Source organism: Neolamprologus brichardi, chromosome 2 (genome assembly GCF_056152115.1).
Source record: "Neolamprologus brichardi isolate AB-2024 chromosome 2, ASM5615211v1, whole genome shotgun sequence".
Classification (NCBI taxonomy): Eukaryota; Metazoa; Chordata; class Actinopteri; order Cichliformes; family Cichlidae; genus Neolamprologus; species Neolamprologus brichardi.
The window spans coordinates 4880231-4943936 of NC_142105.1; the positions used below are offsets into that span (position 1 = coordinate 4880231).

The 63706-nt window shown below is 38.5% G+C and overlaps 1 protein-coding gene across 1 annotated transcript; it reads right to left on the reverse strand.

Annotated features, from left to right (window-relative positions):
* Positions 1-5282: 5282 nt before the first annotated feature.
* On the reverse strand, positions 5283-58159 carry pdgfc (platelet derived growth factor c). Its single transcript, XM_087852372.1, has 6 exons — positions 57433-58159; positions 24719-24911; positions 18993-19173; positions 8156-8363; positions 7798-8018; positions 5283-6546 (listed from the first exon to the last, which is right to left on the reverse strand). The coding sequence occupies exons 1-6, from the start codon at positions 57608-57610 to the stop codon at positions 6433-6435; spliced, it is 1095 nt and encodes a 364-aa protein (XP_087708498.1). The 5' UTR covers positions 57611-58159; the 3' UTR covers positions 5283-6432.
* Positions 58160-63706: the final 5547 nt, after the last annotated feature.

Genomic DNA, 63706 nt, shown 5'->3' on the forward strand with positions numbered 1-63706 from the left:
TCAAGCTAAGATCAATTCACAGACTGAATGTTGAAATCTAGAGTCAGCTGCCAGTTACAGGAGATGGATGTTTATTAATGTTAATGCTCTGAAACGCTGTAGTGAATTATTTTGGAAATAAAATAGGAGAACTTGATAAAAAAACTCATATTTTGTGTGCAGCAGCACTGCAACGATATTTAAAATACATTTGGAATGTACAGCAGATACTGTTTTCACAAGACATCTGTCAAGAAAATTGTATACATACCATTTTAATTGCTCCTAAAAGTACTTGCTGAGCTCGTGTTTGGTCTCGGAGAAGATGTAACCAAAGGTTCATTGGAGGACATGATAACAAGACCTGCAAATCCCTACGGAAATCAAGAAGAGTAGATAAATAAATTTATATTCCAAAAAATGCTGTAACAGCCCTTTGTTGTTTGTTGGGTTGAAGTCAAACGTTTGGACAGTATAATTTAGTCAGGAGTGATGGAAAATGACAGCGCCAGACCACTGCTGTGGTTGCCATTGGCTAAAGTGCTGGTGGTTGATATCTGAGACAATGCCAGAGGGTTTTCAAGCTTTTGGGTACAGGCAGGGGGTGACAGTTTAAAAAAAAATCAAAGTATTCAAAATGAGCAGAAAGAAATTAAATGAGAAAACACGGAAACCTAAACCTAAAGGCATTTTGCTGTGCTTGCATCCATCAGAAATCAGTTCAGTAACTTGTCATTAATGCAGTAAAGCCCAGAATGCCTTTAATTCAATTCAGTTCAATTCAGTTTAATTCATTTTTATTTATATAAATATTTATTTATATATAATATATCAGAATCATCTCTACACACGCACCAAATCACAACAACAGTTGCCTCAAGGCGCTTCGCTTTATATTGTAAGGTAGACCCTACAATAATACATACAGAGAAAAACCCAACAATCAAATAACCCCCTATGAGCAAGCACTTTGGTGACAGTGGGAAGGAAAAACTGCCTTTTAACAGGAAGAAACCTCCGGCAGAACCAGGCTCAGGGAGGGGCGGGGCCATCTGCTGCGACTGGTTGGGGTGAGAGAAGGAAAACAGGATAAAGACATGCTGTGGAAGAGAGACAGAGATTAATAACAGATATGATTCAATGCAGAGAGGTCTATTAACGCATAATGAGTGAAAAAAAAGTGACTGAAAAGGAAAAACTCAATGCATCATGGGAATCCCCCAGCAGGCTATGCCTATTGCAGCATAACTAAGGGAGGATTCAGGGTCACCTGGTCCAGCCCTAACTATATGCTTTAGCAAAAAGGAAAGTTTTAAGCCTAATCTTAAAAGTAGAGATAGTGTCTGTTTTCCAAACTGGAAGCTTGTTCCACAGAAGAGGGGCCTGAAAACTGAAGGCTCTCCCTCCCATTCTACTTTTAAATACTCTAGGAACAACAAGTAGGCCTGCAGAGCGGGAGCAAAGTGCTCTAATAGGGTGATATGGTACTACAAGGTCATTAAGATAAGATGGGGCCTGATTATTTAAGACCTTGTATGTGAGGAGCAGGATTTTGAATTCTGGATTTAACAGGAAGCCAATGAAGGGAGCCAGTCCAGCCTAGAAGTAATAAATGCATGAACTAGTTTTTCAACGTCAATTAGTTTAATTAGTAAACTATAAAAATACAATACTAGTTGTATTTGCAGCATTTGCATTCTTAGTGCAAAGCCACCCAGCTTCTGTGTCTACCTATTTGTGTGGCTGCCTTCTTTGCAGATTGGACTGGAGCTGGGACGTGCAGCAGGCACACTTGCAACGCCTGAGAAGTTTGGTTTAGGTCATAGAACTAAGTTCATTCAGAGCTCAGTTACTGAACACTTAGTTTTGCTTGGTTGCTGCACTGCACACATTGCTGCAGTTGTTTTCCAAGTAATGCACTTTTTTCTACATGAATAACTTTAAAGATTACACCAGCAGCTGTTTGTTTGAGTTCTTTTATTCTACCACCATATTTAACATAGCGTCCCTGAGGACCCCAAAAACAGTTTATTGTAAAAGGAAAATAGTAAAACCTTTTTTTTTTCTTGCAGCATCATTAGTTATATAATATCTGTCATGTAAGGACAAAAAATAGATTATTATTATTAATTCGGCAAGTTACAAAAATGCTTACTTTTCTTTAATGCAACTTGTAGTTTTTATCCAAAAAACAATCCACTTTTACTTAATAGCTAATCGACCATCTTTTAACTCTTAATCCTTTAGTTTTCAGTAATTTCAAGTAAACATGATTCATATTGTGTTTATATGACAAAACTAATTAGTGTAATTTTGACCCCAATATAAAATAACTGAAATAAATAACTAGCCAGCCCAGAAACACAATCTTCTTTCTATCCTTGGTCTGTCCTGAAATCTCGTGAAACACCTCACCTACTGTAGGTGTCCAAGAAGGATCCTGGCCAGATTTCCCTACCACCATAGCCCCCCCATGTCTGCATGGGGTCTTTTCCAGGACTCCAGACTCCTCCCACAATCAAAGACACGCATCTTTGGTTAGTTGCTGATTCTAAATTTGCTTTAATTGTGAATGTAAGTGTGAATGTTTGTCTGTCTCTCTGCGTTAGTCCTATGATAGAATGACATCTTGCACAGGGTGTATTCTGCCTCTCGCCCTGTGGCAGCTGGGATAGGCTCCAGCCGTACTGGGGCCCAGAATTCGATACGTGGAAGAAAATGATTGGATGGATGAATATATATGTTTTATGTCTCCAACCAAAACATGATTGATGATGTGCGCAGTAGAACCTGATGGGTTATAGAAACTCTTCACACAATTATTAGCGACATCTGTGAAGCAATTAATGGAGGGATCGTTTATTATGTTCCTGTGCTTATTTGGAGGAATGTGTACAAGGTTTAATCTTTTCATCTATTGAGGCATGCATAGGCAAGGTCAAAACTGCAGTTTATTAGAGGTTAGCAGGATTTTTCAAATGCGTCTTTGAAATATTTGAGCTGAATGTCTTGTGTTGCAAAAAGCTTTCATTTACAGGCAGAAAGAGAATGTCCTTGTGCTTCAACCTTTAGTCCGAGTAATTCCAAAAGCTTCTGCAGAATCATATACTATTATCACCTTTATTGCCATGAATCACTGATGTTGAATTTTCTGTGGACTGCAGTGTGTCTGCAGTTACAGCACAATACTTTCCAAGGTTTTTACTTTTTAAGCTACAGAATATTTAAAAAGTCCTAAATTGGAACACAGAATAAGCGTTTGTTTTACAATTGGTTAATTGCCCCAAAAAATATTATGCTATGATGATGAGGTCTAGCCTGACACAGGCTGCTTTGATTTCATAAAAACATGGCAAAAGGCAGAAAGGCACGTGGGTAAAGGGTGGAAGTGCTAGATTTAAACTGTACACATCCACTCACTCATATAAACGCAACAAACCTACTCCTCGTACTATATCAGATCTCGTGCCAGTGCAATGAGGTTTCCTTTGCATCAACAAAGAAAGACAATCTGTTTAATATTATAAAAGCCACACTGGGAGCTGGCGGGTTTGTGCAGTAGCATCTGGCGTCACCGCAGATGCCTGCCAGGGTTCACATTAGATCAGAGTAATTGGCCAGGACAGCAGTGTGAGATGGACAAATGAGAACCTCCTCCTGGGTGACCTGATGGCCAAGGGGAGAATGAACAATACTGCTCATAGTGTGATAAAGAGCTTGTGGAGTGAAAAACACACTTCTTCAGGAAAACATACGTTCATCCTGCCAACTTTGTGTTATTGGATTAAAAAGTATACTCATACGCAATCATGATTAGTGGGAAATTTGGCAAATTATGTTCTCTAAATCATTCTCTACTATAGTGTAATTCCAACCTACTATTTACTCATTTGTGTACAATATTTGCACGACTATTGCCATGAGCCAATAGTCACAAGATATTATAGTAAACCACGGTAAAGTGTTTGATGTAGCAATCTAAATTCAGGGTTTAAATGCATCAGTTTATATTCCATTATAAGAATTCAACAGCAACTGGTTTTATAAATAGGCTTTGGGATATTCTTTACACTTATCCATCGATGGGTAAAGGCCAGATTTACTAAATAGGACAAAATAGCATGTGCACACGATCCCCACATAGGTGTGGTTACTTTTACATGTAATGTTTTTTTAAACACAGGCAATTCAATTCAGTATCTGGCACAAAAAATGAGACATGCTTTTTTTTCCTGGCACAGTTAGCAGTAAATTGCGTGTTACAAGCATTAGTAAATCACACTTAGTTTTAATATTTTCCTCTCTCTATCTTTTTTGACTTGAGAAAAGAACTCCCAGAAACACATACGCACCTGGGTCAATCGCAAACATGTCTGAGTTCCCACCTGTTACGTGCACTACTGTCACTGTGCTCTCAATACCAAGAGTACTTCAAACCCAGTTTGAACTGGCACAACATGTATATCTGACCCTAAATTTAGTGGAATGTTAACTGAAATTTGCACGTGAATAAATATAATGCTTCATTTTGGGTTACCAAAACATTTAGTGGATTGCCTGGCATTATTATTCACCTTGATGTGCATCAGAAGTAAACCAAACCAAATTCACTGAATAATATAATACACCACACTTTTCTATTTCATAAATGGGACTCGCTGTTTACATTATATACGTGTTCATTCATCCATTCATTTCCGCTTATCCTTTTGAGGGTTGCAGGGGGCGCTGGAGGCTATCCCAGATGTCTTAGGGCCAGAGTCAGGGTACACACTGGACAGGTCGTCAGTCTGTTGCAGGGCTAACACATATATACATCGATCGTGGCTCAAGAGTTGGGAGTTCGCCTTGTAATCGGAAGGTTGCCGGTTCGAGCCCCGGCTTGGACAGTCTCAGTCGTTGTGTCCTTGGGCAAGACACTTCACCCGTTGCCTACTGGTGGTGGTCAGAGGGCCCGGTGGCGCCAGTGTCCGGCAGCCTCGCCTCTGTCAGTGCGCCCCAGGGTGGCTGTGGCTACAATGTAGCTGCCATCACCAGTGTGTGAATGGGTGGATGACTGGATATGTAAAGCGCTTTGGGGTCCTTAGGGACTAGAAAAGCGCTATATAAATACAGGCCATTTACCATTTACCATACAGACAACCATTCGCACTCACATTCGCACCTATGGGCAATTTAGAGTTTCCAATTAACCCATCCCCACTTTAGGGGTTAATCATTTTTTTTATTTTTTGTGAAAACATTTTAGAAACTAAACATTTACTTTCATGGTTACAATAATATCGGTTGATGATGATTTTCATAAGTATGTGTGCCTTTGTTTTTCGGAGTTTGGTACTATATTCATATCAGTGGTTGGATCAAAGTTTCCAATCCCAACTACTACATATTCTGTTAGAAATGGAAGAATTTATTTTTGCTTTCCAATACTATAAAATACACAAACAGTTGTAGCAAAAGTAGAGATAAATAATATTGGCATACAGAAAAATGAAAACAAAAAAAAAAACATCCACAAGAAAATCAAAATGTAAAAATTACAAACAGAGAGGAGGCTAGTAAACAGTGAAATATGTAGCACACAAGTCATCTTGGACCTAAATTCCCTTTCCTTAAACAAATAAATACTTATTGTGAACAATCTCAAATGTTGAAAAAAAAAAATGGTTTGACGCCAGGCATTTCTTGAGCAAGCAGATTTAATATTGCTGAGATGGATCAAATGAAGACTTAAAAAAGGAGTTTAACTGATTCTGAATGTGCAACTTTGATCTTATCTTTGAAAAACTTTGGCAGAAAATGCACACTAATAAAGAAAAGAAATGTAAACATAATATTTACACGTAATGCAGTCTCATTAGTGTTACATTTCAACTATACTGTGGTTGTACACAGACAAACTCTGTGGTAAAACAAGAGGGGAGCAAAAGGAAACAGCTAAAAACCACCTTTCTTTGCCTTGATGGTAATAATAGAGGAGCCAAGGGAGCGAGCCAAGGCAGCTGGAGCCAGCTCACTTATAGATACAAAAAAGTACTTGAACAAAGAAGCTCCCATTTTTCATGACAGTATCAGCCCACACTGACTGAACTTTAAAAAAGACCTCAGGAAGAAATGGCGCAAATGCCTCAGTGTTCTTATCTCAGAAGAATGGAAGAAAATAGTCTTCAGAGCTCATAGGTAATGGTCCAGATCTGCTCCAGTGATTTTTTTTTTTTTGGCCTTTCTAAAATGGACTCAGAGCGCTCTATTGGTATTCCACAGCAGTCAAATCCATTTGGAAGATTTATTAGATTCCAGTCTGTTCTGCTTCATCCAATTAGTAAAAGGACATCAGGATAAAAGGAGAATCTTGTTAGCTTCCAGTGGTAGTGGATGAGATAGGAACAGCGGCAGAGGTTCATTTCTAACATCCCGCATGCTTCCGTTGGCAGCTGTTACACATGTCTGAGGTCAGTCAGAATCATCTTTACACACGCAGGCACACTCTTCATGGTGTTCCAAGGGCACATCCGTCATGGACTTCTGGAGACCTCGTACACCACTTCGATGTTTCAACAGTAGAACCTGTTTACAAAAGAGGCCAGAAACAGTGTTTTTAAAGCATGTTGAGTGGATTTAGAACTTTAACTGCTGCTTTGCAAGGTGGAACCACAGATGATGGGTGGAAATGTTTGTGTGATTTTGATACAACAACAAAAAATCTTTGTGTAGTACATTGTAAACATCAAACCAGTCCAACCAATAATATTTTGCTTTGACATGTGTAAGATATGTTGCATGTAATGCAAAACAGATGTGTTAAAATTCTATGTTCGTTGTTGTGTTGTTTTGTTTTGAAAAAATGCATGTTAAAATGTACATAAATCACGTTTGGGTTTCAAAAAATCCTCCATTTTTGATTGAAATGCAAACACTTTGAGCCGTGTAAATAACATTGTATGCAAGTAGCAAACTTTGGAAGGTAAAAAAAACAATTAGAATGTTAAAATTCACAAAATAAGAAATGGCAATCTGATTTTAACCGTCTTTGCACTGTTTCACTACAAGCTCCATAAACAATGTGAACAATGTGGTGGTTTTTCGAAGCCACATATAATCGTTTGGGAGTAATTGTCAATCTTTTAAATCTGTTGTTTGAATACAAGGACACGTTTTAAAATGTCATAGATCAGGGGAAAACAAATTACTTTTGTAAAGCTTTGTGAAGAATTTAAAACCTTCAAAGCTTTCAAAGTCCGTGTAACCAATTTCTGCTTGTGGCCATTTGCTGGCCTTAGAGACCACTAAGCCTTCTGTTTGTACAAACAACCTATATTACTTCCACACGCTATTAGGAGAGAAAGTAGAATCCATATTTGTATCAAAATGATAAGTAAAAGGCAAATAAGAAAGGATGGTACCAAGATGAGGCCCAAAATACATTAAAAGAAAAGAGCTAGGCAGGAGGTTTAAACTGGGTAAAGGCCAGTTTTATACATTATTGACCTGGTTTAGAAAGAAATGAAAATGCGAGCTAAAGCCAAGCAACCATCAAATAACATAGATGAGAACTTTTCCTTTCAGTCGTAGAAAGAACACCTTCAGAGTGTCTGGCTACTGATGAGTCTCCAAAATAACTTTAGAAAATGGAACAGCACAAAACCAGGTTTAAAACAATCAATTTAAATCTGAATAAAACTGTAGTAATATTCAAATATTCCATAATTAAAACTATTTTTTCTACCTCATATCGCAGGTGTTTTTCATATTATTATGTGTTCAGATAAAAACAAAATAAACATCAAATGGATCTCATCATGCCATGATTAAATTTACCTCATGATATTTCTTTGTGACTCTGGCAGGAATACACTGACAGTCATAGCAGCGGTGAGAGCAGCAGGAACAGTTTCCACCACAGCGCTTCACCAGGAGGCAGCTGGGCCAGAAAATGACATCTGTCCTTTTCAGCTCTTCACGCAGGGATACCGAGAAATTACGTGGCGTGCAGCTGTAGAGTTGAACTTCTTCCCTCAGAAGATTGAGATCAGCTCCACCTCAAATGCATCAGATGTTATTATTTCAACACAACATTTCACCAAAACATATTCTTTTAATATTAATCATTTCAGCACTGGCTCTTGGACTAAATTTACATTTAATTCATAAAACAAACATGTTAACACTGTCCTACCTCGGGCCTTCCTACTGTGGATGAATGATTTCCCCAGCACATGCCATGTAGGTTTGTACAACTCTTCCATATCCATCTGCCATCGTTCTGGTTCCAGGTACTTCATGACCTCCTCTACAGTGCTCAGCTCTGTCACAGCCTCTGACAGCTCCTCAATATCCTGCAGGGATGGAGGGAGAACTGCAGGGGCGTTGGGCTCTGGTACACTCTGTGGGAAAACCAACAAATCAAATGAAGAGAGATGGAACAGACGGGTCATTTGCATACTAACTGAAAAAAAGTGCTTTTTTAATGTAAAGAGTCCAACTTGCATAGCTTTGGGTTTTGATGGAAGAAGTCTTTAAACAAGCTTTCATAATAAATACACAACTCTCTCAATAAGATGAAATGTGCCATACATAATAAGGTCAAATAATTACATAAACTGCCTCAAGGATACTTAAACCTCGGCCACTTTGTCCGACATTTAAAAGTTGGAAGTGTACTTTAGGTTATAAATATTAAAACAGGATAATTATAGTGAAGGAGGAATTTTGTCATTGGTGACAGGATGTTAAAAATGACCTTACTCTGCTATTGTACATTTTACATCATGATGAAATATAAAGTTTAATTTGAGTTACAGGTCATTAAATGATATGGTGAACTGGACTTGAGTTAAGCTGAAAATCATAACATCGTACTATAGCTATATATCAAATTAATATTTCGATTAACAGTGACTACAGCATCACAGACACATGCAGGGATTTCCACATTGGGCCAAATTGGAAGGCATTCGCTTACATTTGACAGAAACATACTGAAGACTGAAATTTCAGTCAGACATGACAAACATGATAAAAAATTCAACATTTAAAAAACTGACCATGCAATGAGAAATACAATAGTATAATTATAATTAAATTATTTAAAAATAATACACATTTTTTTTATATTAGTCCCCCTCGCAGATGCAAAAAAACCAAATCGGAATTAATGAGAGACATTTTTTAAGCCGCTAAATGCCACCTCCTTTGATCACTTTCCATCCCAACATTTATCTCTGTAGATTTGGTTGGCAACAGTATTATTTGTTTCAAGCTCTCAACTCTCTAGTGAGATACAGCGAGCAGTCACAGAGAAGATTGATACCTGGTGTTTTACTCTTCCCACGAGAGAAGGGGCTAATCTGTTAGACCTTTCAGTCTTGTGATGGTGCATTTGTCCAACATGTCAGCTCACTGGTCTCTCTAATCTTACGTGACTGACAGGTAGAAGGAAACATTGTGACACAACAACAGCAACATAAAAAAAGCTTGAAAACACTGAAAATGTTGCCTTTTGGCAGCTGTGTTTTAAAGGAATAAATGAGGAGTGGCAGTTTTTCTCAAAGGTACTAACATTGTAAAGATAAACATTGTAAAATAAATGTTTCACCTAGCTGATAATATGAATAGAGTAACTATAATGCGCGTCAGCTCACTGCTGAAGCATACGAAGACAGCAGGATTAAGATGCATACTTCTGTAAATTGGACTAGACACAAAGATAATTAAAAGTTTTAAAAAAATATATAAAGATCTTGAGTGAATGAAAAGGTAGAACGCCAACAACACTAATAAGATTTATTGGCATCGTAAGTGTGCTCAAAATCCAAGCCCCCTGGCAATGACTTTAAAATGAGATGCCAGTGGTTTGACATGGCTGCACCACAGGCTGGAAAAATACAGCTGATGCACAGCTGTGTTCACGCCACAGATATGACTCATGCTAATGAGGTTTCCTTTATAACCACTGAGCATATCTTTGGTTTATTTGGCACCAACTGACATACACAATCACAAATGTGAAAGAATTATTTATAGGAAAAGAAATGGTCATATAGCACCATACGTATGAGTGATGCAGCTGTATTTCCAGACAACAGAGAGAATCCGTGATTCTTATTAGTTGAGCCTTGGCAGTGGCTAACTGCATGGACTGGAAGCCATTAACAGCTTGTGAATGTCGATGGTGCAACACTCCCCCAATTAGCAACACTCTGCAAGCTCAGCGTCAGATAGAGAAGCCAAGCAATCCTTCAGAGACACATCAAGATGGTGTGAATAAAGCTATAAGTAGCAGATGAGGGAGCCAATTTAAGGGAATTCAGGAACAAAGTCCTTACATGGACCACCAAAACTGAATTCAGAGCAGTGTCTGTGTGTCAGGTGTAAGACATAGATGTATGAACAGTTATGATATATTCTGTAACGCTTCTTCAGGGTCAAATAAACTAATTAACTATAGAAACAATGCACACATGTTCCAAATTAGATGAAGCTCCTCAAGGGCTTTTTAGTAGTTGTAGCTAATAGCTAAGATTTATCATGTAAGAGTTTTAACTTTCTGTGCAAAAAAATAACCGGTTGCTTCACAAGGTCTTCATTAGTTGTACTTTTGTGATAAATGAACATCTAAAACACAAATGGCTAAAACAAAGTGAGTAAAGCAGAATTCAGCAAAGGCTTTGAGCTCGTTTTTTTCCCTCTTTCCAAAACCTTCCTTTTCATAAAGTTTATAGTTAGGGCTCAGTGTGAATCATCTGTTGGTTATGTAGACAGGCTGCTGGGGGACTTCCCACGATGTACTGTGCATTCTTCTCCACTTAACTCTTTTCATACTCCAAGCATTTTTATGCCACTACTGAATGTCTTTAATAGATTGTGTCTTGTCCTTGTCTAGACTCTTGTCTTTGCCCTCACTCCATCAACTGGTCACAGCAGATGGCTGCCCCTCTATGAGCCTTCCTGTTAAGAGGAAGTTCCTCCTTCTCAGTGTCACCAAGCGCTTATTCACAGGGGACAGTCTGACAGTTAGGATTTGCTCTTTTTAAACTTTTGTCCCTGTGTTTACTTTACAATATCAAGGCCCTCGATGGCCTATTATTATGAATTAGGGCTATATAGACAAAACTGAATTGACTGACTTAGTAATAGAAAGCACACGACATAAATATTAAACTGTAAGACACTTTGCTTTTTTTGCTTGCTTTTACTTTTGCACAATTTGTAACTTTTATTAAGTGTTTTTTAATAGACCAGACTGGTATCTATTATTTTGTTTTGTCTACCTTAGCAACTCTTATTATCTTCTATTTATATCTTTTATGAAATAAATAAATAATAAATGCTGAGCCAGCAGCCTAAGGCACACTAGACAGTTCTGCATATTAAGCACAGACATTGTGGAGTCTTCTGTCCTCAAACCAAACTGAAGTACATGCAATTTCGAATCTTATATAAGTTGAAGCACACAGAGACAGCATCCTAAAATGGTATTGCCCAACTTGCAGTAAAGGCCACTTGGGCAGTGAGCTGAGTGCATGTTTCAAAAAACATCACTTGCTTTTGAAAGGCCGAAACTGTTTATTCAGAAGATTTTAAAGTGCTTCTTATCACTACCAAAGCCTCTGAACCCCCTTACCCCGAAGAAGAACTTTATTCTCAAGCAGCGATTTCCTTGTTTCTGAGTCTCTTTGTTCTCATAAAGCACAACCGCACGTTCTTATTTCTGGTATCTAAAATGACAGGTTCAACTAACTATGTTGAGATGACAATTCTGAAATAGCTCTGAAAAACAATATCTTCTCATTCACATGGATTTGAAAACCACTTCCTTGCACAAGAGGACTTTGAGTAAGCAACTTGGTTTGTTGTGCGTGAAAAAAGTGTTTTTTGCTCTCACTATATGCCACACACTGCAATTGAGGTTGCCGTAAAAACAGACCTTAGTTTCATCATGCCAACGGTAAAGCTCCTGTATGACTTTGCCAGTCGTTTTCATTCTCTTTAGGAAAGACTTGCATTCTTTACCTGCTCCATTAGCTTCTATGCAAGTCTTCATGTTTACAGATAGACAGTTTTATATGATTAGTGTAGTTTGCTGCTATTCAGACAAGCATAAGGCACATAGATCCCGAGTGTGTAAAACTCTTTTCAATCCATTTAAATACCCAAAGCTGGTAGGATGATGTTTCCTTTCAAAGTAACAGTGCAGTAATTGGGGACTGAGACCTCACAGACACAATGATGTATGTTTTGTTTGTCCCTGTAACCCACAGTGCACACCACTCAACACCGCTTATGCCCTATTCAACAGCCTCCTTCTCCTTCTGTGTTTTAACAACCTCTTTGCCTCAGCCTTTTTGCTTTTTCTAAAATTTCTTCCTGTGAATTACAGGCTGGGTCTTATTTTTTCCCCCTTTCATTCCATGGAAGTGGTGGGGAGGAATTATTGCTTGTTTAAATATATACTAAAGTACTGGCCCCTGCATGGCATGAGGTTCCAGTAGCTGCTGGTTGACCACAGAGGAAACAGAGTGCTGCTGTTCTTGTGTGCTCCTCCTCTGTCAGAGGAAGGTTCAAAGGGAAGGCAGACCGAACGTGCGGAGGCCAAACTTCCTTTTCCCCATCATGGTTTCCGCACCTTCTAGAGTTGGAACATGAAGGAAAAACTTGGTCTCTGTTTCATCAAACAGTTTATGGAAAGGAACTGAACACCGGAGAATAATGTCAATCTGCTATTAAGGGATTAAGTTTAAGTTCAAACTTCTCAAATACCTGCTGTTTCGTGAGGTACTCTTTCTTTTCCAATTAAAATGTTTTATGAAATGTCACATATATTTAGGCATTGTGTTGCTCTTAACTGTTATTTATGCTTTATTTAGGATGGAACTATGAACTGCTTATTCTTCACTTTTAACTTCTGTGTATAGATGCATAAATGCATGTTAATAATATTAGAGAAATCAAGTAGGTAAATCAATTTAATGCTAAAATAGGTATGGCTTCAACATGACTGATGAAGGAGATCCAGTTTAGGTGGCACAATGTAAAAAGTTGTCTGACAATAGCAACTTTAACACTGTCGTTGCAAAACTGTGACATTCTGACCCATAAATCAGAGAGTGCTTTGCTTGAATCGGTGAAAACCTTAACACTTGAAAGTGTAATGAAAGATGTTGAGCAAGTTTTATGTAAAAACAGAGAGGAAATGATGGATGATAAAGAAAGGCAAAAGTCAACATTTGAACATGATACAATTTTTTACGAGAATTATAGATGAATTCAGATGAATCAAAGCACCAAGCCTTTAAATTCCACTGATGTATGTCGACCATTACTTTTGGCCTTACATTTGTTGAAAGGTAAAATAGTTTGGAGAGATAAATCTAAATCTCTCTGAGTGGTTACACTGCGAAACAGCAGGTCTTTGGGAATTTCTGTTGTATCCTTGTTAATGTGGAGTACGAGAGGAATGAGAACAAGAGGAAAGGGTCAGGGGTAATCAAGGAAGACCATTGAAACCAGCAGGAAACAGTGAATGTGCTTCATAGTAAGTTAAGCTTCTGTGATAATGATAATGACTGCTCTTTTTTGGCTCAGATGTTCAGCCTGCATGGCAAGGATTCTGCTCATGATTATGTTTTTGTTGTAGTAACTAGAGTACACTACAGCAGCGGTCCCCAACCTTTTTTGCTCCATGGACCGGTTTATGCCCGACAATATTTTCAGGGACCGGCCTTTAAGGTGTCGCGGATAAATACAACAAAATAAAACTAGTACCGGTACTGAAAAAAAAAAGATTTATTCATAACACACGTGAAAAGACCCAGGAAAACCGAGTTAACGATAAAAACGATAACAAAATAACGCTGAAAACCGATAAAAACCCTGAAAACTATACATTTCACACATGAGCCTCAACTCTCGCGACCCGGTACCAAACGACGGCCCGGGGGTTGGGGACCGCTGCACTACAGTACAAAAAAACCCTCTTTTTGATAGATGCCAAATGCAATGTGCTCTAAAGGGTGTATTACAGATGGCAAGGATAACTTCTTAAAGATTCAAATAAAGCATTATTTTAATGATAATTCCCATTAACATTGATACACCTCAATGATTTATTTTCGTCTAAAAGCCAAAGTTATAATATATCGACAGAATTCATGGAGAAATAAAAAAAAAAAACAGAGGGATTAGATGCTTCATATAACAGCTACACCTCAGCTGCATTGTTTTGAAGATTTTTAGACAAGACAATCAGTCATGTAGAGAACCAGTCCACCTGCAACACCAGCTGTAATATCACAATTTACTGTTTATTAGTTTTATTTTTAAAAAAAAGTTTTATAAAGTTAAATTTTGTTATTTTCTGAAACTTGCCCTACCTCTTTCTAGGTGCATACACTTTGCAAATATGTGTAATTTGTTTATTTAACAGTACAATGTTTGATTATAATACTCTGATTGACTCCATAGTGTAGTATTTAACACATTTGCCTAACACGTGGAGGATCCCCAGCATAAGACTAGGAGGAGACACAAATCCCTGGGAGGGTTGTGTCAAGAAGGGCATCCAGCATAAAAAGCTATGCCAAATCAAATATGTGTCTCCGTTGTGGTAACCCCTTTCAAATAAGGATGCAGACAAAGGAAGCTTTATTTGCCAGTTTCTCCTGCAAGTTAAATACCTTCCCTGTTTCACTTCTTGATGGTTTCTACTTTATTGTTAGACACTATTTGAAATATTGTGTGTGCCTGCATAGACTGTGTGTTATACTACAATTTGTAATTATGAGCTCAAAAAGACATTAGAGACTCTATTCTTGGACTACATCGCTCAGCATCTAATGACTCAGTTTCCAATATTTTGTGGCTTTTAGCATTTGGCTATCAGGCTAATGTAATCCACACATACAGTACTGTTTAACTGCATGCAGCCAAAGCCTACTTGCATGTGATTCATCAGTACTCGAACTTGAACTACAGCATGGGAACTTGGAAGCAAAAACTGAAAAGCTTCTAGTAACAAAAATCTCATTCTTTGCATATAGATTCACAGATTATTCATAAAGAGATATAGTTCAATAACCCCCCCCCCCCCCCCCCCCCCAAAAAAAAACCAAAAAACAAAAAAAACCTCACAGTATTCATTCTCTTGTTCAAATAAGAAAGTAATATAAAACACATTTACTTCATACTTCCTTCTGCTGCAAACATTTTTTCCTTATAATAACATCTTATTGGGTTCATCCATTACTATTGGTTAAAGCCTAACCTTGCTGACCTAGCTCCTGGCCCTGCTTCAGTCTACTGATACAAAAACAGTAATTCGATTTACTGACTCTAACACTGGAAGATAATATAAGTAATGAATATCTTTCATCTTCTAACTTATCTGTTTAACTGTTTTTGTGATAGAGCTTTGAGGTTTGCATGACACTCTGCACGTGTTCAGAGTGACGGTAAATTATTTGGTGGTCCATGCTGCTATCAGCAATGCTATTCTGGGCTTTAATGGTGATGAAAGAATGCAATAATATTGTGAATTAAGACCAAAAGACCAAAAACTCTGAAGCACAAAGAGATTAAGACAGTGAATATAAAGCCATTTCAGTAACCTCCGTCGCATAGTTGTGCTACAGGCCATCAGGGATTAATGAAGAGTAAAACTGTTGACTTAAACTAGCTTGAACAGAACTAAGACATGACAGGTTTAAACACGGCAGTCATCTCTTTAGTTTATCTTGAGGCTTTTGTCAGTGTGGGATCTGGGACAAATGGATTTTCTGTGTTTGTGTGTGGTCTACATATCAAGACCAAAAAAAAAGAAGGAGCAAGAGAATGACTAATGGGAAGAGGACAGACGAAGACATAGAAGAGTAGCTATACAGAGACAAAAAAGTATGTACTAATAATTTTTCAGATATTATTGATATCAGAAATGCTCTAGTGGCCCGTGACCTTCTGGCAAGAATATAACTGGCTAATCTTGCTGGTTTTAAACTTCTGCATTACATTGCTCATCATTTTAAAGAATTAAAATGGTCACTTAATTACTTAAATTTAAATTTAATCACACCACATGATAGCTACACAAGGTCAGAAGTTTATTATAGCCCTTTCTGTTTCATTCCTTTATCAGCCTTTAGTAGGTGAGCAGTTATGATGGGAACACCAACCTGAGACTAGGGATGGGTACCGGTATCCGGTGCCATGATGGCACCGGTTCTGACATAAACGGTAGTAACCAGACCGAAAAGCAGCGCACATTTCGGTGCTTTATTTTTTCCTGAGCTGTGATACACTTTAGATTCTAGCCAATCATTTTACGTTTCCGAGGATAGTAGGCGGGTCCAGGTATGTATGTTCTTTTAGAGCAGAGCTACAGATTAAAAACGCCCAAGGCGAAGCGGTCAAAAGTCTGGCTGTACTTCACAGCAAAATATGCAAACTCAGCAGCCTGCAACAAGTGCTTTAAGCTGATACTGTGCAAAGGAGGTAACACCTCAAATCCGATGAAACACCTGGCAACGCATAGCGTTTTTTTTAAAAGCCGAGAAATGCACCGTATTTGATAGCTTGCTGCAAGACCTCACACCGAGCACATCTACTGCGGGTGTAGCCGTAGCCCTGCCAGTGTAGCAGAAACGATGACGGATGATGATGGCAGCAGCAGCCGTTCTTCTCTGGGTCAGTAGCTTAATGTTGTTCATGTGTAATTTACGTTGAGTAGGCTAACCACGTTATTACATTAATGCATGTAAGGTGAACTAGCAAACACCGTCGTAGTTACATGCGGCTGTCTTCTTGTTTGATGGCAGATACTCCCTTCACCCTGGCCAAAAAGGCTAAAATGACCAAAGAAAAAGTGGAAAACAGTTAAACATGAGAGGTTTTTGGACAAAGTTTGTGTTTTTTCCATTGTTTAAGCACTGCTTCCAGCCAAGAGTGATACCATATATGCCCTATAGCTGCAGAAAAGGCTAACATTGTTATCTTTTTACAAAAAACAGCTGAACATGAGAGGTTTTTGGACCAATTTTGTGTTCTCCATTCTTTAAGCACCGGTTTGAGCACCGTTTAAGCACCGGCACCGTTTCAAAAGTACCGGTTTGGCACCGGTATTGGATAAAACCTAAACGATACCCATCCCTACCTGAGACTATAGAGCTAACATAGAGAGAAGGTTGGGGTGGACCAAAACCCCCCAAAAAACTTGGCTTAGTTACTTCTTTCAACCAGTTTCTCGTAGTTTTCTTTTGGTTAAATGGAATTTAAACAATCGCAACACTGAATTTATGACCATTCCACCCACGCTGTAGAAATTTCCCTTGAATCATCGCCATAGAGCCAAGACAGAAAGACTCATGGACAGCAAACGAGAATTATCCTACCATTCGACTGATTGATATTTAGCTTGTACTGTATCTTTTCCACAGTGTGTTTTTATACATGATCACATGCAAACCTCATGGGTACCGTTGCTGGAGCCCTTATTCATTATGAGTTCTGGCTTATGCACACACTGTAAATTACAGTGGATAAATGTCTGCCAGAAGTTTAAAAGGTGAATGGAAACAAAGATTAGGTAAGACTGGAACTAGTGATTATAGTATCTGTTACATTCAAGAGGAACAATAGAAAACAGCAGAATAAAATAGTGTTTGGGTATCTTTGAATCAAATACATATTTCTGGGATACATACAGTACTGTGCAAAAGTTTTAGGCAGGTGTGGGAAAAAATGCTAAAGAATGCTTTCAGAAATATAAATGATTGTTTATTGGCCCCAAATGTATTCTGCAGCAGGACAATGACCCCAATCATGCAGCCAAAGTCATTAATTTCAGTGTAAAGAAGAGCAAGAAGTACAGGAAGTGATGGTGTGGCCCCCACAGAGCCCTGATCTCAACATCATTGAGTGTGTCTGGGATTACATGAAGAGACAGAAGGATGTGAGGAAGCCTACATCCACAGAAGATCTGTGCTTAGTTCTCCAAGATGTTTGAAACAACCAACCAGCCGAGTTCCTTCAGAAACTGTGTGCAAGTGTACCTTGAAGAATTGATACTGTTTTAAAGCCAAAGGGTGGTCACACCAAACACTGATTTGATTTAGATTTCTCTTTTGTTTATTTGCTGCATTTTGTTGATTAGTGGGAAAAAAAAGATGAACATTTTTTAAAGCATTCTTTGCTTACGTCATTTTTTCCTCACCTGCCTAAAACTGTGCAAAGTCACAGTACTGTATTTGTACAAACCAATAAAGAAACACTTAATTTGAATAATACATGATGTAACAATATAAACAGAAACGCAGTTGGAAAATTCAGAAATACTCAGAATACCCAGTTCCCCCCAAAAAGGGTCAGTGGACAAATTTTGCATGCAATCTTTAGTGACACTGCAACACCTCCTATGTCAGACTGAAGTGACTGCATGCATATATCACGGGTTTAGAACACATTTGGCTTCGTATGGAAGAGTAAAAAACATAAAATAAAATTGAAGTTCAATTATTTCTATTTTGGCATTGCATACTTCAGTATTTCAGGATCCATGATATAAGATTTATCCTTTTTTTGTTAATGAAAATTAAGATACTTTAGTGGTTTTGGTATTCATGAATTAGGTTGCAACTTCACTGGACTTACGCCTTTGCAGCTATTGTGTATACATTGTTTTTGCTTTTGTAAAAGTGTATGTGCTATTCTGTCTTCACTGTATCTTCATAACTAAAATAAATGACAGTACAGGTGCCAGATGTTCCAGAGCGCCTAAGCATAATTTCTCCCCAGTGATGCTTAAAACCTTGGGTACACATAAGCAGGAATGGATGATTGCAAATTAAGACCCCGTGTTATGTAACAAGCAAATTATTTTAATTGTGCTTACATGGAGAGGCACTGCTCAGTGCCATGTAAATTCCCAAGATGAAGATGGCGGGAAAGAAACGCTGACAGCTAAGTGTTTACCTACTCACAATGCACATTTTATTTTAGCCCCTGACAGTTAATCATGCACGTACCACAGGCAGCAGGGAGTAGCGGATGCAGAATCCCGGCTCAGAGGGAAAATACTCATCGGAGATGAAGCGAATAGTGATCTGGCTTCCCTTGGAAATGTGACCACCTGGGAGCGATTGTGACCCACACCAGCGACCCAGGATTGTCTTCTCAGTCGGATCTTCTATTTCCACAAAGTCGTACCTGGCACAGTGAAGAGAGAAAGGGGAGGACATGTTTTTGGTGTCTTAGACATGATTTGTTAATAGAACCAATCCAGCTATTGCTGGTGCTGTAGCTGGAAATCTGAACTTAGAGTTGAGCCTGTTATCTTTAATTGTGTTCTTGCCTCATTATTAGTCTGTCAGCTCCTTTAAGACTCCCATTGGCACGGTCGTTCTGAAGGTGAGATTGTTAATAAAGCTGCAAGGGCAATAAAGATTTAACCTCATTTAAAAAAAGAATACAAAAATAAATATCTGTAACAGCAGGGTAGCTGCATGAGATGAGATCTCTATTATTTACAGCCCGAGTTAAATGGATAAAAATAAACTGGAAATCACAAGTGCATTGCGGTCAAATCTCAAGTTGAAGGATCTAAGGATAGTGCAGCATAAGCAGCTGTTACTTTTGGCGATTAATAACCAATGCTGCAGTCTTTTGACAGGCCTATTACACCACATGTCATTGAAATATAGTTTTTAATTAAACATTGTTGACTGCACAAGAGACCCAGGCCTCTTTAATTGTACTACAAAACAAATTTCCAGTAGCAAAGTAAAAACTTTACTTTCACATTGTTTTGTTGTATTGGAGATAGCATCTTGTGGAGAAAACCACAACTCTGAAAACCTTGCCAAGCAGAGGAAAAAAAATACAACCAGGGGTTAAATTCTGATATAAGGCCCTTAGCTTTATTAAATATTAGATTTCCACTTTGTCAAAGGATTGTTTTACACTCCACACCTGTTAAGTCGCTAGAAAGAGAATGCTGCTTCTAGCTAGCTATAGTTAGCAAAGGCACCACAGACATATGCTTCTCACAGCTTTCTGAAATATCCACCTATCCTAGTATGTCCGCTGTCGCACGATCTGATATCCTCGTGTTGGTGTTGTTCCCAGATCATCATACTAAAGGTTGTTCCAGGAGCAACATTGCAAGTGACCAATCAGAATGTTGTGATGTCATACTTTTGCGACTTCGGGAAAAACCGGCGTAAAACAAAAAACTGTACTTAAGCTGCGAGAAACCGCCTTTGTCCGCCGATCAACGGACCCTAACCCTTTAATAAACGCTAAGCAGAATTGATATTGTCCTTGCAACATTGGAATTTCATAAATGCACGAATGGGTTGGTGCGCAAAAGAATAACGTCACAATAATGTGATTGGTCACTTGCAATGTTGAACCTGGAACAACATTTTCATGATGATCTGGGAACAACACCAACACGAGGATATCAGATCATCCGTCCGCTGTCAATCAGTAGCCTCTTTCTGTTATCTATTACTTCCCTGCTTGCCATTATATTTCTTTCAAATCTAACATTAAACCATTTTATCACCTGTAACTGTAAAATTTTGCTTTATTGACATGCATATCCTACCTGATGTTATCTGTTTTTTCTCTTTGAATGTATGTGTGACTAAAGAATGTATCACTGGATCAAAAGCACTGTTTTCTTGTCGTCATTTGAGTTTTCTTTGTGTAGAGATCTCACAGAAGTCTTGCGGCATATTGCTTATAGATTTACTTAGTACAACCTAAGAATGACTTTTAGATTTTTGACTTGTCAGTTACAAAATAATTGGTAAGCACACAAGTACTGTTTCAGTATCCCAATCACTCCTCAAATGGCACTTCAGGTCTTTAAGCTGAGTGACTCCTGTAGTTGCAAAAAAAACCCTGCAAAATGTCCTTCTGCTCCCATGTTGTGTGACTTTACTAAGTTTCTGATCATCATATTAATATGATTAGTTCTTTAGATATTTTAAAAGCACCTTTAATGTGTCATGATGTTCATAGAGTTATAAAGGCAGATAAACAGGGATTAGGAACATCTTAAACATTATGACTTGACAACTGATTAGCAAATGTGTGAACAGTGTCCCTCGGTTTCTTGGTCAGCTTTGACACATTCAGCCAATCTCTGATTACAAATATCTTAGAGTGCAACACTGCAAATATCCAACTTGTTCCCTCGTGATAGGCTGATCTTTGGGTGATGTCATGATGACTACATCCATCTTTTATATGCAGTTTTATACTCTAGTTCTGGGATTGTTGTCTTTAGTGGTGCATTCCATCAGACTGAAGATTTTAAGTATTTTTTTAATGAAAAGTACAAATATATATTGGTTTGTTAAAAATCTATATTTTTTTATTTTTGACTTCCATTATGGTCAGTAATGAACATTTTCAGTAATATATTAATATATTATAATATAACATATATTACACTATAATATATTATAATATATATATTACTGGATTTTAAAATGAAAAAAACTACAGTCAACATAAACTATAAATTTTAGTGTGAGAGAAAAAACAAGACTAAAAGCATGATGTTTGTGGACTTGTCAGGCTTGTGAGTCTGTCTGTAATTACACGACTGTCTGTCTCCTCTGACCGCCCTGCCAATCCATAATACCAGTAAACATTATGAAGTGCAGAGACATATGGCCATGCTCCAAACTCCTTTGGTGTGCCAGTGAAAATATTGACCAATGTCAGCACTTAAGACATGTAGTTCAGGAGTTCAGCCTTTATTATTTATACCTGTGTTTAACTAGTGGCTGCACTGCATTGAATAAAGCCTTGTTTCACTGACTCTTCGCAGTCTGGGATTAATCACTTTGCCATTTGCGTCAACAAGCACGCTAACCTCTCATTCAGTGCTGCCAGTTCGGATATTTGGATTTCAAGGACATTGTTTACATTTGCACAGGCTTGACAGATTCAGTTCAAGCTGGTTTCAATAAAACAACATGGAGGGACATGAGCAATGCTAAAAATGGATTTTCTGTGATGTTAAATAAACTAAAGGGGTGGGAGTGTCAATACATTTACCAACTCTGTTACCTTTGATGTGGAAATGTATACAGGAAGTTTGTTATCTGCAAAAATGAACTTATTGAGAAGGGCAAAACTGTATATTTCCAGTTTAAATGCATTAATGTTTGATAATCATTTTGGAAAAGGACAGAACATCACTTTAGCTCATCTCTGTTGTCCTCGCTGGAGGTCAGTGAATCGAGAAGCTTTCTTCTCTAAAAGTCATCTTTTAGACTGCTGCAGGGCTTTGACAGATGGCTCATCAATAATGCAGAATACCCTGATCATTACACGTCGACATGTGTTCAGAATCACCATGTTCAACAGTGGTTTCTCAGATTTACAAATAAGGCGACATACTCACAGTGAGCAGGATGAAAATAAAAAAGCGACCTTTTACATGTTGCAGTGGAGAAAGGAGAACCTTTCAGTGCCCAGCAAAGAAACTGTGTTTAATATTCACAAAGCTTTCTTGCTACATAGTTTTCCTTCTTGTACATTATTAATAGATACAATATCTGCCACAGAGATGACGCAGATTAGCAACACAAACACTTTCTTTTTAGTCCGCTCTTTTCAGACTGGAGACAGAGAGCATAAATGCCTTTCTCAGAACACTCCTGTCTGGGAGTCGTCAAGCACGAATCTGCTGCCATGCCAACCAGCAGCAAGACCAATCCCTCTCCAATATGCCTCTCCTCCAGTGGATTTGGTAAGAATGCTTTTCATCGTGCCACGGAAAAAACAGAATAACAGATGAGCATCCCGGCTATTCCCTCTCATCATAGCAAAGAGTTCTCACTCCAGGGTTGTTACCAGAGCCAAACACATCTCCCACTGTTGTTTGTTTTAGCCACATTGATGTGAATTAGTGGACAGGAGATTAGACTCTTGTTAATCTGCGTCACGTTACACGGTGACATAACAGAGTATCGGCAGCGTTGCATGTGATTTTCTTTGTTATAACAGCCAGAGAAATGGAGGTCTAAGAGGAAGTTTTGGGGAATTAATTTTTAAACACACATAAAAGATAAAGTAGCAGACTAGGCCAGAGGCTTGTGTGTGTGAGTGTGTATGTGTGTGGGGGGAACAAAGTGTTTGTGTTTGATAGAGGGGGAAAAAAGAGAGCGAGTGTAAGAGAAAAGCAGGCAGGTTTGGGATTCTGCGTGTGATTGCATGCACCGCTCATCTGTCTGCCAACCCTGGCAAAAGTATGTATCTTGGGATCTGAGCAAAACCTGTTGGGCTTTGTTGGGGGCTTGAGAAGGGTTGGACAAAGATACAAAAATGCTGGAGCTGGAGCAGTGGATGTGAAAATGACTTGCATGACCCTGGAAAAGGATGTTTTTATCGTCTTTGCCCCTTTCTTTGAGGGTGCTGACTAGTGCAGTCTTGTAAGGGCAGTACAGCACAAAAGTTGTCAGTCGGCACCCTGCCCTACTGTGCAACTTTCCCTCGCAGAGTTTTGACAGCAACATTAACCTCATTCGTCAACAGGCACCTGGTCCATGGCAGGTGAGCTAAGGCGCTCAAATTACCTCCAGTCACACACAGAATTTTTAGTTTTTCAATCAGCTGCCCATAAAGACAGATTTATTTAGTTGCACCAGAAGCATAAATGCTGGCTGGCAAAACTATACAGCACTTAAGACAATTAAATTAGCTAGAAACAACATATATAAACACTAGAACAACATCAGAGCCAACATCACAAACACATTAATTGATGGAGTTGAATTTCAAGGAACTGTTCATTGAACAGGGTTTACTCATTCGTCTCCACAGCCTGCTTTTTCTGCTACACCTTGTCAGCTCTGTAGAGAAGTACAGCGGTCATTCACATTTTTATCCATTAGGGGGCTCTCCAGGAATGACTAGTGAAGTTACCCTCCCCCAGAATCTTCCCCAGATTGAGCTCCATCATGCTAACCAGCCAGTTGTGATATATTGGCAGAAAGGTACTGAGCATAATGTGCAATGCGTAAATGGGTAAATCGATCGGTGGGGCTTAGGATCCTATTTTAAAATGAATGGCAACAGGGGAAAATCAAAGTAGTAATTGAAAGCCGAATGCTCAATAAATTATAGAATGTACTGCATGTGTTTTTGTGTCTGTGCTGCTATGCAGAGGGCGTGGCATGTATCTTTCAAGCTGTTCTATGAGCTGATCCACGCATCAAATATATATGTACTAAAAAGCAATGCTAATCCATGCCTTTCCTGGGTGTAACAAATAACTGGGTTTTCAATATTCACACTCTGGCAGACTAAAGGCAGTTTTACAAATGGCCACACTCTGACTGATTTTCAAATATGGATTAAAACAGAGATGGGACATGTCTTCACTTCAGACCAACATGTATCTAGCATGTCAACTGGGAAAGCTCCTATATGATCTCATTAAGACAAGCAAGCAGAGAAAGTGCTCTATAAAGGACAATGTATATTACTTCTGATGCAGTGCTGATGATGGTTATATTTTTCTATAAGACTAATATAATACAATATTTTATTTGAAAAAAAAAAAAAGAATTGTTATGTAATTAAATTTCATTGAAGTAATATTAAAATACTTCTGGGAGGATGGCCCTTTGTTAAATAAAGTAAGGTCAGAAAACACAACGAAACAAAATAATTTTATGTTGCATTATTTTTTTTTATATGTATATTTTTTTCAAATGCATGGCCTTACTTGCATATTCCATCTTCAGGGTCCTCTAGCCCAAATCGCTCATCAAAGGTAAGCTGGATCCTCATGTTGCTGCTGGCGACTAGTCTCCAGACTAACACTGTATTCCTCGGATAAGTGTGCGGGAAGTCTGGGCTGTGGATCATTCCCTCTCCAGACACTGTTATAACTTTCTCCTGGTTAGAATCTTGCACTCCTAAAACAGAAAAAAAGAATGCACAGACCATGTAATAGCTTAATATGTAAATCAGATTATAATGCCTAACTGGTCCTTGACTACCAATAGGGATACTCATTTTATTGCATTTTAATTGACAAGAGCTTGGTTTGAAAAAGACTTAAGGTTATAAACTAAAACATGAACATGTCTGCCACAATGTAAAGAATTATTATGTAGTTTAAAATAATGAGGTTTTTACCACAAGAAGTGAGACAAAACAAGCGCTCACTGTTTCGTCAGGCAAATCATTATGTGATTGTCCTCCTACGGTTGGTGGGCCCTCAAGCACCCACCCCGGGGTAAACTGGTTTCTTGGTGTTCCTACCCTCACCTGGTGATGAACTTTAGTTAGTGACTGAAACAGTGAGACTGCAAATACAAGCAGTGGAAATGAACATTTCCTCCAAAGAGTGTCTGGGCTCAGCCTTAGAGATAGGCTGAGGAAATTGGTCATTTGGGAGCCACTACTCCTCCACATTGAAAGGAAGTTGAGGTGGTTAGGCATCTAACTGATGCCTCATGAACTCCTGGTATTTAAGGTGATTTGGATGTTCCCCTGGAAGGAGCCCCTGTGAAAGACCCAGGACATACTGAAGAGATCACATCTCTCAGCTAGCTTGGGAACAGGCATTCCCAAAGTGTTCCCATGGAAGAGCTGATTAAGTTGTGTAGAGCCAGCCCTGCCCTCTGCAACCCAGACCAAGTTACCTGGTTGCATGGATTAAAAATTGAGTTTGAGATTTAAAAAAAAAACCATGAAGGTAACCAATCAAAGAAGTTAAAAATTTAACTGACAGATTTATCTGATACTGGAGTAAACACAAAAGCAGTCTCCAAAGAAAAATTCTACAATCATACTCTTTTATTTTTTATTATCATTTGTGAGTGCATGTAATTAGATTTAATTGTATTGTTATGATTCTTTGTAGGATTCAAGAAACTGTTTTGACCAAACCCAATAATCCAACTGGAACTAGTGGCTACAGGGTTTTAATGACAATGACAACACAATGACTATGCTTGTCACTCAGACCCAGACTGCACCGACCCTGTCACCTTGACATGAAAAATTGCCAAGATGCTTCCACCTGAGCCTCACAATCATTGCAAGACAACAGCCTGAAACCATGCTGACTGCAGGGCCATTTTAAAGCCATTTAGTAAAATATAATTAAATATAAATAACATGAATACACGAGAAGCCATCTGCACAATTAAACACATTAAAATTACTATAATTTACATATTTTACATTATATATTTCTACTAGTGTAGTATTAATAATTATATCTGTATATAATTTATATGCTTATTTATACTGTTTATTACTGATTGCACAGTCTAAAATACCTAAGTATTAATTATAACTGAAAAACAGCAACTTTAACCATTGTTAAAGTATGTCAAAGGTATTAAAAGATGATTGTTTTGTCTTTTCTGTAAAATCACACATACACAATCTTTTAGTCTGCTTCTCTTTGAGGGAAATGCACTTTTTAAAGAAGCCAGGTTAGCTGTTTTCCCCAGGCGCATTCATTGAATGCAGAGACGCTATTGAAATTGGCACAAAACGCTGTAATGCTGTAGCTATATTTAAGTGAACAACATATAATCTGGCTTCAGGAAAAAGGTTCCTTCAAGCAAAGCCACATTTTCTACGATAAAGGTTTAAGCTTGTGTAAACACTGAAATATTTTGTTTTGCATTACATAAATTGTCAGCAGAACAATTTACTAATATAAACACTCACTCGATGTATTCCAATTAGCATTAACATGCTGTGCTGAAATCTTGATGACTTTCTGTCAAAGTTTACAATGATAAATTGATACCATCCCCAGCATGGTATTCATTTTTGTACCACTGATGAACATTCAGTATTCATAAAACAATCCAATGCATTTAACCATCAGATGAAGCAGCAGGGGCGTAATGTGTTCAGGAGAAGGAGTGTGCTGCTGGATGTTTGGTAGTCCATTAAATGGATGAGTAACCATTTCCCCCGTGCAATACGAACAATTTTATGTTTAAAGCTTGACTACTCTTTATTTTGCCATAAATTTGACTAAGGATGTGATTCATACTCAGTGGCCTGATTCATTGTGAGGTTATTTGCATTCCAAAAACACAGACAGGCTAGGTTTATGCCATGTTTTCACCCTGTATAATGTCAAAAAACAGCTCCACAGCAACTGAGTTTCTCTGAATGGTTCCAAGGATAATAAATCTCTCTGAAGGAGTGGTCACTGAAAGTAGGTAAGAGAAACCAAATTCAGCTGTGACTTCTTAACAAGCAGTTTCAATTTTGAAAATTTAAAGTCAGTAACTTTAAGCAAATAGTGTTCACGCCCTTGTTGCTCTTCATGTCAAGTTTTATACGTGATTTACAATGAGAAGTTTAGAAGCTAGTCTGCTAGCTGAATTGGCTGTTTTAACATACAGTACACATAAAGTTTAGAGACACTCACTGACTCGGACTTGATTTATATATACTAGATGTGTGCATCTTTGTCATGTATTATAGCTTGCTTGGCTCACGTTTATAAAGCAACATGGGCATTACAAAAGAAAAGGGTTCTGATTGGTGAAGAAAGGCACACAGTCCTGAATGTATTTATCTATTTATTTGGTCTAACTTGATTAGATTTTGTTCTTCTCCACTTGCATCTGCTCTGATTCAATTTATCAGACAGAATATGCATATTAGAAAAAAAAAGACACTTTTAGGGAAAGCAAATTACTTCACATTGCAATTACCACTTTGATGTCTTCATTTCGGTTTGATTGTGTGCCAGGTGGGAAAAACTGAATGATTATATGCCAGATGCAAAGAAAAACAAAGCCCAGGCATGAATTCTCAATGAACAGGCTCTTTCATAACTATGTGAGGAGTATACCCTCAAGTACAAATTGTCTCATCCAACCAGGGCCAACTTTCAGGGTTGATCCTACTCCTTGCAAAACTGCACATGCAGTTCTTGCAAAAGCAGGCATTTCAACAAGCATTATTGCAATAAAAGTCTTATCTTCTGTATCAGGACTACACATGTTTATTAACAACAAGCTTCAAAATAAGTAATTCAATCTTTAATTTTGATGATCTTTTAGACTATGGTTTATTTATCACATTGTGTGAGACTGATTCTTTTGCCACTTGCTGAGTTAAGAGGAAATAAGGAGATAGCTTTCATGCTATTAAAGCTTTGTTTGCCATCATAATGACATCTTTTAATTACATACCCATTACCAGTGTTGGGAAGGTTACTTTTAAAATGTATTCCATTACAGAATACAGAATACATGCCCCAAAATGTATTCTGTAACGTATTCCGTTACGTTACTCAATGAGAGTAACGTATTCTGAATACTTTGGATTACTTAATATATTATCATGCTGTTTACAACTACATGAATGTACTATTGCTGTGATTTATTACTGTTACTGAAGGTCCGCGTCTCCGAACCGTAGTAAAGGGACCTCTGGCTAATACGGTGGGTTCTGTGTCGGGCTCGTAGCCGAAAACTAGCTTTACTTTGTTGTCTGGGTCAACTTTGCTAGCGAGAGACAGAGAGAGGCGTTGAAAGGCTGCTCCAACGGAACTTATTGTTTTTGGAGGAAAACACGAACACGGTGTACAGTCGAGTCTTAATAGCTTACTTACAACTGGGCTCGTCAGGCTCTCTTCTTGGCTGCAGTGGTTATTATTATATTTACATGCTTCCAGCTCCCGTTTTTGCTCGATGACAGCTCGTACTTTTCCTTTTTCTCCCTCCTTCGCTCACAGACACATAACGGGTACGGCAGTCCATTCTCCCTGCAGCACGGACTACACTGCCCATGATGCTACATTCTTTAGAGCTATACCGGTAGCATTCTGCCTATTAGCTTAGCACAACAACAACAGGCGCTCTCTCACCCAGGAAACACGCAGAGAGAGAGAGCGTCACCCTGTAACCATGGCAACCGTAACGCTGCCGCCTGGAACAACAGAACATAGCTTTCAAACAAAACCCAAACAGTCCTGACCCACCACAATATGAAACAGGGAAGTACCGCCGTGTAATCCATTTATTTCAACAAAGTAACTGTATTCTAAATACCACCTTTTTAAACGGTAACTGTAACGGAATACAGTTACTCATATTTTGTATTTTAAATACGTAACGGCGGTACATGTATTCCGTTACTCCCCAACACTGCCCATTACAGTGAGGTTCATTTGGTCCATTTGGTATTTAGTGTTTATTAAACAGAGATAACCCAAGTAACTACAAAATGAATTTTTTAATTGTTGATTTTATGTATTATAGACAAAAAACAACCGAACTCTATCTGGCCCTGTCTAAAAAAGTAATTGCTCCTCCTGGTGAAATCATAAAATTAACTGTGATTAAGCAGCACATTTGGATAGTTGAGTTCAATTTCACTTGCCACACCCAAATCTGATTATTGCCAGACATGCTGAATCAAGAAAACACTTAAATGGAACCTGTCTTATAAAGTGAAGTAGGCTAAAAGATCTCAAAAAGCAACATAAATGCTATAATCTAAGAAAACAGCTGAGAAACAGTCATTGACATTAGTCTGGAAAGCATTACAAGGAAGACTCCAGTGAAGCAGAGTGGAAGCCATTACCCACAAATTGGAATAGTGGTAAATAGCGAGGGGAATGGATAAGCGATTTAGTGATTCTGTTTCTATTATCGATATTATTTATAATTTCAAATCGATCAATATCAATTCTCAATGGGTATCATTGGCTTCACTTTGAATCACCACCATCGCCAAAGCAGCATACCAAAGACATTACAGTCATGCAAATAAATTGCATGGTCAAATGTTTATATTTGTTGGAGGTCAATGTTGTGATCAATGTTGGGGTCACGACTCAAAAAAGTAATGTATTACACATTACACAGAAAACATTTCTTAAATGAAGCACGCTACTTAATTACTCCCAGGAGAAATTAATTTGTTACACTACTCGTTACATTCTTCGCATTTCTCTGTAAAAAGACCTGAAACGCATTGTCTCATGATTACCATTTAATGATATGAACCTATAGGCCACAGGTGTAGAACTCCAGGCCTCAAGGGCCGGTGTCCTGCAGGTTTTAGACGTAACCTTGATACAAGACAGCTGATTTAAATGGCTAAATTACATCCTCAACATGTCATAAAGTTCTCCAGAGGCCTGGTAATGAACTAATCATTTGATTCAGGTGTGTTGACCCAGGATGAGATCTAAAACCTGCAGGACTCCGGCCCTTGAGGTCTGGAGTTTGACACCCCTGCTATAGGCTATCGTCCCACACACCAACACAAATCCCTGTCCTACTGAAGATATGATCTTTATCTAAGTATGCAAGTATAAACACAAACTCGACAATACAAAGAAAAGATGAAAACCAGCACAAAGGGACTTTAAAAGCAATCAGCACTGTGATTTTACTTTAGAAACATGAACAAGTAGAAACAAAGGCTGCAGCCTGAACGCTCTGTTTGTTACCTGTTGAAGTTCAGGGTCTGGCTGTTGGGCTGGGGCTTAGTGTTAGCATGCTATCTATGCAACTGTTTGCAAAGAGTTGACATAATGCAATTGTTTCTGTCCAGATCTGTTTCCAATTTACCATTTTGCTCTTCTACTTTTGTGCAATAAAAACAAAAGTAATGTCCATATCCACACTGTAGACAGTGTTTATTTTCCTCCTCCAACAAATGAACTGAAATCAGTTGATTGTAGCACAAGTGCAAGTGGAACCAAGCAGACTAACAGTTCCAAGGGACTGAACTACTGAACTATTGAGATTCCCATCCCTATTGTGGTTAGTGTGGCTAAATTAAACCAAGAGCACATCAACAACTTATCCAGGAGGCCACAAAAAAAGCCAAAACAACATCTACACACTAACAGGCCCCACTTGTCTAACGTTAAAATTTGATGATCTGGTAATTTAAGTGCAAAAATGCAAAAAATTGAAAAATTGTTAACAGAGAAAATAATTTTTCTAGGTACTCTTTCCTTTATATCAGAAAGGCTTTGATATAAAGGAATTATGTCCTGATGAAAAGGTATTCCAGATATCTTCATGGATGAAATCATAGTTAATCCAGACCGTCTGCAAACATCCTCTCTCATCCTTACACACCCATCACAAGTAACTGCAGAAGGTGGATGAACAATGTGTTCGCATTCCTCTTTGGTTCAGGTATTTTACCGTGAAGCTGAAGAATGAATTATCAGACTGATTCTTCTTTGTGGATCTTTTATGCACTTCCATCAAAGCAGAGAGTCCTTAAAAGTGAGAGTACATCACCTGAGAACCAACATCTGATTAAAGTCGAATCCACACGGTGAAAAAACAGCCTCCGTCTTTCATATAAACACCGTCTTTTCATGCTTTTTCATTGATAGCCTCCCTCTGTAATTTATCCTCAGTGCACTGTAATATGCACAGACACGCTACCACTCAGGCCATGTTCTGGGTGTAACTTTGACTTGAAAATGACCTCACACTCAGGGTTAACCAATGTCATCTAATGATCAGAGATGTGGTCCCCTAGAGTGAATTACCTCAAACATGACTTTTCCTTGACCTACTTTCTTCTCTGTGAGTAAAGTAGAGTTGACTATTAAGGGAGGAAGTGACTCTGAATAAATAGGAGCCTATACACTGCAGCCATTGTGCTTTGTTCACACATTAGTGGGTGAACCATTCATGCTGTTAAACATTAACCTTTCCCCTGCCAAAAGAAAACTGAAATGCCCATACAGAAAACCATGATTGTGTGAACACTTAGATTAGTAGACACAAGGAAAGAAACATGAAAATAGTGAGATATATACTACTCTTATAACAGGATTTATAACACACATCTTAACAAATAATGGGGCCCTAACAGTTAGACAGTAAAAGTGCTCAAAAACTCCATGCACACACATATGCACCCATATACAAGCACACACTTGCATCTAAACCCAGATGCTTTATTAAATGAAATATAGCTTTAAGCTAAGATTAACTAATGATAATGGCTCCTTTGTCCAAGCTGCTGCATGTTTCTCATAAACAACCAGATGGAAGAATGAAAATCATTTATCCTGGCTTTTGTTAGGTTCACTAAATTCATCTTTCTTCACATTCTAAAATTACTGTATCTCATTAAATTAATCCTTAGCTTAGCCTAGCAAGCTGCTATTCAAACCTGAGAAAGCAATACATATGTTTCTCATGTGGGGTTATACATAAACAGTTTTAAAGGAAATACTGTCTTTTTTGCTGTTTTAACAGTTGATACATTAACTGACTAAATTCACAATAAATCAGTATGAATGTATTTTCAGCACCTTAATTAAATGATTTTATAATTTTGACCAAAGCTGGTAAAAGATTGGCCCAATACTTTCTCAGCCTCGCATAGATCACAGATAACCACTCACGACAGCTATTTCCTGCCTGGTAATCGACAGCTGAGTCACTATGATACTAAATCCAAATTTCAGCTCTGTTACTTATTGATCAAAATGAATGAGGAGCCTCTGTGCAACAGAGCTGCAGCAATTTTGATGAAACTGTACCTAACAAAGAATTCCCTTCTTTTACTGCATGTGTTCCAGCTTCAATGCAATCAGTCCAACATCTGTTGCTTATTAAATTAGTGCAGTGGTTACTACAGGTGCAGTAAATTCCCGACCTGCTTGGGATATTTATTGCATTTGGGTTTACAGTCAGCCAGCCAGAAAAAAGGAGCTGAAACATGCCATGAGAAACTTTCATACCATTAAAAAATAATTTGGCTCTGCGGAACCCTTTAATCTGCCAGACACAGCTTCTGCATGTTGGGCAGAAGAGGAAGCGTAGCAGGTTTGAAAAGAATACCACAAAAGTTGAAGAAACTTGCAGTTGCACCTTTTGTGTAAAAACAAAACATTTTTAAAACCACATTTGTAAATCTAGAATTAACAAAAGCAACAATTTCTAAAACCGGGAAGCTTCACACGTGATCTAAAAAGTTTGAACAGCTTTAAGATTTGTGTCATTATCTACTGTTCTGCTAAATATGAAGCATGTTTGGATTCTCATTTTGTTCTTCAGATAAAATAACAGTTTAGTTTTGTGAAAAGGGCAGTTTTGCACAGGGTTCAATGCACTACTTTGCAAATCAAAAAGTATCGCTCACAGGTATTTGATGTGAATTAAGAGGGTAAGTAGCATAAATGTGCTGCTGATCAAATGCACGTGATTAACTGATACTCAGTAAGTATGACCACCTCTATAAATTCAGAGGTTTTAGTAGTTTGCTGATTTGGAGCATTCCAATGTGTGTTTCAGTACAATGCTATGACTTCCCACAGGTAGAAGTCACAGCACCCTATGTTCAGACTATGCAATGCTCACAGAAAGTCCAAATGGGAAATAAAAGACAAATAAATGTCTTAGGCTTGCAAGGTTGCACCTGACCACAAGACTTGTGGAACACTATCCTTTGAACAGAAGAAACCAAAGTGGCACAGTGCTGGCAAAAACCAAACCAAACACAACATTTTTACATAAACACCTGATCCCAACTGTAAAGCACAATGGTGCAGGGGTGATCATTTAGACTTGTTTTACGGCTTCAAGACTTGGGAACTTAAGGGAACTTTGCTTAGACGAAAACCTCACTGAAGTAAAGCAACATTATAAAGAAGAGTGGGCCCAAATTTCTCCACAAAGATATGAGACACTAATAATGTGTCAAGTGAAAGCTTTCTTTTTTTATATGATTATATGACATTTTGACCCCTGATATTCAATCTCGGACAGGTTTCTCCCAAGAAGCTGGCTGTGGCTCAATATAGGGAAATATCTTCCAGGTATGTCATGTTTACAAGAATAGGATGCATATGAAGCGCCTTGAGGCGACTTTTGTTGTGATTTTATATAAATAAAATAAAATAAAATTGAATTGAATTGAATTGAAGTCACAATAACTCTGACCTTTGATCTTTTGGATATGTCATCATATATCATACAAAGTTTTAAATGTGTTATTAAAAGTCACATCAACAATTTATATAAGTGTAAAACATAAAAGAAACCAAAAAGAAAAACAAACAAAACAAAAGCAGATTTCATTAATTAAGGGAAAAAAGCTATTTTAAAGTTTCTGCTCCTGTGTAAAAAAGTATTTGCCCCCTGCCTTTCAAATCAGGAATTATCTGTGACTAACCACATTTTTTGCAAATCTGAGTTCAATTTCACTAAAACCCCCCCCCCCCCAAAAATCATAATCAAACATTATCCCACAATTTAAAGAAACTTGAGAAAAGGTGTCAGTCTGGAAAAGTGTACAAAGACATATTTAAGGCTTTGGGACCACAGTGAGAGCCATCATCTACAAATTGAGAAAACTCAGTGTAATAGTGGCCAAATAGTGTCCAGCCCACCCAAATTACTCGAGGAGTTCATCAACGACTCATCCACGAGGTAACAAAAGAATCAAAACAACATCTCAAGAAATCCAAGAACTTGCTGCCGAGCTTGGTACAACTAGTTATTTGGTTTGGGGGGCAATTACTTTTTCAAATGGGGCCAAGTAGGTTTGGATCACTTTAAAATCATTTTAAAACTGCATTTTGCATTTACTCAGCTTATCATTATTTGATATATACAATTGTAGATATCATCTATTAATATCATTGATGTTATTTATATTTTTGGCTGACATGGATGTCAAGTTAATGCAAGTTTGACTGACAGCCTAACTAGACTGAATAAGCACATCTATAAGTCCTTAGAATAGACCCCACTGCAGATACTTAATTGATAATTTTGTGCATTTTTTAATCATATCTGAGAAAAAAGACAAAACAAAATCCCCTTTGGATCTACCTAGAAACGTACAAAAGACCATGGGTTTGTATGCTGAAAAGGGCAGTCTGTGTGATTCCAGGTGTAATTTACACGCTGATCCCAAAGGACACAAGAGGATAAGACAGTTTATTGGACTTGCAATGATTAATTTGGGAAATTTATAACATGCTACTCAGTAAATCTTTTTCCTTTCAATGTTTTTACACCAACAAAGGGAGGAAAGGATTTGCCAAACACAAAGAGTTATGCTCGTGTCCGTTTCACTTTTCAAACCTTTTAAGCATCCAGTTCTATCATCATGAATATGGAAACTACTACCTGTAAAAACATTTTAAGTGAGGGAGTTATAGGTCAGAAGATATGGAATCAGTCCTTGCACTAAAGGCCTGAACCACATGGTTTTCTTGAGCGTTAATGTATTAATGTGATACTGTTGATCCCCTGCAATGAAACGTTCCTTTTTCATGAAAATACCTACAGAGAAAAGTCATGGTTGATGACCTCAGAGCATTTACCTTCTAGATTTGAATGAATGGTGGTCCTCCTTTAGCCACAAGATCAACCTGACTAAGAGGAGATGAACAACATCTGTTCACACCTGCTGTAGAACATTTAAAGATTATATCAGATGGCCCATTTCATACCACGTCTGTGTCTACCTAAAACCCTAAATAGAAAGGATATTTAAATTTTCATTTACTACAATTAAAATTAAAATTTGGTTCATGTTGTTTTGCTTGTATTATTTTAAGTAAATGATACAAAGCATGTGCTGCTATAAATTACTGGGATATGATTTGCTAAAAGCAGTGCACTGCAAAAATGAAGAATTAAAATGCACTTTACTTAGTCCCTATGGACCCCAAAGCGCTTTACACTACATTCAGTCATCCACCCATTCACACACACATTCACACACTGGTGATGGCAAGCTACATTGTAGCCACAGAGGCGAGGCTGCCGGACACTGGTGCCACGAGGCCCTCTGACCACCACCAGTAGGCAACAGGTGAAGTGTCTTGCCCAAGGACACACGACCGAGACTGTCAGAGCTGGGGGCTAGAATCGGCAACCTTCCGATTACAAGACGAACTGCCAACTCTTGAGCCACGATCGCCTCGATTTTTTTCATTAAGATGAAAAGGAAAATTGACAGTTCTGATTTTCTGGAAAAGTAAAACACATCAACTTTAAGAGTTAAAATTAGCATTACTGTGACTATAGTCAGTGTTGGGGAGTAACGGAATACATGTACCGCCGTTACGTATTTAAAATACAAAATATGAGTAACTGTATTCCGTTACAGTTACCGTTTAAAAAGGTGGTATTTAGAATACAGTTACTTTGTTGAAATAAATGGATTACACGGCGGTACTTCCCTGTTTCATATTGTGGCGGGTCAGGCCTGTTTGGGTTTTGTTTGACAGCTACGTTCTGTTGTTCCAGGCGGCAGCGTAACGGTTGCCATGGTTACAGGGTGATGCTCTCTCTCTCTGTGTTTCCTGGGTGAGAGAGGCCTTTTTGTTGTTGTTGTGCTAAGCTAATAGGCAGAATGCTACAGGTATAGCTCTAAAGAATGTAGCATCATAGGCAGTGTAGTCCGTGCTGCAGGGAGAATGGACTGCCATACACGTTATGTGTCTGTGAGCGAGGGAGGGAGAAAAAGGAAAAGTACGAGCTGTCATCGAGCAGAAACGGGAGCTGGAAGCATGTAAATATAATAATAACCACTGCAGCCAAGAAGAGAGCCTGACGAGTAGTGATGTGCGATACCACTGATTTCCTTTCCGATCCGATACCAAGTAATATTCAGGGTGGTATCGACGATACTGATCCGATACCGATACTTTGTACAAAAACTTATTTTATTTATTGTATCTCAAATTATAGCGTCATAATGATTACAGGACATCAGATTACTTGTTCTTGTCACTTAATAATGCAGAGTTTATCATACAGAAATAAAAAACTGAAGTTGTGCGCTATTTGAACACGTTGCCTGCCTGCAGCACTAAAGGACTCCGTGAGAGACGTCTGTCCCTCTCCTCCTCTTCAGTTCACCTCAACATACGCGCCTCATATTCTGTGATATGATTTACTCTGAGGTGTTTGACAAGGTTAGTGATGTTGCCACAACCATACATGCCAACCCTCTCGATTTTTCCGGGAGAATCCCGGAGCCACCATTCTCCCGAATTTCCACCTGGACAACAAAATTGAAAAACCATATCGCAGAATTCATAGCGCGGCCCAGCCAATTCGCTACTCGGGTTAAACATGATATATAAGTCACTTTGATAACTTAAAAATGTTATTGTTTGGCTTTTTCAGTGTTTTATTTGTTCGTGAGTAAATCGGTTTGGCTGAGATTAAATTTATTAGATTAGATTAAATTAAATTTAACTTTATTAATCCATCGGGTGGGTTCCTCCGGGGTTTTCACACAGCTGAATAAACATCAAACAGAAAACTAATTAAAGAAAGTGTGAGACGGTCGAGAGTTTACGCCAGCGCCCGGTTATATTTTAGATAGCAAGGAGCAGACAGCAGAGTTTCACTCCACCGAGGGAGCTCGTGATGTACTACCCGGCTTTCTTTAGACTGTGAAGGCCGGGTCCGCAGGTGGAAGCAGCCTCTGAATTTGGACACCCCCGCTGTTTCCGGGCCGGCCAATAATAACGGTGACATTTAACGTATTTTATCCGATAAATAAACACTGTAAAATGTATTTATCACCCCCCCCCCCCCCCCCCCCCCCACCCCCAAACAGCCCTTTTGAATGCCTCCCTAATTCTGAGGTCTCAAGGTTGGGAAAGTATGGCCACAACACCTCACTCTTGGAGCACTTTTTTGCCACATGTATCGCAAACCATGACTCAGCTTGCGGAGGTAAAATACGTCTGCACAATTACGCTCAGCCATTGTTGTGAGTGCGCGCGCCAAGGGGCTGCGAGACATTTATACAGCCGGATTTCGTACATGACTATGAAAGGCGGAAGAGGAAGTAGTTCCTATGAATGTAGACAATCCGAATGTTATAGTTTCTTTCCACTGTGTTCCTGTTAATGATAAACTACAAATTAACCCTAAATTACTAAAATTTCGATATTTTAATGTGAGAATCGATTCTAGAACATAAATGGCTGGTATCGGAGGAATCGATATTTCAGGATCGATCCGCACATCACTACTGACGAGCCCAGTTGTAAGTAAGCTATTAAGACTCGACTGTACGCTGTGTTCGTGTTTTCCTCCAAAAACAATAAGTTCCGTTGGAGCAGCCTTTCAACGCCTCTCTCTGTCTCTCGCTAGCAAAGTTGACCCAGACAACAAAGTAAAGCTAGTTTTCAGCTACGAGTCCGACACAGAACCCACCGTATTAGCCAGAGGTCCCTTTACTACGGTTCGGAGCCGCGGACCTTCAGTAACAGTAATAAATTACAGCAATAGTACATTCATGTAGTTGTAAACAGCATGATAATATATTAAGTAATCCAAAGTATTCAGAATACGTTACTCTCATTGAGTAACGTAACAGAATACGTTACAGAATACATTTTGGGGCATGTAATCTGTAATCTGTAATGGAATACATTTTAAAAGTAACCTTCCCAACACTGACTATAGTTGGTAGATAACATTTATTATACAAAGTAGTATCTCTCAGAATGCATAAAAATAGCCTATGCTAAAAAAACACTAAAGTTATATTAGTCCTCAAGCCCCCGATGGCTGTGAAAGATATCCTTAGCGCAATGCACAGTGTTATCTGAGAAATGATTACAAATCGTGATAAGTTTTTCCAAAGCCACAGCTGCAGGCTGTTAATGACAGTGAATGCACAGGAGTGTGCAAGCTCATGTTATGACTGCACACCACTGGCAGACACACCAAACCTAAACTGAAGTCTTTCAACCCCTCAGGCTTTGGTCCCATCTAGCACTAGCCACCACACAACGGCCTCTCCTCAGATTACAATGCTTCCACACCCCTCAATGATTTCTCGGAGCCTCTAATTAGTGCACGCACTTGTGTTTGGCATTCAGAAAAAGAAAGATTGAGTGTCAGTGTTTCTACTACGGCCATCTATTTGTGCTGACCCTCTGGAATTCTGTGTCTGAGCCTGGATTTAGACATGATATCAGCATAAAAATCAGCCATCAAGTGAAGAATAAATTCACTCAACCTCATTATTGTTCTTTATCATTTATGAAGTCTGTAGTTACTCACTGTCGCCTAATTCAAACAGACAATTTCTAAATCATTCTAGTTTTGCACACAAGTCACAACAGTGTACAAGCTTCTCTCTGTCTTAAAATTGCTGTCATGTGCTGCATTATACAACGATGCCCCTCATCAACCTGAATTTCCTTGTTAGCTGTCACACACATAATTAATATCAAAGCTAATTATTGTAAAGAGGATGGACTGATACAAAACAAAGCAGAGCTGTGAAATGTGAAACACTAGGAGACAGAAGTACCGTCCCCTTCTGGCTAAAGCAGAAGAAGAAAAAAAAGGCAATGACAGATGAATTGGGTCTTTTTTAAACTTTGTTTCACAGCTGTGGATGGCAGCTCCAGGCTGCTTTGTAGTCACATCTGTGTGCTGGACAGCTGGATATTTGGAGAAAATTACAGTTTGAGCTGTGACGAGCCAGATTGGAAGACAGCTTTGCTTTACCAGATCCAGACACTGCTATTAAGACTGATCAAAGATCCAGATTTTGCAATGAACATAGCTGAGAGATTTGAAACCTGACCATAACCCACTTTGGAGCTCGCTGGAGCTCTCCCCTAAGATAGAAACATTCAAATCAACAACGCGAGGCTTACAGGAGGTCAATAATGTTTTCAACTAATGATTTCTAAATTGCTCTGGGACCACACAAGTATGTTCTGGAATGTCAGGAAAGCTTAGGTTGCAATTTGGAGAGCAGCCAAAGTCAGACACTCAATGAGTTTGTCTTCACACATCTTCCTCCCTTGTCCCATTGCTTTAATCTTATCTTAAATCAGAAAAATCCAAGTAACAGAGAACTCCCAGTGATCACTGTAATGTAAAAACTAAGAGCATTGCAGCTACTAAGCAATGATTATCTAAACACAACATCTGTCTTGAATTCCCAAAAAATAAACTTACAATTTACTTGGCAAACATAACCTCTAAGCAACCCTTTAAGAAGCTTGCAGCAACGCAAGAAAATCTGGGTAAAACCTCGAACGGTCTGATGGGATTTTTGCTGTAAGAGAAAAGCATTCAGTATAGAAATAGATAAACATACAGCTCAATTCAGTTCAGTATTGGCAATTTAAAGATAAATTCTTTGGTCTATGGCTCTGATTCCAAATACAGATCAGTTTCTTTAAGGAGCTTGTCGTGGATCTCTAATTACTGCCACCCGACCAAGCCCCTGTAACCTTTTGGTCCAGCTGTCGACAGAAGAGAGGCTGTAGCTCTGAACCTAGGGTAATGAAAGTATACCCCTTTGAACCTCTATTTACCAAGGGAGGGTTTACTGAGCACAACTGCTCTTTTCCTGTGACATCCTGCTTTTTCTTCCAAACACAAGAACTGCAGAAAAGAAGCCTTAGATTGTTGTGTACAGAATGTATACAAGATTCAAAACTGATGAAACCGTGTTTAAAGCCATAGACTTTGGTTCTTCCTTTGTTGGTAATTCACTCAACTATGTCCTTATGTCCCTTAATCAAATTCAAACTCACTTATTTTGTTGAACCTAAAAAAGAAAGAAAAGAAAACAGGAGGAAATGTATATCTTTCAGATGTGAGAGTATAGTGTCTGCACCCCAGAATACCAAGTTGCCAAGAGGCTGGATTTGCTAAACTAAACATGTTTGTACCTGGATCTTCAGAGTTGACATGAGTGGCAATTTCAGGATTAGAAAAAGGGGAAACTGATGTTTCTGAAGGGTGATGTTTGAAGGTAATTCAGTGCCTTAAAGTCTGCAAGTTAGTTCTCCTTATGGATCACTTTAATCAATTATATAAAGAATTACAACGGAGTGTTGTCTGGTTTTAAGAAAAAACAATTTTCTTCAATTATCTAATTATCTAATTATCTTAAACATTAAAGCTTTCTCTCATTATGTCATTAAGCCCAGTTACAAAATTACAAAATTTCACATTTCAGAGCATATTAAATACTACCACAGTTTATGTCAGATTAGAATAGAGACAGGCAGCTACATTCCAGCTCTGTGCAAGTTATTGCAAGAACAGAGATGGACATGTTTGCTGGTTAAGGGCAAATTTGGCACCTTGCATTGATTGATTTCAATGAAAAAGGGAGGGGGGGGGGGGGGGGCTTCCTGGTGTAAGACATGGGCGTGTCACACTGCATGAATGAAATTAAATGCCAATTGAGTGTGAAAGTCAGGCTGCTGTCTTCTCCAATAACTCTGATTAACTCATTAAGCACCATATGAAGCTGGTGATTCAGTGACCTTTCATGCTTCACCTTAGCTGATTCTGAATGGCTAATTGCATACAAATCATTAAGTCAAACAATATCTCGTTTAAAACAAGCTCACTCATTTATAAACACATCCAGTGATTATTTAATGGTTTCTCTCTGCGTAAATCGTCACATTTTTTGTTGCTTAAGGTGAACTTTGTTAACTGGACTTCAGCACCTGAACTGCAAGTAAATCTTGCCTGACATCCTATAACATCTGCATCCTGCTACACAAATATAATACTACTCAATGGCTGAAATTTCCTGAGGAGCACTGTGATATCATCAAACTCGCTGTACATAATTTTTATGAGCTCATTTAGGAAACAGCTTTCGATATAACAAATAAATGGGAACTCTCACCACTTAGCTTCCAATTTTCCTCTACACAGGTCACCGAGTCTCAGATTGTCCACTGTTTCAGGACAATCTGAAGGCTGTCTGACTCTCCTGCTGCTCGTAAAAAGGCCTTTTAATCATCCGCATCTGTTTGCTTCCAAACATAACCTCACAGTTTGATGATTAATTTATCTTTAGGAACGATGAATATTCATGATGCTGCATTCAAGCAACAATAGCCACGTAATTATCTCTGGAGATAAATGGATACAAAACAGATGTCTGTTCCTCTAACATAAGCGAATATGTGCATCTGAGTAAATACGTCAAGTAATGGAGGGGGTGGGGGCAAGGTATAGCCTAGGGAGGTTGCCAGTGTATTGTGGGGCCAACAGAACCCCCGGGCCTCGGACTGGTACCGGTCCGTCAGTCATTTGGTACCGGGCCGCGAGAGTTGAGGCTCAGGTGTGAAATGTATAGTTTTCAAGATTTTTATCGGTTTTCAGCGTTATTTTGTTATCGTTTTTATCGTTTACTCTGTTTTCCTGGGTCTTTTCATGTGTGTTATGAATAAATTTTCTTTTTTTCGGTACTGGTACTAGTTTTATTTTGTTGTATTTATCTGCGACACTTTAAAGGCCGGTCCATGAAAATATTGTCGGGCATAAACCGGTCCGTGGCGCAAAAAAGGTTGGGGACCACTCATGGGATATAGACCACTCATGGTCACAGTAACACCTATGGACAATTTACAATTGATGTCTTAGGGACTGTGGGGTTAAGAGAACATGTAGAGAACCTATGGAAGCACAGGGAGAACACAGAAGTGCCCCAGCCAGGAACCGTCTTACTGTCAGGTAATGGTGCTAACCAATGCTATAGCCAAGGTACAGTAAACACCACATGTAGACCAAAACGTAGACATAACAATGAATCAAATTGTATCCTCTATGACATGTATTAAAGTGTTTCTTATTTGTTCGCAGCTTATAAACTTCATTCAATTTGGACTGAAATTCTGGAGTGCTATGTGCAGCCATTAGTACCAAGCAGGAACCTTATTGGTCAATACCAAATCGATTCACTTACACCAATCACGCACATTTGCTTTGAATGTGACTGGCGGTCATGGTGGAAGAAGAATGTTTGTTTTTCTACTGCATCAGCAGAGTAAATATTAACTCAGTATACTTTGGAAAACTCTTTTTTTGGTCTGACTGCAAATGAGTTTACCTTCATTTGTAGTTGCTAAAAAGTACCTATGAGTAATGAGTTTGCCTTTAATGAGTAACCAGTTATTTTCTGCTTTGAAGCAACAAGTCCTGTTCGTTACTTGATCTCTTGGCTGTTTAGGTCGACTAATTGAAGTCACTTTACAATAGCGGTAAATGTTTGTGCTTTGACAGTATGATTCAGATGATTCAGAATTCAGATGATAACAAGCTTGTTATGTACCTATAAACTACTGTACTAAATAATACTGCTAATAATACTAATACTGCTCTAACAAAGCAAAACACACACACACACAAACACTTACACAATAAGAAGTAAAAAAAGTCTCCTACTAATTATGATTGTTTGACTTTTGAGTCACCTGATCATCAGTCAGTTTGAACATGTTTTCTCAATAGTAGTTATCTACATTTAAATGATGTAGGACCATGTCAGTGATCTTTTTTATTTTTTTAATCTTTGTTTTCACGAATTACTTGAGTTTTTGAGTTCATACTTACGTTCAAACCTATCTTACAATACAGTGACGAATGCAAGTAGCATTTGACTGCAAATCCAGCTGCTCTCTGCCTATGTGATAACTGACAATATTTAATATATTTTCAGTTATATTTATAACAGAAACACTGGCAGCAGCAGAGTGGTTAAAACAAATGTTACACTGACAGCAAGCATGCAAACACATCCATAATCTGCCTGTGAAAGCTGAACACTGCAAGCATCCAATACTGCAAACGTTGCCAAAAACAAGCCAACTCGGTGACCTGCTTAAATCTCCGCTAAAGCCTGTCAACAGGTGTGAAGGGAAACAAAGTGCTGAACAAACTTTGGCTGTCAAGGCAGAAAATGAAAGATAGATTTTGACAAACGGAGTTGTGCATGAAAGATCTGCCTTGTCATTGGTGTCTCATTAGTTGCAGTAGTTCCGGGCCCTTTTAATGCTGTCGTCTGTAAAAGTCCTAATTAGAGACAGCTGAAGAGATGAAAAATGCGAAGTAGGAGGAGGAGGAGAAGGAAAAAGGGGCACCTTTTCTTGTGAAAGACACACTTCTTACAGAGTCTCTCTTTCTCACAGCATTATTCATTCACGAGGTGTCCTTCAAGCTGTTATCAAACAATCTTCCCTGTGAAGAAGAAAATGGACTGTGGAAGTCTTGGAGAAATACAACTGGTGAGTAGTAGTGGGCATTCTCTTTCACTCTCAAGATGACCCTAGATACAGATATGTCTATATTTTATTCATTTCGTCTATTATTAGTCTATTATTAATCATTTTGCACATTTTATTGTCACCTGCATTTTGAAATAAATGGTCACACCAGTGTGTCCTGGGGTCTCCAACTGGTTGAAAGTGGCCAAACTACCTGATAAAGGAGGAATTCCAATCAAATACTTGACCAAAGTCAGCTAACCACCTATTGTTAAGCATTTTAGATGGGGGGAAATACACCCTAAATTTACAATTATACGTTATGGGCTATATTATGAAGTTCTACCTGACCTTAGTTGACTCCAAGAATAAAAATATGAGCCATAACAGGTGCCCTTTAACAGTTTTTTTACAGCACAAATGGGAACTAAATGTACAAGGGACAAAGCTACCAAGCTTGCATACACTGCTGAGGTTTAAGATCAGCCAAGACAAAAGATAAGACATAAAACATGCTAAACCTAGAAACTAAACAAAACTCAAAGAAATAAACAGCGTTTTTTTGTCCTATTGAAATGTTCATTACCTGACGTGGCAGAGTGCCCGCTTTATGTCATGTCAATGATCACCGGTGTGGAGATAAACTCAATATTTCCGCTCAGACTCTGAACACTGTCTTTAACTTCATTTAAGATCGAAGGCCTTTAATACACATAACGCTAGACATTTAAGACCTTTCAGGGGATTTATCGCCATTCTTGTTTCCACTTGTATCCAGATGTAACACAATTCTATGTCAACAACAACATTAAGCACCTCTTAGTCACAGTGGATATTTTGACTTTCCAGTCACGGATCTGTCTAATACATTAATAAAGGCTCGTCTGACCCATGTATTGTGCGTTCTGGCACAGCTTATTGGCACACATGTGCTTTTCCTGCTAATACAAGCCTGCTGTGAGAAATGCCACACCCAATGGTGTAGTTAAATGGCATAATACCTAGTAGTAAAACACATTATGCCCAGTACTTCCTAAATGACAATATTCTGCTTTAAAGGTGCCATAAATATTATCGCACCGTTTCTGTATTTCACATTTATAACAGTTCTAAATTTGTTGCCATCTTCTAATCGCACCGTGGTCCCTGTGTGTAATTCCACATCATCGAGTTTCTCAAATGTCGTATGCCTCAAGTGATACTGAGCTATGCAACATCTGGGCACTGAGCCCTTTATATCATGCCCATCTGCACCAAACACAACCACAATCACATTCCCTTTTAATCATTAAGTACAATCTGTTTAAAGCATTTAGCATGAAAACAAGCTCAGAGAGCTATTCAACATTAAACTAGAATTCATGTTCCAAAAAAAAGTGAAAGAAAGAAGTGTCAAGGGATCCCTTACTAACCCACTATAAGATTCCCTGCTGAATGAATAAAGCGCGCTCTTCCAGTAAGTTACTTTGTTTTGCCAGCTTTTTTTTCAGTGTACAAGGACAGCAGCCCTGCAACAAATTGCCACATTAACACAGTGTATCATATTCATCACAATTCTGTTCAGTACATTGTGAATGGAATACAAAAGGCCAAGCCAAGTGTCTGCATATCTCTTTACAATCTTTTGTAGAAAGGCTTTTAGTTAATCTTTGGCGCTTGTTGGTTCTTGCAGGAAATACAACCACATGTATCTTCACTGCATGTATAACAAGAAATAGATGTTAATTTATTGGCCCAACATGAAAACAAACAATATCAAATTTTGAACATTATTATAAGAAAATCCGTGGAAATTCTACTTCAGATGTCATCTTTGTGAGGAGTAATATTATGTTTTGTCTTAATTTGTTCTCTGTTCCCAGTTCCAGCTTAATCAGGTGATTGACAAACAAATAATTCATGCTTTAAACTTGATCCCATATGATGATGTTGCGTCCATTATTACATTCGACATTTGAAGAAGCTCCAAATTCCACAAGTAAAATTGCTTCCCTTTCGTATCCAACAAACTGTAAGTTCCTACGCCAAAGATTTACCTTGAAGTCAAAACACTTCCCAGCGCCACAGGATAACCCTGCACCACAACATACTTGAGTAAAAGTAAAAGTCACTCATGTTTTTGTTAAAAAGAAACTGCTGAAGGTCCTGTTCTGCATGCAGACAGTGATACATGAACATGCTCACACACAGTTGGCAAATCATTCTGGTCAGTCATAAGACCTAATAGCTAATGTGTATTTTCATTCCAGCTGGACTGGAAATGAAACGGATACCCTCTCTTGGGGATCCAAGCGTAAGCACGCCGGGGGTGACTACATCCAGCATGCCTGAAAACCTATTTGTGCTTTGGGAAAAGCCATACATTCTCAAAATAGTACGTGTGATTAGGTTACCGACTCTGTATGGCACTGGCATAGCATCGTATATCACATCTCACCATGTGCTAGATGACATAATCCAACCAGCATGAGACGGCAGTGTACCAGTGATTACTGGGACAGGTGTGCTTTTTATTTCACCCCTTAAATGCATTAAAGATGGGATATTTCACATCCCCATTTAATAGCTTCTGGTTCTTTTCTCACTCTCCTCCAGTGGCACATAAACAAGAAATAAAGCTCATTTAATTTCCATTGGAATTTGTTTAGTGACTGAAAACTGAAAGCAAAAGAAATAACTTCATATATACTCAGAATATTGAATCATGTTGTACATATCCAGTTACCTCCATAAGCAACACATGAAAAGTATAAGTTCACTGATATGCTAAATAGTTCAGCTATGCATGCATGAGCCAAAAACAGCCCAAAGACCTTGACCTGATGCACACCATGCTGCAAGGGATAAAATATTTACTTTAGCATTGATTCTTGTAGACTGTAATCGATCAGGTAAAAGATGTCCCTGAACGGTAGAGTAGTTCAAGTAGTCCCACGCAGATGTATTTTTTCCTGCTCAGATTGGTGCGCAAGTTGATTAAACACAAAGGAAACTGCCAAGTCTCTACTGAACGAAAACAAGAAGATACCCACTATAAGCTGTAGTTTGTATTGCAAGGCATTACACGCACTGTAATGAAAATATTTAACTACAGAAGCCTGGAAATATATGCCAACAATGCACCTGACAAACAGTCCACATTTACACGACACTGTACAGCTTTTTCTATGATTGGACTTGGGTTGTAGTATACTGCACAGCTTTGTTATAAGTTCATAAAATATAATGCCTGCTTTTAAAGTTGTTTTACTGATTAAATAAAAACATACAGGCTTGTTTATGCCCAATCCAATGAAATGTATTCTTTCCAAATGTGTGCTGTAAATACAGATTTCGCTTTTTATATTCAAAATTATGTTTTTTAAGTTAGTAAAATGCTGCCATTATGTACAGATCATTGGCTTATTCTCATAAACTGCCAGAACTACACATTAAGCACTGATCTGTCTAATACTGAGCTGTATGACGGTGTTCACACATCGCTAACTCTTGCTGCCTCTTTCTAAAATTAGCATGCTTAATGATGGTGCTTGATAACCATGAAATATCTCTGCTGCATCAGATGAACCTAGTCTCAGTTTCACACATGATGAGCCCTTCTCATCATAATGAAGAGGAAGGGGGACAGCTGGGATTATTTGTGCCACAGTGTTGGGTCTTCATACTATAATCCCTGATTCATGGCTCCACTGTTTACTTTCCTCTAAGATATATGCCCCATTTTGGCATGGATCTTAGACTTAGCAGTGTCCTAAAACAGAGCAACTTTTCACAAATAGCTGCAGTTTAAAAACAAAAAAAAGGTTTTAGAAGCTCTAGATGTTTAGATTCTTAGCCACCATGAAACTGCACTAAAAAAACATGCGAAGGGTCCCAAATTTCTTCTGAAGCATGACAATCACTCCAAGTAGAGCCAGACTCATAAAGATCTATCATCAGTGAGACGCTCCCATAAATCCCTGATCTCAGTTCCATCAAGTCAGTCCAACAGAAGCAACTCACCCAGCCTAAACCAACAGAAGACCTCCAAGTTCTTCAAATTGCCTGAAGAAATTTACTCATTAAGTGCCATTAAGACCACAGAACCAGATAAAGCCGTTTATAGGACTGCTTTTGAACCCATGCTATCTATGTTATTAAACAGTTATTATGGTATTGCATCTGGTTAACATTAGACATTAGAGATAAGTAAGGATGATTGTGTAAGAAAACAGTTCCAGTTCCACCTTATCTACATTAGTTTAGAGCTTTTATTTTCCTTAGTAACTACCAGATAGATAGATAGATAGATAGATAGATAGATAGATAGATAGATAGATAGTGAATCTGAAGAGTCAAAACAGGACAGTGAAATACCTCTGTGATAGAAGGTGATGACATCTGCCACGTTATGCAGACATGCCAGAGACGGTAACCAAGGTCAACTCATCTCACTGCCAAGATATTTAGTCAAGGCTGGAATTCCAGTTACCGTAAGAAAACCAATACTCACAGGACAACTGAGGTCTGTGTTAAAACTGTGCCACATTGGCCAGGTTTCAAACTTCACAGCCTCAAGATGATCCAGATATTTTATCAATGGAACCTCCTGTTTTAGAGGGAATCTGTTTTGTTACAACAAGAATGACACTGATTCGTGTCAGACTTTGATCGAACAATTTTTTAGAGCTCCTCCCTCTTTTTTAAACATTACTATCATAGTTTTTATATTACAAGGCTTCAGAGATAAGTGCAATTTCTTGCCTTGACATGTTTTGTTTTCAGAGCTAAATGTGCCTAAATTACGACTGTGCAACTCAAATTCTTATGCAGCCCATATTAAAGAAAGTGAAATATATACAACCATGGAAATGAGATATAAACAATAGAGGGGATAGATTACTTTGATTAGAGTGACAAATTACCTAAATGAAAATGGAATACAACTTACATTGTGATGGTCATCTGTTAATGCAGCCCTTTGTCTCATTCAATGATGCAATAAAAATAAGCATATTTTGCTCTATGGATGTATTTTTCTCCAAAAGAAGTAATAATATAAATCAGTAACCATTTTTTTCCAGTAAGAAAATGCAAATTCTGTTTTGAACACCATGTTAATTTACAGAGAATAGCTGGTATTTGCTGTGATAAGTAACTTTTGCTTTAGCCTGATATACTGAATTAGTCCGACACTTCATCAGACTATGAGAATAAGCACACTCTGGAAAACATGCATTTAAACCAGAATTTCTCCTTTTCCTTTTGCTTTGTTTTATTCACCCTGCTTCATGTGTAACTGCTTTGTTCTGTGCCAGCTAGTCATGCTGTACCTACTTGAGTTATTGTACCAAAGCAGCTGATAACATTCACCAAGTCCTTCCATTTATGGAGCTAAATTGCTTTTCGATTTAAGTAATTTCATTTTGTTGATAAGGAAAAAAACATGATAGAAAAGTTATCTGTATTTATTTTGCTTGTGAAGTATAATATAACATTTTTAACAATGTGAGTGAAATGGCAGCTTTCAGAACAACTATTCACCAGGAAACACTGACAAAGCTGAACATTTGAAATGATATCGTCTGCTCTCAATTCTTATCTGGAAGCTGGTAATATTTCAGAAAGTGGATTTCTTATTTGAGGGCAGCAGACAGAGACAGGACAATGAGCCTGCTACAGACAGCTGATAAGAAACTGTAAGCAAAGAAACACAGCAAGAAAAGATATTATTTTACAACAATATTTATCCTTTTACAGCATGAAAATGAATGTTTCCTCACTAACATCCTGATTTTTCACTTTCAAATGCACTAGAGTACATAAAGTGGACCTACTGAACATCTACAGTGGGGCAAAAAAGTATTTAGTCAGCCACCGATTGTGCAAGTTCCCCCACTTAAAATGATGACAGAGGTCAGTAATTTGCACCAGAGGTACACTTCAACTGTGAGAGACAGAATGTGAAAAAAAAATCCATGAATTCACATGGTAGGATTTGTAAAGAATTTATTCGTAAATCAGGGTGGAAAATAAGTATTTGGTCACCTCAAACAAGGAAAATCCCTGGCTCTCACAGACCTGTAACATCTTCTGTAAGAAGCTTTTCTGTCCCCCACTCGTTACCTGTATGAATGGCACCTGTTTGACCTCATCATCTGTATAAAAGACACCTGTCCACAGCCTCAACCAGTCAGACTCCAAACTCCGCCATGGCCAAGACCAAAGAGCTTTCGAAGGACACCAGGAAAAGAATTGTAGACCTGCACCAGACTGGGAAGAGTGAATCTACAATAGGCAAGCAGCTTGGTGTGAAAAAATCAACTGTGGGAGCAATCATCAGAAAATGGAAGACATACAAGACCACTGATAATCTCCCTCGATCTGGGGCTCCACGCAAGATCTCATCCCGTGGGGTCAAAATGATCATGAGAACGGTGAGCAAAGATCCCAGAACCACACGGGGGGACCTGGTGAATGACCTGCAGAGAGCTGGGACCAAAGTAACAAAGGTCACCATCAGTAACACACTACAACGGCAGGGAATCAAATCCCGCAGTGCCAGACGTGTTCCGCTGCTGAAGCCAGTGCATGTCCAGGCCCGTCTGAAGTTTGCCAGAGAGCACATGGATGATACAGCAGAGGATTGGGAGAATGTCATGTGGTCAGATGAAACCAAAGTAGAACTTTTTGGTATAAACTCAACTCGTCGTGTTTGGAGGAAGAAGAATACTGAGTTGCATCCCAAGAACACCATACCTACTGTGAAGCATGGGGGTGGAAACATCATGCTATGGGGCTGTTTTTCTGCCAAGGGGACAGGACGACTGATCCCTGTTAAGGACAGAATGAATGGGGCCAAGTATCGTGAGATTTTGAGCCAAAACCTCCTTCCATCAGTGAGAACTTTGAAGATGAAACGAGGCTGGGTCTTCCAACATGACAATGATCCAAAACACACCGCCCGGGCAACAAAGGAGTGGCTCCGTAAGAAGCATTTGAAAGTCCTGGAGTGGCCTAGCCAGTCTCCAGACCTCAACCCCATAGAAAATCTGTGGCGGGAGTTGAAAGTCCGTGTTGCTCGGCGACAGCCCCAAAACATCACTGCTCTTGAGAAGATCTGCATGGAGGAATGGGCCAAAATACCAGCTACTGTGTGTGCAAACCTGGTAAAGACCTATAGTAAACGTTTGACCTCTGTTATTGCCAACAAAGGTTATGTTACAAAGTATTGAGTTGTATTTTTGTTATTGACCAAATACTTATTTTCCACCCTGATTTACGAATAAATTCTTTACAAATCCTACCATGTGAATTCATGGATTTTTTTTTTCACATTCTGTCTCTCACAGTTGAAGTGTACCTCTGGTGCAAATTACTGACCTCTGTCATCATTTTAAGTGGGGGAACTTGCACAATCGGTGGCTGACTAAATACTTTTTTGCCCCACTGTAAATCTATTCAAACTTAAGTAACTTACTCCATGCCTACTAAGATGAAGATGTACTGTGTTCACATTTCCAAAAACAGATTTTATGAAAGACTTAACCAACCCTTTAGTTTGCAGGTTCTTTCATGCATTCTGTCTCCATGAAGGAATTTGAAAAAGATCCTCTTTGGGATGAAAACAGTCCATTTTAAAATGTTAAACACATGTTTTAGGAAATGTGGATAGGTTTTAGCCAATGTAAAACTGACAGGCACCTATTCATGTTGACACTTGAAGTTACTTAACTTTGAAAAAAGAGGGCAGTCTTACAATTTCGCAATACAGCGGAAAAATAAATCTTAACAAAAAATTCCATACTTTCAGCTGCATCCCATGATGACTTGGATCCAATTTTATAGAAGATTACCTTTGTGCTTCCATGTATCTCTCAGTGATACTTAAAATAATGCTGAATAGTAGGAATGGCTGCTGTTGACCAAACTACTGAATGCCTTTACATGGGAAGTAATGAATGAATAACTGTGGGATGTTTTGAAAACACTGCTCATTTTTTCCTTTTATTCTATTATCAGTTAGACATTAATTAGTTAGTAATATCGTTGAAATCATTAGATAGAAAGAAAAGGTTGTTTCCATGTACACAGAAAATCTGATTTTGTTAAGAGACCAAGTTGTTCCCTCAAAGATCAACTCGCTGTTACTTCCTACTTGTTACATATTGTTGCTATTTCAAGAATTTATTCTCATCATATTGTAATGCAGTGGATGATCCCTTACTATTGTGCCTCGCAAGGAAGAAACAAGCAATAATAAAAGCCCAAAAGGTAGCAGGCAAGTTGAAAGGCTCATAGCATAATCACAGTGCTTTAAATCAGAAGACAGGAATTCAAGTCCCAGCTTGGATTGCTATTATCATCTTTTCAGTTTGCTTTTTTTTATATAATTTTTTTTTCAACTTTGTCTTTTCTGTGAATTTTCTTTTAGATTTAAGCGCCCACACTATGTGTTTAGTTTTATAAAAACACTATTGTTTGCATTAAACCATAACCTTTCCCGTTAACCACCAAAACAAACTTCCGCCATATCCAACAGGTTTGTCCATCATTTCCTTGCAGCACAAGCAAAGCATTTTCTTGCAATCCATTTAATGGAAGTGAATCCATTTAATATGCTGAGGGACGATTGAACTTTATAGCACCACGATGCATGATGAAAAATGCATGAAAAAGACTAGCCAGTGCAATGCAATTTGAAGCCTTTGGGGGTGGAGAACAGGTTGCAGTGACTGGTGGAAGTCAAAGCTAAGCTAAAAGGAAAATGACAGTTCACAGGTTGGGAGAAGGAAATCTTCAAATAAAGTAAAATTATGTGTGTAAAACTGACACAAAAACATTATGTGGTCCACTATTTTACTGTTTCTGGATGTGCTGCTGCAAAGAGGCAATGAAAGTAATTTGTTTTTTTTGGAGAATGAGGTTTCAGTCCCCTTCTCCAAAGAGCGGATGCACATCCCTTGACGGTTACATCAGGAAGGCATCTGGTGTAAAAATCTCCCAAATCAAATTTGTGGAACTACCCACTGTGGTGACCCCTTATGAATAAGGAGCAGTGGAAAGTAGCTTTAAGGTATTAGTCCCCTCCCCCCCTCCTGCATTTTGTTTGTATAACAAAATGGTCTTCATTATACCACTGGCAGCCAAAGCATTGTGTGCAGCGAAGAAAAATTCACAAACGAAGCCAAGAAAAGACAGAATAGGTTTCTATAGATACTATTTTTCCTCACTAGAGCTTAAACCTATGACCCAGAGCCCCCGGAAAGCCTCTTGAGGTGGTGGGAGAGACGGTGCACTGGCTGCCTGAAATGACAAACAGCAGGCAGGCGGTGGCATGCTTTGCTTGCCAAATACAGCACTCCATGTTCAAATAGTGCTGACAGGAAAAACATAGACACTTTTATCCAGGGTCCCCCACTCTGGAGTGAGATGTTGAGGGGAAAATTTCCTCTTGCCAGAAGACACAGACCTGCCTGTATCCAGTGGTTTCTACTGCTACTGTTGTGGAAAATTCACATAAGTGCATTTTTTTTCCTCTTACTAACACTAAATGGTTATTCAGAAGCTGGTGTATTTAGTGACTTCCATATTAGACAGAGAAAAGAAGCCAAACTCGTTTGTATAAATGAAGAAAATCCATCACGTTCACTCAGCAAACAAAAACCCTGATAAACCTCCTTATAATTGTGTTTTTCATCTCACTATAGTGATCTCCTTGGTGTAACGTCTGCCCTCTGTGCTTCCCACTGAGTTTCTTGAACATTCAGGCCATCCATTTTCTTTGATGGTTTTAATTCAGACAAGCATACCAGCTGCTATTGCACTGCCCAATACAATGATTAACTGCATAGTGCTGCATTCATTCATTCAAGCATATCCATCAAAGCACGGATCCCCCTAAGTGGAAACAAACTTTCAGGGTCAGGAAACATCTAACCTGTATAAAAGAATGAGTTGAAATTCCAAGGCAGGCACATTTTGTTTGACTGGTTTCAGAGTCATAGTTGTAATTTCATATTTGAACCCAGAGCTAAGCACTATGGAAACCACTTAAAATAACATGGTGGATACATGAATGCCAGCTGGTCACGTTTAGTAGAAGAGGCTTGACCCATTACAAATGACTATGTTTGGTCTCGTCAGGGCAGATTTTGTAACAGTGGGCTGAGAACAAAAAAACAAAAAACAAAGACATTATACTTCTTCTTAACTTTAACAATTACACAATACGCATACTGTACAATATAACATAATAGTATCATAATTTGTATGAAATGCTTGTTTCACCTTAAAGAGTAGGACAGTGATTTTTATTAGTTTTTTATGTTTTTACTATATTGTCATTGTGTCATCTGTTTAAAATTATTTCAACTTTAGAGAGAGAAAGACACAAATTTAAAGCTCTGTCACGAACACCTGCTCCACCGAGTACAATTAAAGTTTTTAGATGCATTAATCCTTGAATAAAAGTTGACCCAAAGTCAAAAAGTGCTTTCACTCAGCCAGATAAACTAAACTTAATTTAGTTTCAGCATAAACGTTTCAGCTCTATGATGAAATATTTCTTACAAAAAAACATGCTTCTTAGGAGTTGCAATTTACTTCTTGCCTTAAGTGATTTTGTACACAGGCTAAGATCTTTGACTCTTTATTAAATTACCAAGTATTTCTCAAGGCAGTTGGTAATCTTTTAAATACTGTGGCTAGGCAAGCCTTAGAAGTACTTTAGCTGTCAATCACTTAAATGAATAGGATTTTGCCGGCAACCAAAATGACTCCTCCTCCTTTGCTACTCTACAAATATGCTATTAACAGCTGTTCTCAGCTATCGGAGAATAAACAAATATTGTGCTCTATGTTACACCTGAAAAAGTCACGATTCATACGAGGCCACCCAGTATGTTCCCGGTGCAAATGTCTTGTTTGTCTATATCATAATCATAATCCACTGAATGTATAATGCTCCTCTGTCCTCCATCTATGTATAAGTGGTACACTGCATATGTTCCCTATAGGCCGTTGACCCGTATGACCCCAGTCCTCCCTCTAATCTCTTAATCTTTAGCGGAACAGCAGCCTCTGTGATCATTGGCAGGTCTAGTGTGGTGCATACCTTCCTCCAGTGGTGCTCGGGGGGTTATGTGGGAATATCACAGGTAATCCGCATCTCCTACAAATATCTGTTGCTGGATTTTTCTGAAAATATCTGGCTCTCTGCTTATGGGTGGCCTTGGCAAAAAAAACATGGCCTTCTTTGGGAAAGAGAAGGCAAACCACTTAACTCGGAGAAGTGATATAAGAGGTGCCCCTGAGATGACCTGTGTGATTGGGAAGCTGAGATGGAGCTTTAGCTGGGTTTGCAGTGTTGACAACTGGTATCAGGCCATCACTGCATAATGAAACAAGCTTATAGGCTATTAAATAATAAGTCAATCAGTGCTACATCATAGTACACAGACTGTGAATCATGTTGTTTCATCACAAATCAAAATCCTGTCTCATATAAAGTATGTTTTATGATGATATAAACTCCTGATTTCCTCTTGCAAAGGCTTGAGAATGAAAGTAATACTCGCTAGATCCGATCCTCTGATGTTATTTGCTTCATTCCAGAGAGGTAGGCTTAAATGATGGTATGCCTTTCTGGCAAAAACAGGACAACATTGTTGTTTCTAACTTTTTCAGAAACAGCAATGTTGTTTTACCTTTAATAAAACAATATGTTGAAGACCAAAGGCTGGGGTAGCGCTTGAGCTAGATTGATACATGTACTTTCCTTCAGCGCTATTTCATTTTCAGAACCTTACACTACACAGCTCCTTTGTAGTGACTGGAGAAGTCATTTTCAGCAGTGTTTCCTCTTAATAACCATGAAACCCTATAGTCATGTGGCAAACACATAAAAATGACATTCACAACACCGTAACATAATTCTCACCAGTGGAGGAAAGAAATGTTGATGGTATTTATTACCCCAAAACACAGAATTTAGATTTCAGAGTTCATTTTGAGAGTTTTTCTCCAAATCATTCATTGTGACAGATGGTTACTCTGCACAGCTCTGGCTCTCAATGGGAGATGGTGCCCTCTGATATCTTATGGAGTCATCAACAGCCGCTTGCCAAGTTTAATACGACTGGGGACCGTAACTCTCCAGGCAACTACTACTAAACATGCCAGACAGGTCTGGCTTTCTCCCCTCCGTCAGATCGATATCAAATTGTCTCACAGAGCATCTGCAATCAAGCACAGCAGAATAGAGCACTCAGACACTCCAGTCAAAGGTTACAGACGGTCTGGCCAGCTTTGCCCTCAGCCAAAGTGTGACCGCCTTTTTAAAGAGTTCCTTGACAGTTTAACATCTCCCCCACCACACTTCCCCTCCACCCCCTTCATCACTCTCCCTGCCCTCCCTCCCTCCTCTCTGTTGTTTTCCTTTCTCAGCCGTCCTGATTAAACCTGGATATCCCACCAGGAGGCTCTGATTTCCCAACCCTGACTGTTACTGTAGTGAAGTCAGAGCTGCATGTCCTCACACAAGTCGAGTCAAACCTACTGGTTACTGAAGATCAAGAAATGTATGAAGATTAACCATATCTACAAGATATAGATACTTTAAGCTATGTGATACATAGTCTGCTTCTATGTTATGACTTGTTATGTGCTTCACATAAGCAAAATAATAATAAAACAAAAGGTTCACATGCACAGGATCGGTCACACATAAAGCTTTTTGGACTTACATTTCTTGTACCAGCATGTCTTGGCTTCTTTTGTAATTCTTATAAACTTTCGTCATTCATATGCAGGATATATGAAGTTTGTTATGAAGAGATAATGTCAGCACTGGGAATATAAGGGATCAAGATATAAAACTTAAAATAAGCCAAAACTAATAATCATAATACACAATCTTAAGTATTAAATTAAGATCTGAAAGATGCTTACAACAACAAAGAACAACAAAGACTGTCAAATTCCCCATGATGGCAAAACAATCACTGGAGGCTAATTATTTACTTACTTAGCTAAACGCAGTTATACTCTTGTCATTAGCATGGAAATAAAATCAAACAGGGAAAAACGGGGGGAAGGATTTCAGAATTAGTGAAGTTCATTGGAGTCATTTCACATGAGCCCCAAATTACATCGCCCTGAGTGACTGCTCCTGAATGAATGGAGCCTTTTTTTATGATCACAAGAAAAACTTCTCCCGAGGGGCAAGGAATTTCAGAAGGGTTTCCCCTTTTAAGCATACGGGGTACGCTTTAAAGGGTAATACTGCACTTCCTATCCTGGATAATACTGTTTGAACTAAATAAAACGCTTCTATTCATTCAAAAGATCTACATTTTGAAAGGAATGTCTTTAAGCCCAGTAAAATGAGCATCTAGGTTGTGTGAGCAATCATTCAAAAAACTTTTAAGAATGAACTAGAATGCATCGAAACTCACCGTTTTGCTCCTTTACGCTTGGTAGGGGAAATTTGCTGACGTGACTTGATTCAGCTTCCGAGCCATATTGTTGGAGAAGCGATGCAAGAAGGAATATTAATGGAAGGATCATTTGGATGAGTGGTAGCCGGCGATCACAAAGCGCTGTAGACGGGACGGTTTGTATCACCACACACATGCGTCGTTTACAGGGCACCAGTGCTGTTTCGGACACATTTGGAGAGGATAAGCGCAGAGTAAAATCCACTTAATTTTAAGCATCAGTCCTTCGGAAGAAAGTTCGGGAACAAAATGTTAACTTGAGAAGTTAGAACGACTCCTCTGCAGAGGTTCCGAACCTGCCGCTGCTGCGCAGAGCAAATGCGCACCTGTTGGTTCAATGGGAAGTTGAGCAAAGTTTACTTTTATGTTGTTATAATCCCGGTATTAGTTATAAAAAACACCCCTGTGCACGCATATAATCTACGCGACGAGAACATTAGAAAGACACAGTCGCATTTTGGGTAAAGCGCGCGTCCACGGTGCGTTCTTCACTCCGTCTGATAAATCCCTGCAGATCTTTACGCATTACAGCAAAGGCTCACACACAGAGACAGCGAGAGAGTGAAGCAACTTGATACAGCCTGTACTTAGAAACCATTCGCAACACCGAGACGTTTTCTGTTTTCTGGCGCGGTCTAGAGTCATAACTTGGAGTCTGAGATAAAATATCGCTGCGCGCCCGGGGTTGGCTTTTTGGAGACTGGCAACTGACGGCACAACAGGTGCTATACATAAAGTACAACTTCTCAGCGGAGGAAACTCCCAGGATGTTAACTATTCAGTTGCTGCCTGGTTTAGCGAGGTGTTTCACTCCCTTACGGGTCCATTTTATGTTTGTTTTGTTTGTTTGATGGTTTCACACTTTTTAAATAATTTCTAGCCAAAAGTTTCAGCCTCACACAGTCTGTTGTTAAGGATAAGGTTTACATAAGCGGTAATACTTTTGGAAATATATCTTTAAAACTAAACTTAAAACACTATAACACCAGATTAAACGATTAGCCTATATTGTAAATATAAAGATAAGAATAGAGATACAAAAAATGTGAAGGAGACATTTTAGGCTATTTCTGGATTTTTTTTTTAAGGGACACATTTCACTTTCTGCTGTGTGCACACCCACTGTCTTACCAGTCCTTTATTTGTTTCTCTGCTTATTTTACTAGACTACAACACCATGGCCCGGTTGCATTTTTATCCCATTAAACCATGATCCATCCCGTGTATAATATATACAGTGCAGCTCACAGTATATATTCACATCAGGAGTCCCATGATTCAGACTAAAACCTTCCATATAACATTCCTAAGTAACATTGTTTAACCACTGAGTAATTGTTTAAAACCTTGATTCACTAAATGAAAGATAAATGCGCCCCAAAAGAAAACTTTTTAACATGCAGTTTTGTGCTCCCCTGGAATGTTTCTGTGGAAGGAAATGTTTAAGGTTCTCAATTTGTCATATCAAAGCAGAGACACCGCTTGAAACAATACTCCCTCCTGTTCCCAATTTCCTTTCTCCCCAGCACAATGTTGTACCTCATCAACTGTGTTTTATGTGGTTCCTCCCATCCTATTGTTGGCAAAATGCAACAGTGTATCCCCCGCTGTATGGTAAGTCTGCTGCAGCACAGACACAACAATCAAAGGGGAGCTGGAGACATATTGAACCCATTGAGCCAGACGCATGATGCAATGCTGCAGCAATTTACCCCCAGCCTCACATAGCTTAGAAACTACCAACTCAAAGAGAATATAGAGCAACCATCTCGCCAGCATCAAGGTAAGAAGGGAAGCTTTTGTGGTTTTAATCCAAGTTAATGGCTCAGGAAAGAAGGCGTGGGACATTGATGCAGTCATTTCATACTTGTGTTGCCCCTGTGGAGAGGGGCATATAGAGGTCTTCATGTGCCTGTTGGAAGGGCCAAGGCCCTTTGTGTAAAGGAGGGTATCACATTCCAGCCCTGCGAGCGCCTGCAGCAGATGTCAGCACTTCACATCGTGGAATCCCTCTCTCTTTCACAAAAACACACACACTCATTCACCCCATGAGGTTTTGTCTGTAAAAGCTGGGTATTTTGTCTTGTTGTCCACATTTGATTGCCGCTTCCATGGTGGTCTTGTGAAACGCAAAGTCTTTGATACAAAGAAATATAATAAACAGAGGAAATTAGAAACAAGTTAGGCTATTTGGGTCACGCCAAACATGCAGAGACAAGCCAGCTAGGAGAGCTCTGTGTCCACTGAGCAGAGTGCAAGTGGAAATGTATACAATGGAGAATTCACACTCATACTGCCTAAATCCCCTTAGACTTGCTTGCTGTGATGAGATGCATTCTGTCAAGCAAACAAATTCCCTCAAACATCAGTCACCAAAACACATCTGTCATAGGGTTTAAAAACAAAAAACAAAAAAACAAACACCTTTGTGGTGAAGAGAAACACAAGGGAATGAAAATGTTAAATTACTTAATTTATACTGTAAAACCAGTTGTTGCAACAGCATGAACTTTATCTGTGTAGTCCAGTAAATCATTTTATTTACTCACCATACACAACACACATATATCTTTCTCTGTACCTGACCCGCTGTTATATCATCATATTCATCCTCTAAAAGACATACTGACCTGGTATTTTATGGACATTATGGTCTCATGTTGATAAGTGAAAAGTTTCAATAATTGCCCCTGGCTGTACTTGGCTTTGAGACCAGAGCCCCCTGGTGGTGCCCCTCAGAGCTACAGGCAAAGTTCTGCCCCTTGAAATTCCTAAAGATACTCCAAGGGGTGTGGAATTTTTTTTTTTTTTATTCCACCAGGGGAAGCATATTTTATCTGATGATTCAAGATATTTCCAGGTTAAAACGAATCAGATGTGCTTATCATGTTCAGGTGTTCAGGGACACAATGCTGCTGCTTCTAAAGCGTGCTGTAGTAGAAATAAATATGCTTAAGTGGTAAACTGATCATCAGTAATATTGTACACACAGTATATTCATATTATTCATGTGTTAATACACTGAATAGTGCAGCTATTTTGAATTAATAATCTTAATTTTACATGGTTAACCTCACAAATCAAAACTGTTACAAGCTGCATTGTATTTTAGATCATTTCAAGTAAGTAACCTTCTCGTCAAAGGTACAGTCTGTTGGAGGTTTTGCAAAAAGTGTTGAAGTGCATGACTTCAGTTTGGCTTCAGTTGTGCATAAATTACACAAAAACAAATACACTGCTGTCCAATATAATCGCTTAGCTGAGTTCACTCCACAGCAAAACCTGAATATAACTCAGTTTAAATCCAATTCTTAGTTTAATAATGCTGTCTGACTACATTTGTTATTGCTGCTTGATGCCCTGAAAATGAGAAAGAATGAATGTCTGCAGTGTGGTAGTGCAGCTGGGATGAACACCTGGCTGGATATCTACGAGATTTTTACTTTGAGAACTTTGATAATATCACATGCATTGAAAACCTAAAAAAAATAATGTTGGTGTTAATCTTGCTGGAATCAACTAAAACAGAATAGCTAAAAAAATTAAATTTATAAAATCTTGATTCACTGTAACCGTTTAGTTATGTTAGACATTTCAGTTTGGAAAGAGCCTTTTGTCCTTCAGGATTTCCCCCCTTACACAATCCTTATTCAGGAAAGTGGTCCAAAAATATTTGAAAGGAACTCTCCTTCTTAACAGATTTCTGGCTCGATGCCTGCATCATAATTTTGGATACTGTAGCACTTCCTACACATCTGCTGACAAGGAAGACTCAGTTTCCATGATAGCATTCTGCTTATTGATCCAAGGATCTCATATTACACTGCCAAAGTTCATCAATACATTACTGAACTGGAATCCAGGACAGTGTAATGATGAATTTTCTCTCCTTACCTATTGTTTTACTGACGTATGAGCATGCTGCTTGAATGTAAAATAGATACTGACAAGATCACATATGAGTACAGGCCAGACATGCAGAGAGAAAAGACTTTAATCAATAAACCAGGAACTGGAAGTTGGAAGATACGAATCCTCGTATGTGTCAGTGTACTACCTTTTGAATGTACTAATGAACATGTTGCAGACCTTCATATAGTTTGAAATATATTTTATTGTACATAGTAAAATAGAAAAATGTCTGTAGCTGTAATTTTGACAGCAGTCACCTGAATAGAAAGATCATGTTCTTCAGAAACAGATGTATTGTATTTTGCAATAAATATTGTTTTATCTCCATCCTTCATGATTTACATGAAGTCCTTATTCATTTTCACTGCTCTTATCTCAGCTCCTATGACATGTACCCGTTCGTCTTCCAAAAAATTTACATCATCATTGAATTAAAGCGCTGTCAGCAAAGCTACTCTGGGTTTAGTTAAAGAATGATCCATCCTTTTGAGATGAAAACAAACCTGTTACTAAGCAGCACACAGTAAATAAATAAACAAATAAAGCTGCTTAGTAGTGACACTTCTTTGTCTCGAGATCTGTCAAAAACTCCTTTTTGATGTGACAACACATATAACTCTTCAGGGCTGCAGTGGTAGCAGAAATGTGGTTTTCATGCCAGGTTGTATTATACCACAGTAGATTGTTTCAATCCAGCCTGACATATTTCTGGAATGGCATAGGATTGTCCATCACACTCGTGGCTCATAGCCAGCTGGCTAGCGAACATTTTTCTAAACAACACAAAAGAATCCTTGTGCTTGAATGGCTGCCTCTTTATTGTAACACCAGAGCTTTGCCCTGTGACATAAATCATTAATCCCTATGCATATGGTACTGATTAATTTGTGTATGCAAATGGAATGCCTTGTCAATCAAGATCATACCACGGGGATCATCTTTGGGGAGACCGCACAAGTTGTTTGACACAATGATGCATGAGATATGGATCAAAACTGTGGGGGAAATCAGCTCAGTGGATTTCTCTTTTTTTGTATTTAAAGAACAACAATAACAAAATCAAACTTACTGTTACCTTCCCTCTTAATGTATTTGGGTTTTTTCTTAGAAAAACATTCAAATCTGTGCAGACATGAAAGGTAAATAGGAAGTGCTCTTTATCATCCACCAGATTATCAGTTGTTTTGTGACCTATTCAATTCAGTTCAATTCAATTTTATTTACATAGCGCCAAATCACAACCACCTCAAGGCACTTTATATTGTAAGCTAGGCCCTACAATAATACTTACAAAGAACAATCATTTGATCCCCTATTAGCAAGCACTCTGGCGCCAGTGGGAAGAAAAAAACTCCCTTTTAACAGGAAGAAACCTCTGGCAGAAACCTATTTTTAAAGACAGATTTCTTTGCAATACAACAACTTTACATGAACCATTTCAATAAATAAAAATTAAACGTGGAAACTATGGCTCAACTATTCATCGTTTTAATCCTTATCCTTTAATAACACCCTGCCATTATACTGTCAGTGTTCAGTTTTTTCTGCTTTTCATTAAATTCTTTAAAAAGATAAAATCCTTAAAGTGACTGGCAGGTACAGTAACCCGCCTAAATACTTTACAGTACTTATGTTTGGAATGAAAATTCTTAGATTTTAGATGTTGAGGATATTATAGTCACGCTAAGCATTTTTCTTTCACAGACATATACATCACATGTTTTCTGTTGAGTGGAAAACTCAACAGAAAACATGTAAAAAGTCTTATATATGATCCATAAAATGACTTTACATACAATAGCTTTTAGACTGAATTTAAAAATTAATGGTATGGCCAATAACTCTGTCACAGTCAATGGTTATGATTCAAGATCTGTATTCATTATTATACCCATTCTCCGTTTCATTTATTTTTTCAGGTGTTCAATCTGGATATAAACAGCAATTACAGCAAAATGAAAAAGACATCTCATCCTGTCATAAATCTTAAATGTGTTTTAACAAACAAGCTGACAGCACAGATGTAGCAGGTAAATCCAAATTGTTGAATTTAGATATAACAACATTTGAGAACCAGAAGTGCATTAAATAGTTGTTCTGGGGCTTTTAGTAACTTTATAGTGCATCACACTCCCATTAGGAGACACAGTTTAGCCAATATGAACTCGCAGATGTTCAAGTTTCCATTTTTCTAAGTTCCCTCTTCCAATGGAAACTGTGTGACAATCTAAGACATGTATAAAAACAAAGCATTTTTCTAGTTCAGTGGTGGATCTAAGTGTAAATACATACAGTACTGTGCAAAAGTCTTGAGCCCTGA

Bases quoted from the DNA above. Each gene is read 5' to 3' on its own strand.
- pdgfc (XM_087852372.1), bottom strand. From the start codon at position 57,610: ATGTGTGTGGTGATACAAACCGTCCCGTCTACAGCGCTTTGTGATCGC. The intron at 8,364-18,992 runs GTACGTGCATGA...GTTTTCCCACAG, and splicing joins GCTACTCCCTGCTGCCTGTG to AGTGTACCAGAGCCCAACGC. The intron at 6,547-7,797 runs GTAAATTTAATC...TTTTGTAAACAG, and splicing joins TCACAAAGAAATATCATGAG to GTTCTACTGTTGAAACATCG.